This window comes from Ixodes scapularis, unplaced genomic scaffold (assembly GCF_016920785.2).
Source record: "Ixodes scapularis isolate PalLabHiFi unplaced genomic scaffold, ASM1692078v2 PGA_scaffold13__105_contigs__length_92229423, whole genome shotgun sequence".
In the NCBI taxonomy this organism is placed as follows: Eukaryota; Metazoa; Arthropoda; class Arachnida; order Ixodida; family Ixodidae; genus Ixodes; species Ixodes scapularis.
The window spans coordinates 668,932-734,761 of record NW_024609839.1 but is presented as its reverse complement, the minus strand read 5'-3'; the positions used below and the strand labels follow the sequence as shown (position 1 = coordinate 734,761).

At 46.8% G+C, this 65,830-nt stretch overlaps 1 protein-coding gene, 1 long non-coding RNA gene and 1 pseudogene across 2 annotated transcripts; 1 reads left to right on the top strand and 2 right to left on the bottom strand.

Moving 5' to 3' along the window:
* Positions 1 to 25,250: 25,250 nt before the first annotated feature.
* On the bottom strand, positions 25,251 to 35,000 carry LOC121835480. Its single transcript, XM_042289725.1, has 2 exons — positions 34,853 to 35,000; positions 25,251 to 26,541 (listed from the first exon to the last, which is right to left on the bottom strand). The coding sequence occupies exons 1-2, from the start codon at positions 34,891 to 34,893 to the stop codon at positions 26,064 to 26,066; spliced, it is 519 nt and encodes a 172-aa protein (XP_042145659.1). The 5' UTR covers positions 34,894 to 35,000; the 3' UTR covers positions 25,251 to 26,063.
* LOC121835481 lies at positions 32,456 to 34,413 on the top strand. The gene is made up of 2 exons (XR_006077609.1): positions 32,456 to 32,611; positions 34,123 to 34,413. It is a non-coding gene; the product is annotated as an uncharacterized LOC121835481 (long non-coding RNA).
* An 11,654-nt stretch (positions 35,001 to 46,654) lies between the features above and the next one.
* LOC121835517 lies at positions 46,655 to 47,732 on the bottom strand (annotated as a pseudogene).
* Positions 47,733 to 65,830: the final 18,098 nt, after the last annotated feature.

Genomic DNA, 65,830 nt, shown 5'->3' with positions numbered 1-65,830 from the left:
AGACAGTTTGGGGCCACTTTTTCAAAGCTGTCACTATGGGAGTTTCCCAACTGAGTGTTTTAGTAACGTTGATTGTAACGCACACTTTTTTTTGCCAAAATTGGTGCCCGAAAATACATGTGCGTTACAATCGAAACCGAAACTCAAAACGAAACATGCAATACTCAGTATAAGGTGGCTAGCCCCATCGCCATCGTGACTTTGTTTACTTTCGCCATTTTGGTATCCGTATCACACGCATTCTTTTTTCATCTACGAATTCGTGTCTGTCGTCTTAAGATGGAAAAAGAAAGGAAATCCAAAAAGGAGGCATTTATTTAAACGAAAGGCCATCACGTTACTAGGAAAAGATAACAACAGAGCAGCACTGCGTGGCCTCGCAATCCCAGCAACCCGACGAGTTTGCAACGTTGTTTAGAAGACTACCTTCCCAAAGGCTACGGTCACGCACCCATACAAGCGCAAGAAGCGCGGCACCCAAGGTGCTTTAGACGAAAACAAGGATTACCTCTGTGAACGGCGAAGAACCATCGTCGGACTCCGGCCACGGCGACTAATGCACGGTATTTTGTATTCACATGCGTCCTATCAAATCTGTTCTGTGAGGTGTGTGTACAGTCTTCCTTTTTTTCACCTGTGCGGTGCAAGCAGAATCAAGTTATTTTTCGAATGTTTGAGCGCTAAATATACCTGCACGTTACAATCGTGCAAACTTGGTGTGGCTCTGCTTTGAGCTTGCTTCTGCGGGTGTTGCTTCTCTGCAGCACACTGGTGCTTGGTAAGAACCCGACGATTGTTTGAGCGTAAAAACGCTCAAACAATCGCCTTACAGCCCTTCCACCAAAAAAGAAGTAGGAAAGGATGAAAATTCTAAAACCTCAAGTTGCGAACAATATTGTGCGAAGAGAAGCGATTCAGAAGGGCAGAAAGTTAAAAAATGCACTCTGCACGCACGCACAGTAAAAAAAAAAACCTTTTCATACCGAATTGTTTGCTTACGAAGAGAAGCAATTCAAAAACGAAGATAAGCTAAAAATGAACGGCATGCATGCAAAAAAAATATAAATAAATAAATCAAAAATAAGCGCGATGTTGAAAGGCGGAAGTGAAGAGATGAGAAAGAAAGAGAAGCTCTCGCCTTACAACGAACGCATCGTGGAAGTTCGTTGTAAATGGTTTTTCCTATATCGAAGTACTTGCTATATCGAACTGATCGTAACGTTTCTTGCTGTTCGTTATAAACGGGTTTGACTGTATAACCACGTTCCTTACCACACATTCTCTTTCTGACATGGACCGTTGACTTAAGTGGTGGAGACGTGTTCCCACGGCCTCTAGCGGATCCAAGCTGAACCGCTAGAAGAACCACTGGCTCTGCATTTCACCGACCATAAAGCAGTAATATTGAAGTCGAAACGCAACCCGGAACTCAGCACTACCTATGAGCAATAAAACAAATGAGCACCATCAGCACACTATCTATGAACAATAAAATCATTATCATCAGCACCACCAGAACTTCGCCCCAATCAACATCATTCACCACGTGGAGCTGCGGTCATTTTTTTATTTGAAAGTCAAGATGGCTGCTTCATTAAGGAACATAGCAGGAGGACATCTACCAGTCCATTGTCGAGAATGCTGGTGCACTGCAAGTTTGAAGGACATCTAGATTCCAGGAAGAAACAAAAAAAAACTTGCGAGTGAAATTCTTGAGGCATTGGCCATCGACGAAAATGAAGACGAATGTGTCAGTGCGCCTTTCCTGGCGCTGAACAAGCGAGAAAAACTGTTTCTACGGGGGTCCCGAAAACCACGAAGCAGCTCCGCGTTTGTAAATAGGTATAGAAAGAGAGGAAGAAGGCTTTAATCCAGTTTGTAAATAAGGAAGAGGGCTTCAGCACAGGTTGTAAATACTGATAGTAGTGAAGGAAGAAGGCTCTAATCTAGTTGATAGTCCATTATTGTTCAGCTGGCACCACTCAAGACCAAGACAGCAACTAGGGTTCCGGAAAAGGTGCTTTCACACATCTCGCCCGAAAACGAATTGACGTGCTTTCTATTGAACGGTGGCATACGGGTAACATATGGACGGGCTGGAATCCGTATTGCGCTGCAAGGCGAAACATTTCAGACAAATTTGACTGTTTCCTGCATCTACGAGAGAGTTCAAGAATGTTGTCTTTCATTTAAATTTGAGTGATACTCGATCTATTCGATCAGTCGAGGTAACCTTTTACATATGTGATCGGAGCACTCTAAACTTTTCAGGGATATGAGAAACATTTGAAGAAACTTCATAACATTGCCTACTCGTTTACTCTATTTGCGACTCCAGCAAAACGGACGCCGCCAAGCGGGAAAACCGGGAACCAGCCGGTCCAGGTCGCTCCGCGCCCCGCCGCGTCCCTGATGGCTTTCGCGGACGCGTGCTGTCGGCGCGGCGGCGAGCAATGTAATTTGACGAAGGTCCGAAAATTTCTTAAGTTTGCCCGAGTGTTCATTAGTGTGGTGAAGCCTCAGTAGATTGTTTCTTTCTATCACGTGTTTGAAAGCCCGTTTATTCCACGACACATGATCGCGTGCTTTCAATTTTTTGGATGGGGAGGAATCACGGAAAAACGTTTTGATTTCTCGTCTGTCTCTAATCACAATCAAAGTGACGACTGCTTGGTAATTGATAAGCGGTTTTTTTATAAGGATGTAGAACAGTAGACTGAGGTCGACAGACGAAGTGTTTCACTGGAGGGGACACCAATGTTGCAGTCAAGTGAATGGGAAGGTTCGATAGCTGCTTTCCTTGAGTTTAGTTGTCCTCGATTAGCTTCAGGTTAATTTGAGCCCCTAACGCCGGCCGCTGCGTTGGCTATTCATCTTGGCGGCTTTTCGCCAAAAAAGACCACATTGAAGGAGTTGGGCTAATTTCGCAATTACTTGATTCAGAAAACCTGCTCGCTGCATATGATTAATGAGGGAAATTATCTGCTCTCAAAAGGTGGGGGACGCGTCTCGCAAAGATAGAAGCTGTAACGTCATTAGGATCTATCGCGCCTCCAATACTTATAACCCCTGTCGAATCCAGCAGCAATATATGTCTACATTGCTCAAATTGACCGGCCACAAAAAAAAAAAAAGAACTAATTTTATCTGTTTAGGATTCGAAGTCAAGTTCAATGCAGAGAGGTCTGAGTGAATCTCCGATGAAGACTCTCCTCAGCTTGTCCGCATTCGTCTCCGTTCTACCGGCTAGAACCATTTGGCTAAGTTTAAGTAGTATCTCTCTGTCTGTCAAATATACTTTTATTCAGCAGTTCACCCTAATAGTTAGTCAACTAAGTTCATATTTCAACCCGAAGAACATACTAATATCGCTTTAGTGGGAGCATAGTACGTAATATAATACAGAACCGCATATTCATCAAAATGACTTCTCGACTGCCACTAAAGCCTGAAATGAAATACGAGTATCAGCCGCTTAGTGAAGTGCAAGCGAGTTGACATGCTCCTTGGCTCAAGAAGCGCTTGCTTAATTTTCGTAATTTTCGTGCAGCCTGTGTTCTTGACCGAGCACACGACTGCAGCTGTATCTTGAAACGCGGACAGGCACAAAAGCTCAATTTCGCGGACAGGTAAGTCGCATGATCGAGGCATGCGAGTTAGCTAAAAATTACTCTTGGTGGAACAATTTTGTAGCCCTCGCCGCTTTCCTTAGATGATCAAAACTAATTAGAGTCTATTACCGTTTTACCGGAGCCCACAGTTTCGGTTTTGATCGAAGTCTCCGCAGCGAAAGTTTGACATGAAAAGAACAAAAAACACCGGCAAAACAAAACTATGCTCGGCAAGTTTATGCGCACCGGCTAAACTTAACTGTCTCAGTTCAAATACCCATAAAATTGGGCATTCAACAAAAGAATAATTGTTAAATTGAATGCGCCACCCATTCAGGCGGCCCGGCCGAGCCGACGCGACCTGGACTCAGCCGCCATGTTTGTTTGGTGGTGGCGCCCCCTATAGGTCGCTGGAGTCGCGAATACTGTGTTGTTCCACACTGACTTTTAATCATTTATCTTCAAAATAATTTGGGCTTCTGCCGCCCGTATCTACGAGATGCCGGTTTCGTCATGACGGTGCAGTCGGAACTGGCTCATGCGGCTCGTTGACAGTTTCGGCGTGTCGCGCTCTCATACACTATGGTTCGTTTAGTTGCTGTGCCCAGAGTATGAAATTGGAGCATCAGAGTAGGTGTAAAGGGACGCGGACTCAACGCGGCCATTGACCCCCTGGATGACGGGGCCGTACTGCTGGAGTTGCTGTGTCGCCCACCAGAGGTCACCAGATGGCACAGATTGGACACCAATGCTGCGTCGGCGTTCGGCTGGCACCTGTGCCCCTTGGCCGTTTCTGCTTAAATCCCTAAAAAGTCGCCCTTGGAAAAGTCAGGGGGCCCCCCTCCCTTAGTCTCTATAGGGTGCATTTTTCTTGTGGAAACATTTACATACACCAGCTTTTGTTGAGGAAGAGGTGTTTTGTCTTTGGTGAAATGGCTATTACCGGGTCAACCCAATGCATCTGGGCTATGCTTCACCCATGACGTCGCATGTGTCCGCGATAACGGATCTCTCTGCAGCCCCCCCCCAAGCCTGCACTATAAATACGTCCCTCCCTATTGGAAATAACCCATCAGCCTTGATGTGTTATGGGACCCTTTTAGCCCTTTAAACCCTTTAGACCCGTCAACCCTTTAAACCCATCAACCCTTTAGACCCGTCAACCCTTGAGACCCATAAACCCTTTAGACCCACAAACCCTTTAGACCCGCAAACCCTTTAGACCTATCAACCCTTTAGACCCATTAGCCCCTCAGAAATTGAATTCTCTATACTCCGTTTCATAATTAGTGTAAAACACTGGCAAGGCTACTAACACGCGCATGTGGCTTCATCAAGTGCAAAGGCGTGCACAAAGCTCATCATATAGTCACATGCTCGTGCCAGTAGCCTTGACAGCATTGCGTACCAAGTATGAAATGGAGTATTGGTGTTCGAAAAACTCTCGAGCCAGAAATACAGCTTTAAAAAAGGTGCACGGCAGGCCCAGATGATTTCAAACAATTGACAAAGACAAGATTTCAACGTAAGATGAAAGCAAAATTTCATTTGAATGTTATACACAGAACAAACGTTTGTACTTAAGTTGTAGGTCACACAACATAAAACGTGATCATATTCTATGCTGCAATGAGAAGGCATCAATCAGCACTGGTTTACTAAAATAATGGATATCTCACTTTACGATGGCACCATCTCTTTAAAAACAATAAAAACCTAGTTTGTCATTCTGGAATCTCACTAAAAAACAAGTTAACATGCAAAGTACCAAACACTAAATTGTCTTCAATCAATATTCACGACCTGCACATTGGTTACCAAGCTCTGTTAAAATATTCATGACTGCTGTATCACATAAATTTATTACCATTAAAGGGATACTAAACCAAAGAATTTAGTGCCCATAATAAGTGGCGCACGTTCTTTCCACGAGCCAGCAACCGCAGGTGTGCGCGAGCACACGCAACGAAATTGACGTCAAAGACCTCAATTCGCGCTTAAGAGGACTGGGAAATGCATGCGCTTCGGACTAAAGGAGAATAAAGACAGTCTTTTCATCTCTACAAGTGAAGGCTACGTGTTTGTTAGACGAATTCATCGCTTACCTTTTACACGAGACACCACTGTGTAGATGAAAAACTTGTCTTTATTCTCCTTTGGTCCGAAGCCCATACATTTCACTGTCATCTCAACCGCGAATGGAGGTCTGTGACGTCATTTTTGTTGCGTGTGCTCGCGCGCACTGGCGGCTGCTGCCTCGTGGAAAGAACGTGCGCCACTTATTATGGGCACTAAATTCCTTGGTTCAGTATCCCTTTAAAGGGACAGTGAAGTGATTATCACAGAAGTTTGGGCTATTTGGTATACAGACAGAATTGAAAACAAAACAGTGCAAAGACAAGGACAAAGTGAAAAGTCACCGACAGACAGGACGCAACACTGACTCTCATCTAAAGATTTATGTTAGCATTCAATATAAATAGCACACATGCCATACCAAATAAATGAAGGAAAAAATAAATACATATCACGTGTTCAATACAAGACTGTCACTGCATGATTTGCCCTCCTCGCTTTAAATATTGCGGCTCATTATCAGAGAGCACGACTAATTACAAATGTACAGTTGCAATAAAGAGGTCCATCTCACAACCAGTCCCGTTGACGGTAGGTTTGAAGTTGAGCTCAGCCTTCAGGTTCTTGGTCGATATTCGAAGGTCGTCACTTCCGCACCTGGTCAGTTCACTGTCGAAGTCCGTCGCTTTGGGAATTGGTCAGTTCACCGTCGAAGTTCGTCGCCTCGGGAATTGGTCAGCTCACCGTCGAAGTCCGTCGCCTCGAGAATTGGTCAGCTCACCGTCGACGTTCGTCGCCTCGGGAATTGGTTAGCTCACCGTCAAAGTCCGTCGCCTCTGGAATTGGTCAGCTCACCCTCGATGTCCGTCGCTTCGGGAAGTGGTCAGCTCACCGTCGGAAGTCCGTCGCTTCGGGAATTGGTCAGCTCACCGTCAAAACTGTGGTTCAGCCCGCCGGTGCCTGCTCGCAGCCTACCGGTGCCTGCTCGCAGCCCACCGGTGCCTGCTCGAAGCATCGCCAAGCACAGTCGGTCGCTTGTTCGGATCGCAGCCAAATAGTCCTTGCCGCGAGCTCTTCCAGCCCGAGCCTCTCCGCTCTTCTTCCACCTCTACTTCTTCAACAGCTTACAGCATGACAACCCTTTAAGAAAGATTCTGATGCGGCCCAGAACGCATCAAGGAATCCTAAAGGGTCCTTCAAACCTTTTAAGAAATCTTTGTAGTCCCCCTTAGACCTTTCAAAAGGTTTTGACGGGCCCTTTAGACTTTCTTAAAGGGTACGTCAAACTCATCAAAACGTTTTGATGGGCCCTTTAGAGTCCCTTAAGGGGTACGTCAAACCTGTTGAAAATTCTTGAAGGCCCCCTCAAACCCTTTAAACAGTTTTGAAGGGCCCTTTAGACTTATTTTCAGTATGCATGCAAGGGATGTTTTGTCGCATCTTTTCGATGTAACCGTGTACGAGGCTCCCGTCTGCCCTCTGACCGTGCCTTGTTTGGGCGCAGTGCTACCCTACGTGCCGTGGCCAGGGTCCCATGAGCGACTCTGGAGTGTTCCGGACCCCCACTGGTCCCCCAGCCAGAGGCGCTATTCTCCCACCAGGTAGCCCGGAAAGGCCCCTTCGGGGCTACCCACCAGCACTCACCTGGCCGTGGCACCCAAGGCCATTGGGGACGGCGGTCTGCACTGTGCGGCGGTCTGCACTGTGCGGCGATGACTGCCATCTGTACATAGTTGTAACCTATTTTTTTTAAGGTTTATTTATTTATTTATTTATTTACCCTCAAGGCCCCGAAGGGTATTACAGAGGGGAGTGGGGATTAGGTGACAAGGGTACAGTTGTTGATACATAAAATATAATACAGTAATTAATGCACGCTTGCTCAGACACTTCAAAAAAAATTTACACAATGTTACAACAGTAATATCAACTAGAAAATGGTTAATCAAAAGGAACAAAGCATTTTTAAAATCGATAATACTGGTTATGGAGGCTATGTCAGCGGAAAGGCGATTCCAATCAGAGCTAGTGCGAGGGACAAAGGAGTTATAATAAGTGTTAGTTTTGTAATTAGGGATACCGACTTTGTACTGGTGATCTACGCGGGATGAAACATAAGTAGGTGGCGTTACAAGTTCACGGCGCATGAAAGGGTTATTATGGTAAATCTTATGAAATAAAGTAAGGCGAGAAATGCGTCTACGGTTCATTAGTGTGGGTAAACCAAGGCTATTTTTCATTCAAGTAACACTGGATGTACGATGGTAGGTAATTACAGAGTATGAAACGTGCTGCACGATTTTGAACTGATTCCAATGTTGCAATGATAGTGTTATGACCAGGGTCCCAGATAAAACATGCATATTCAAGTTTAGTACGTACTAAAGTAGTATATAAAAGGAGTTTTAGTGACACCGGTGACTGTGAAAAATTTCGTTTGAGATATCCAAGCATGCGATTGGCGTTGTTAGTTACGTAGTCAGTGTGAGTTTCCCAGGAAAGATCGGAGGTTATGTAAACACACAAGTATTTGTAAGAGGACACAGACTGGAGCGGAGTGTTCTCAATGTAGTAATTCGAGCATATGTTAGTATGACGGGAAACTCTCGTGGATTTACATTTATTAAGATTGAGTTGCATCAACCACTTGTCGCACCAGTTAGATACAGAGTTAAGATCAGATTGGAGAACAGAGATGTCGGAGTTATCAGTTATTTCTCTATATAGTACGCAATCATCAGCAAATAAACTAATATTAGAGGAGGTACATTCAGACGGATCATTAATATAGATGAGGAAAAGTAGCGGACCTAAAACAGAACCCTGGGGAACTCCAGATGCTACGGGAGAAAGTGAAAAGTTAGTACCATTGGGGAGGGGGGGGGGGGCATGCACAAATTGAGAACAGTTGGTTAAAAACGATTCTATCCAGCGTAGCACGTTAGGTTCCATGTTGAGATTGCCAAGTGTTAATAGGAGTAGCCGGTGAGAAACTTTATCGAAGGCCTTAGAGAAATCCAGGAAAACGCAGTCTATCTGGGAGCCACGGTGAAGGACAGAATGAAGCTTATTAGTGAAGAGCAGAAGCTGTGTTTCACAGGAAAATTATTTGCGGAAGCCGTGTTGAATCGGGTGAAAAAAAGAATTCGATTCTAGGAAACACGCGAGGTTAGAATATATGTTCGAGTATCTTGCATGGAATTGATGATAAAGAAATTGGTCGGAAGTTGTTCGGTGAGGAGTGGTTGCCACTTTTATGAATTGGAATCACCTTTCCAACTTTCCAGTCTTCGGGAAGGCAGCCTTCTTCCAATGATTGCTTAAAAATCATTGATAGTATAGCTGATGAATACGACTTCGTGTTCTTTAAGAATTTAGAGTTAATATTGTCAATACTGGATGAGGAGGAGAGCTTCAGGTTATTAATTATTGCAGCTATACCATCATATGATATTAATATTGGATTCATTGGCAAAAAGTCGGGGCAATTAAAGTAGGGTACACAGAAACATCGGTGGAAGAAAAAGATTGTATAAATATATCGTTTAGCAATGATGCACACTCATCTTGACCTACTCGTTCCCCATCTGAGTTTGTAAGCTTCAGGTCACCGTGGTTATCATTAGGTTTGATTAAGTTCCAAAAGTGGCGAACATTTGTAGATAAAATGTTGGGCAACGTGTTAGTAAAAAAATTGCGTTTCACTTCTAATACCGCACGTTTATATTCCTGCTCGGCGCAATGATAGGCGTTAAAATGACTATCTTGTTTTGAAAGTTTGGCTACACGAAAGAGGCGTTTCTTTTTATTGGAAAGTCTGGTGTTGTACCAAGGGGAATTAGTTTTGGATGATAATGTGCGAACAGGAATATATGTGCCTATTAGATAGTTAACTTCGTTTCGAAACAGGCACCAATTTTCATCTACAGAGTGTTCAAAGGTTGTAGGCTTTTGAAGTGCTGTGGTACAGTGCAGCCCTGTATGCATGTAGTTTTTTGTTTTCTTTGTTTGTTTAGAATTTTAGGAAAAGGAAACTTGGTGTTGGGGTGAGTTTAGCCCCGAGGCTAAGTTGGTGGGCCCTGGCAGCCACTATAGGTCGGTGACAGGTTAGGGGTGAAGAAGAAGCTCCTCTCACTCCTTTCCACTTTGGCAGAGCGCTCCTCCTCTCCAGCCTTCGCTCTGCTAAAGTAAAAAGGGGTGGGAGGAGCTCCCACTTTACTCCTAACCTGTCACCAACTATAGAAAAAGAGGCAAAATTAGTTACTTATTTCACCAAACAAAAAAGCTTTATTTTTTAATATTTTTATTCTATATATTTTATAATGTATTTGAATAGTCGATGCTCAATGGTTTTCAAACTGAAACGGAGCTATCGCAGTTGGCATCGCTTGCGGAAAGCAGAGGCATTGACATTACTGGTGCTCCTTGCCCACAGTTTCTGTTTGAAGCCGTGCACAAAGGTGACACTTTTCGCCCCGTAGCGCCCGCTACAAATTTTTTCATAAAAATTTCTCCTGAACAGTTGGAGCGTATCGTGAATCCGAATGCAAAATGTCCCAAAAATTGAGATTTAAAAAGTTGCATAAATTTGTTCAGTTAATTAGCCAAGTAATTGAGCCATTCGACCTCTTTTCTAGTCACTGCCATTGCCTCCAACTCGGCCGTAGAGCTCAAAGAACCACGATGAGAGTTCCCTCTATTTATTTCTTTAGTTCTGGACCGCCGAAAGAAAAACGGACCGCACAACAAACCCGAATGTTTTGCAAGATGCATTTGTTTTATTGGGAGTTTGTTATAAATGGGCTGCACAGTACATGCTCTGCTGGATCTAGGCAACCGTTTGGCAGTACCGATCTCAGTCATTTTTTTTAGTTGCCATTCGTTGGAAGGAGGGGGAAACTGCAGCAGTCCCTCGGCGAGTTCCAAGATCCGTATTTTGGCACCCTTTAAAATTACTTGAGACATTTGTGACAAATTAAGGAGAATGGCACTTGACATATCGACACGTTCGTCGGACAGTGTCTGCCTTGGTAGAGGGGGAAACGTGGAAGAAGGTGTAAACTTTGATCATTTATAGTGAGCAAGAAAGGTTTCCTACGTCAATCTCATCCTCCACTCCATTTCACTTCAAGTCCGACCACAGCCGATGCTATGATTTTAGGCCAAAAGTTCATCATTGCGGCGCTAAACTACTAAACTCATTGCGCGCAGCGAATGCAGTGATCCTGGGCTTTCTTTGTGTGCGACTGGTTTAGCAGGCGATAATGAACTCGTGAAAGCAACGAGCCCTGGGACGATGCACTTTTGGGGGCGATTGCTTAGTTCCGTCCGATCGCGGCTGCGGTCGGACTTGAAGCGAGAGGGAAGTCGGAAAGCTCCCAGCAACCGTTACTTGTGCTTCAAACAATAAAGTTTTTCAAACATTGTCTATTTCTTGCTTCGATGGCTCCGTCGTGCTTGTTCCTCCTAGTAACCCCGTTCATATTTGCGAGCTTTTTTTTCTGCACATTGCACCTGCATCTCGTCGCACTCGCTCCCACCGTAACTTGGCAGATGGCATGCCTCGTCAACATCGCGGCAAAAATTGTCAGCTGCGACTAGGTGGGGTGTTCCAGTCACGAACGCAGTTCTTGGGAAAAATTAATACTTAAACATATTAACCCTACAACTGAATTCTTTTAATGCTCTTATACAATGCAAATTTCATCCGTGATAATTTTGAATAATTTCACTGATGTTTGTTGGTGTGCTAAGAAAATTGAGGCAAGTTGGAGACCATGAAGAAATGCCAGAGTACCCCTTTAATGAAAGCAAAAATGATGGTAAATCTCTATATAACGTCCTCAGTTACACAAAATTTCTTGCTTTTTTTTTTTTCATTTTCCCCTTCTTGAAGATATTGTTTATTAAAATTATTATTAAAATTAATTAAAAAAATGGCAGCATTTTAGTAGACTACATCAGTAAGATGCAAGGCAAGCTGGTGGTAGCTAATCATTTTGTTTAGCACCCAAGACTGTGGTCCAGAAAAGCAAAAAACTTCATTGAAGAAACACACACAAGTGAACGTCTTGAGACGATCACTTCTGTGTCTGGTTCTTCGACTAAAAGTTCTTTTTTTTTTTTCCTTTTCTGCACCACAGTCTTGGGTGTTAGCAAAAAAAAGCAAAAAAAACATGATTAGACAATAATAGTATTGAACCTAGTATCTGTCAAAAATTGTTTGTTTTGTTAGAAGCCATGGAATGATTCTTAGTGAGACACATGGTAGAAAATCTGTGCACAGCTATAAATGCACATTTATTCAGTTCCAAAGACCCAAAACAAAGACTTGGATGCTGACTATCGGAACGTGACCGTCGGGCGACACCAGCATTCAACATTCGGCGCCCGAACGCCAGACCCAGACGTTGCTGCTCGCTCTGCGTGAAGAGCTGGCGACTTGCTCATTCTGATTGGAGGTTTGACCCTCCAATCGGAAGGGTCCTCCCTTTGTGTCTCCCCTCTATCCTTCCAACTGAAGCTCGGCACTTCTTGAGAGGAGGATGCGGCCACGTCAAAGCATCTGACGAAGAGGAGCAGCCATCGGGGTGGAGCTTCGGCGCACTCGTGACCTGCTGCCTCTCTTTGCCTCGTCTCCCCTACCTTTTTCACGCTTTGAATAGTGCTCCGTTTTACCTAATTGGATGTTAAAGGGGTGAGGGGCAGCAGTTCGGACCTTGCGATGAGCCGTTGTAGGTGCTTCAAGCCATCGGAGGTGATCCAATGCCACGCCAATCCTTGGGAGGGGCGCACAAACGCGCGAGGTTCGCAGTCTCTGGACATGGTCACAGCTTTGGATTAGGTGGGATCGCTCGGAGTGTCCGCTGCCAGTCCATTGTAAGACTCTCGTCACCCAGTGCTCATCAAATTCGCCTTTTTCCGAAATCGTGGTTTTAGCTTGATCAATCCGACATTTTCTTGCTAGAGGCCTGTGCCGGTGCTTGTGACATGTACTGCACCTGGAATTCTCTGCCCAAACAGCAGGGCGGAAATTTCTAATTGGGGATTAATGTTGGTACGGTATGTTGTTGGCACATCTGGGCCAGTCGTGGCTGTGCTATTTTGTCTATCCGTATTAATCCATAGCCATCATCGTCATTGTGTCCTTTTCATAGTGTTACCAACTCTAGAGGCATGTCACAAATGTAGGGACTTTGGGCAAATTGTTGGTCTGGTAGGGACGTAGGGATGCCCTGTCATTTTTACTGGAAGACATAAAAATTTCTTCAATTCCTGCCATTTTTTTTTCCAGGAATTTTAGACATTGCATTTGCTGTAGTGTATTCTTCAATCCAAATGGATAGGCACACTACAACTTTGTTAGATGGTTGTTGCCAAATTCGTTATCGCATTCCTGCCAAGAGCGAGCTTACCTGAGGAAACAGTAAAGAGAAAAAAAAGGCTTAGTTCCTATGGAAAACGCAGCGAAGCCACCGGTCTTCAAACCATAGGGTGCCATATTGTTTGAAGACCGGTGGCTTCGCTGCGTTTTCCATAGGGGCTAAGCCTTTTTCTTTCTTACCTTTTCTGGTGGCGTTTTTTAGAACGACTTCGCACGAGAGCCAATGGGAGCCTCGTTTCTTGATGACGTGAGCCAGCCAATGGGAGCAGAATCCATCAGAAATCAGCTTCCCTTGGGAAAGGGGATTTTAGGTGCCATTTGGCAAACGTTTGACGTGGTTTCAAGCTGACGACGTCTGTTCACTCCGTAAAACAATTAATAATTTCGCATTAAAAAAAAAACAAAAAAAAAAACAGGTGGCCTTTTTTTAGGACCACTAGCCCTGTGCTTTGACAAACTTCATTTGTAAAACAGTAATTTTTGCTTCAAATATTGCCACCGTGGCCTTTTGAGTTTTTGGGATAACTTCGAATTGACGAAAATTTTATCAGGAGTTTTTCGGATTTATTTGAAAGCGCAGAATTCCATTTATATTTAACTTGTTTTAAAATAAATTCCACAGACTTTACTTTGCTGGAATTAAGCTGATTAATGTCTCTGTTTAAAAAAAAGGACAAAACAACATATCCATATTTTAAAAGAGGCATAAAGGGGCTGGGTTGGAACTTGCACGTGAACTTGATTTAAGCTTACCTCGCCATAAAATGCCATAGCACAAAGTCAATGGCAATTTCTTATTTGTAAACCTACCTATAAAGCTAGAAACTAAAAGGCACGATTCTCAACCGGGGACAAATGGATGACTAGGGGACAAATTCAGCTCAATAGATTTTATTCACACGTGTTGTGTGTGAGAGGGTACCGTTGACTGTGTTATGGAGGGTGGGCATTGACTGTGTGAACTTGTGCAAACCAGGGTGTCGAACCGAACCCAAATCAGAACAAAACTGGAACTGTAATCAAGAATTTAATATTGAATCTGGAATGGAACCGTAACCTCGTTTGGTGGTTACTGGTTCAGGTCGTCCCATATTGAAAATCGCAGTCGCGAGGATGCTGCCGACGTCGCACTCACGACGCCGCCAAAGCAGCCGCCGACATAATCCTGGGAGCCGCCATTTTTTTAACTCTGCTTGTCTTGGCTTTAGCCAACTTCTCATCACGACTCCTCCTTGGAGAAGCGCAAGGACTCATTGCGTACGCACGCTATTTCCGGAAATAGCGCACAATAAAATTGTGCACGTAAAGCGCAAAACCGGGTTTGCGTTTGAAGCATGGGCAGTGGCGACGACTCTATTCTTTGCGTACGCAAAGCTTTAGCGTGCGCTATTCTAAAACTCCCCAATAAAATATTCATGATGCATCAGCGGTGCAGTTTTCAGCATACAAGCAGCGGGGGCACGTGGAGACAGCTGAATAAGAATGAAACAAACAAAAATATTTTGAGTCTGCGTTGTGCGACTTGGGACGTCGGCGAGTTGGCGCGGTGGAGTACGCTTCTATACTTTGTTTTACCTCACCATCGACCGCAAAGGATGCTGCAGCTACATTCCACCGTAGCAAGGAGAATAGAAGGGTAGGAGAGGGCATGACACCAGCTGCATAGCCTCCACAAGCCATGTTCCCTTGACGCCTCTCTTTTTCCTCCTTACTTTTTTCACGTATCAGGCCAGCCTGACCACATCACGTGACCGTAGCTGGCCTTGGTCCAGCTATGGGGTACTAGAATACACCACAGTCTAGCCTTTGATCTGACAAAAACCTACCGGACGGAGCGCGTGCAAGCCTGCAAGGAGTCCTCCTACAATCAACCGTCCATCTCACACGTGACACGCGCACCAGTCACCATGATCTGCAGTCACGCTGGGCACGAAATCGTTTAAACGTTTTATGACTAGGCTTCACCAATATTGCAACGTGCCCCCTCCTAGCACTTCTAACCTCCTTGCACCGTAGCCGCTTCATAACTCGGAGGGTGTCGCGTGCCCTTCCAGTTTGGTTGCATGACGTGGGGAGCTCCAAGTCACGTGGCAAGCTACAAGCTATGCGTTCACGTGGGTAGCTCGTAGCGTCCATCATGAACACTGGAACAACATTTAGGTGATGACTCTCTGACTTGGCGACCACGTTATGTTCGCCGCACCGAGCGCTTCACTTGCACGGGGATAGATGGTGCCCAAGTATGGAATCCCTCCCAAACTGACCGCTCCGGTTGTTGCTCCCAGCGGTGGTCCCGCATTCCCTCGCTCACCGCTTCTTGTAGCTCACCGCCACCACCAAGTTACCAGAGTCCGTAAATCTCTGTTCTCTTCTTCTTTTTCTTCGGGTTTAGGCTCACTTTATAGTGCATGATGGTAGCACCTGCGATCGACACCGCACCAAAGCCAAACACGAGGCGAGCCACTGGCCATACACCACGACCAGACCGCGAAACAGGCGAGCCTGCTACGCCGCCGACACCGTGGCCGCCAAGAAGGGACCTCATACCTCAGCGCCCTCCGTGGCAGTGCGGAACTAACTACTGGTTCGAGGCTAGCTCCGAACACGATTTGGTCGCTCGCTCCCTGCGGGAAGAGCGCCTAGAGTCCTCACCTAAATGTGTTTCTTCCACCGTGATCATGGAACATCAATCTAAAGGTTAAACTGACTACCGTAAAATACCAGGCAAGCGCCCACTCAAAATTGAGAGATAATCACGAAAAAATGGGGGATGGGTGCTTGTCCGGTCATCAGTTTGACGTATCAATGTATAGTACTGTGCATATTTTCCCAGATCTTACAAATTTGGGTATGGGCGCTTAGTGTGGTATGGGCGGATGCACGGTATTCTACGGTATATCCAACTTTGCCAAGAGGCTAAAGAGGTTTTTTTTTTCTTTCTTGCTGCTAAACAATAATTTTAAGAAAAAAACAAACGCACCAAAATAAAAACAAACGTAAACATCAAAATAGAACCCTATTGAAAAATCCGGCGAAAACTTCCAGTGACATTCGGTGGAAGCGGGTTAATTTCCACTCATTTTCACCAGAAACTAGCGTAGTTTACCAGCTTCTTGGTGGAAATATTACCGGCCGCTTCTTCCAGTAACCAGATTTCGCTGGACCTTTTACCGGAGACACTTACGGTTAAAATCCGGCAAAAACTTCCCGTGACATTCGGCGGAAACGGGTTAATTTCCACTCATCTTCACCAGAAACCAGCGTAGCCACTTTCGCTGGGAGTTATATCGGAACCACTTTCGATTACCCGCCGCTGGAATCCTACCGGAAGCCACTCTCGTTTGCCGGACACCGAACATCACTGGAAGCCGACGTAAGGGGAACGGCTAAAGTCAAGGAAGCCAAGACGAGCAGGGGGACTGTGTAAGTAATGGCGGCCGCCAATGCAGCGGAATTCTCGTGATTGCCTGTTTTAGCTCGAAACGACGTTGCAATTCTGCAAGAAGTACGTGCAGCGAACTGTTTCGACGATACAAAGAGGTGGGCAGCGATCACCGGCAACTTGGTATTTGCGACAGGCAAAGTCTGGGCCAGCGCAGGTACGAGACCACTCGAGCGGCATTCTCGTGAGTGCAAGTTTTAGCTCGGGACGACGTTGCAATCCTCAAGAAGTGCGTGCAGTGAACTGTTTTTACGATCCAAAAAGGAGATCACTTTCACCCGTTTTCATCCCAAACCAGTTTACCAGTCCTTGGTAATCATCTGCCGGCAAACAAATTTCACTGGAATGTCACCGGCAGCCCCTTTCGTATACGATGCTGACGACCCGGTTTTCCTAGAAATCTTACCCGAAACGGGTGACTCGCTTCCCTGTTTACCGACCTTCACTCGAAGCCGGCGGAGAGGAGGGGGAAGCCGAGACGAGTCGGGGACTGGGCGTGTAATTATGGCGCCTCGCACCAAGGACGAGTCCCCACGCACCCTCTCACCCTCGCATTGGGTTCGTGGGGAAAATGCAAAAAAGTCGTTTTGCTGACATTTTTTTTCTTTTAAGGAAACCGGTTTCTTTGTTTGTCAACGAGCAGCGGCCAGCCAGGAGCAAACGCTCAGTCTCGGCTTCTCGTTCCATGCGTGCGAGCTGTATCTTCCAACGCAGCTGGGTGTGCAGATGAAAAAAATATAGTTTTCAGTGACCTGTTTCTTACGTCTCTTTGTGCGTCCGTCTTCAGTAGCATTCAGCGAGCGAAAAAGACGGTGCCCAAGATTTCTCAACGGCGGCGGATGTTCGTTCCGCGCGATCGTGGTTTTCGCTAAGCGTGATCATGACGCCTGGTGCACCCGCGGCCACGGCATCAGGGACGACATCGGGAGTGTGCCCGGGATTTCTCAACGGCGGCGGATATTCGCTCCGCGCGTCCGTGGTTTTCGCTAAGCGTGCTACTGACGCCTGGTGCACCCGCGGCGACGGCATTAGGGACGATATCGTGAGTGTGCGCGGGATTTCTCAACGACGGCGGATGTTCGTTCCGCGCGATCGTGGCTTTCGCTAAGCGTGATCATGACGCCTGGTGCACCTGCCGCCACCGCATCAGGGACGACATCGTGAGTGTGCCCGGGATTTCTCAACGGCGGCGGATATTCGCTCCGCGCGTCCGTGGTTTTCTCTAAACGTGGTGCTGACAGTGCGTGTCCCTGTGGTGCACCTGCGCGGTTTTATTAGTTGAACTACCGTGCGTCTAGGAATTTACCAACCGGCACTGTGAGTACCTTGAAAGATATATTTTGCGGAAAAGAACTTGGATTGTTCCTATTTGGTCTGATTGCTTTTGTCTACAGCTGTGCAAATTGTTTCACTGGTATCGACCCTGTTAAATAAATACATAGAACCTTCAGGTCTATATGGACTAACCACTTTAATTGTTACCGAATCGTCCAGCATCTGGTAAACATAACCAACCACGGTTCACAGGCTTCCTCTTAAGTGCCTTCCGTTGACGTCCAAAAAAAGAAAGAAAAAACACAGTAAATTCCGGTTAATCTGGCGATCTTCTGGTAAATTCTGGCTTTACTGGAAGTGAAAAGAGTCCCATAATCCAGTAAAATAGATTTTTACTGGAATCAACTTTCGGTCAAAATCCGTGACATTCTGGTAAAATATCCGGTGACATTCCAGTAAAAATATCCGGCGACAATCCGGTAGATTATGCCTTTACTGGAAGTGAAAACAGTCCCATAATCCAGTAAAATAGACTTTCACTGGAAATGACATTCCGGTAAAAAAATATTTTTCAATAGGGCCGAGGTACACGTAAGCACTTATGAGTTGTGAATGCGGAAGCACGCTCGCCGCTCTTCGCTCCCTTCTTTTGTCTGCGGGGTACGGCACGCTGACCTTGGGCATGGAGCGATGGAGCTGCTGCCTCGCGAACACGCAGCGCCATCGGGCGAGCGATCGTTGAAACTGAGGTGCAGTGGCCAATGGGAGCCTCGTCGACGCGCGCCAGCCAATGGGATTGAAGCCGAAAATACATCAGCTTGACTTTGCTCTTTTGGGATCGGGGAAACTAGGTGTCATGTCTAGGTCATGTCATGTCATAGCTAGGAGCGTGGTTTCATAGCTGGGAGCTGGCTTTACTTGGAGAAAGAACTTAAGGTGCCATTTCACGCTTCAAACTGATGACGTCGGCTCGCTCCATGAGACAGTTAATGGTTTCATATTAAAAAGACTACGGTTGTTGGCATGTTTGTTCCACAGTAGCAAGATCTGGAGACACTTAAGAGGCGAAGCCATGTTAAGCGCCACTGACACTAGGGAGTTTTGGCAAGTCATCAACGGTGCTGGCTGCAGTGCGGTGACGACCGCAGGGATGCCAAAAATATCACCGCTACTGTTGGCCGGTATACCCACCGGGCAGTGAAGTTTGGTTTAACAGGTGGTGCCATCTTATGGATAATTTTTTCAACTCTGATGGCACGCAGTCGCAACAATTGGACCCGATCTCTAGCTTCAATGTCGAACTCCTTTCCAAACTGCAGCGCAGTGCTCATGTCCAATCGCTATGTGGCAATCAGGTGGCGAAAGACGAACGTGATAGGCCAGGTGATAAAAACTAGTCGGTTGATTTGTCTGGCAAGTGTGTAGTTTCCACCCTTTCCACTGCACTCAGCTTAGGGGTGAACGGAGTACCGAGGTAGCATTGAGCAAGGAGCATACTACTGAATTCCCAGTCAGTTCACCCGCTTGGGTCGACAATACTATGTGTAAGCGAGCGGGCATTGACCTTCCCCTGGTGAGCAGGCATTCCTTCCGTGCAGCCCTTTACAATAGTCATAAGATGCAATGTACGTAGGTCGCCTGACATGCCAGTGGAACCGTAATGTATTCTCCCGGTATGCTTAGACCTTTGAAGGCGCACTATGGCCTATGTTGCTGCTGCGCCAGAAAACTCCAAATTCATTCATTAGACCTTTGAAAACTCACTTGTTCAAAGTTCCCAGTGCCTTGCATGTAAGTGGACCCCTAAGTGCGAGATTACGTATTCACCACTTTTATAGCTTTATCACAATTAGTGTAGATTTTATTACACAATAAAATATCAGCAAACATGTTTACTCAAGTGGAATATGTTGTTCCTCATTTGTATGCAGGGAAAACTCGACTGTTAGGCTTTTTCACAACTTCCCAATAACAAACTACACAAACAGTACAAGGCCATGTATGAACTTACGTAAGCATTCCATTTCAGTTCTACTTCACCTTAAAATGTGTCCACAGCTCAAGCTGCAGGCACATTTAGAGTATAAAACTACACAGGCACGTCTTTAACCTAAAATAGTGAGCCATCAGTTGTTGACTATTCTGTGCTGTGACATGAGCTAGATGTGTGCAAACATCAAAATTTCAAATACCATTAGAGTTTGAATGCAAATTAAATTTTAATATGAATCTTCTAGATAATCTGAAATGAGCTTGGATGTTTGAATAAATCATGACTGCAGTTTTCTAAAATGAATACTTGGGAAAATAAAATTTTATTACACGAGGGACGTTTCAGTGCTTGCATGAAAAGAGAGGTCCTGTTAATATGAGTTTTGTAAAACATGAAACTTGGAAGGCGAGGCAATGACTACCTTTATTTTAATGCAGCTTGAGAATGCTGACCTACACTTGTAGGCAAAGTTTCCATGACCACCGCGATTACACAGCCCCTGACATCCGTTGGATGCTGTGTAGACAAGATTTCGCTTAAACATCAAAAGATCCCCAGGCAATCAAATTGAATCCTTGGTCCACAGCTGGGATGCCCTTTGTTGGTTGTGCTGGACGCCCTTTGTTGGACCCAAACACGTCAGGTGCTTCTCCTAGCACCATGATGCAAAACAGTAAAGCTTGACTTGCTGCACCAATGCAAAGTGCTAAAGCTTTACTGCTTTACACCGCTACGAAGCAGGGAAGCTTGAGATCAAAAACAGGAATTCTGAAGACATTCCTTCGTAATTTTTGGATATTAGAAAAACTCGCAATACTTCGAATGATAAACGTATGCTGCAAATCAAATCAAATAGTATACTATTTGCGAGTTTGCACACCACTAGTAGGAGCGACTAAATTTTAAGCAAAGTTATCACGAAAGAACCAAGTGCAGACGTGGGCTTCCTTCAAAAGCCCACTTGCATTGTTTCATTGTGGCTCGACAGCAGTGGTCCAAGCAGTGACTCGGGTTAAACCTACTGTGCAAAATTGATTGTACAGAAAAAAAAATGGTTTGGGATTAATTTTTTTAGCATTGTTTTGTTCCGATGCTGGAGACAGTCATGTCCACTGTGCGACGCTGTTGATATTGACATGATATTGGTGCCTGCTTGCATTCTACTTTGGAATGCTATTGGCAGGCTCCAAACTTTAGAGCTTGAGTCAGTGCCCTAGAGGAGCACTTTCTATGGGACTAGTAGTCTTGATGACAACCTCGCCCCTTTCCCAGCCCCGAGGCGAGGGCGCCAGCCTACGGATCCCCAGGTGGCGGGTTCGCATCCCGACCAAGGTGCCCGCATTATGACGGAGGCTTATTGTGGGGAAGGCGCCGTGTAACCGAGCTTTCGGTTGCACGTCAAAAGATCCCCAGGTGGTCGAAATTAATCCTCAGTCCTCCGCTGGGGCGTGCCAGATGCCCGTCGTAGGTTTGGCACGTAAAACCCCCAAATTTGACTTTTTTCGCCCCTTTCCCGCATTATAGTCGCCATTATACAGTAGGCCGTGGGAAAGTTAGTGGTAACACGCAATGCAATTGCAGCACCGCTGTTTCTGGTATTGCGGCAATTCTGGCAATATAAAGGTTGGGTCACACAACACCGTCTGCTTAGGTTACGTCATGATGGGAGCTTATGTCTAGTTATGTTCGGAGTCACTGGGACATCTGTGCTTTGTATAAATTGTGGCCGCCAGTTCAAGGAGTAGCCTTAAGCATGCAACATTCCAGGCACAGATGTTCCAGTGACTTATAACGCAACGTAAGAAAATGCTCGTGTCGTACCGTAACAGAGAAGACGATTGTCACGCTGCGCTGCAATTTCCCCGTGAATGGCCCTATCCAAAAAGAGCACCAAAGCGAAAAAAAGAAAAAGAGTGCACGTTTGGTGAGGATGCCGAAGGCCTGGAGAGCTCGCTTCTTTAGGGCGTGCTGGGAGTAGAGCTTGTTGCTAACGTCTCGATACGTTTGATTGCGTGATGCAACTCACTGGAGAAGCTCGCATCTATTGAAAAAAGATGCGTGGCTGGCACTTGCATTGTCTGGTTTTGTCACTGGAGTAAAAAAATTACCGCATCTCCACGTGGCGAATGATGTTGATTGGGGCTAATCTCTGGTGGTGCTGATACTGATTTTGTTCATATGCAGTGCTGATGGTGCCGATATTTTTTTTATTGCTCATAGGTAGTGCTGAGTTCCTTGTTGCGTTTCAACTTCATTATTACTGGTTTATGGTCGGTGAAATGCAGAGCCAGTGGTTCTACTAGCGGATCAGCATGGATCCGCTAGAAGCCGTGGGAATGCATCTCTACCGCTTAAGTCAACGGCCCATGTCAGAAAGAGAATGTGTGGTATGGAACGTGGTTATATACGCATTTCACCGCAGCGCCCTCTCGTCTATAAACGTTGAGCCAATGCATGCAAAGTTTAACGCGATTATATACGCATTTGACCGCAGCACCCTCTCCTGTATAGAAGTTGAGCAGCTACATGAAACGTTTCATCCATGACATCCCCAGCTCTTGAGTTACTACCACATCTCAGAGCCCCCTACTCGTACCGCAGTCGTGGCCGAGTGGTTAAGGCGATGGACTAGAAACCCATTGGGATCTCCCCGCACAGGTTCGAATCCTGTCGACTGCGCCAACATTTTTTTTCTTTTCCTAAGACAGATGGGATGGCAATCGATGTGAGCACGGACGCCGGACAAGGCTAGACCCTAAGGAGCTTCGTCCCTAAAACAGGAAACAGTTCAGTGCCAGCCAAATAACACATTATGCGTTTCAAAAAACAAAAACATAGCTTATTTGCACTAAGTGTTGTGCACCATGCCTCTTTCTGTCTCTTCCATGTCCAGTGTTCATTAGTATATTGCGCACTTGCAACTGGGCACCAGACTTGTTCCTCCACTGTAGAGGGCCAACTTAATTGGTGCAGCGGTTGCTAGCGCAAGGTACGTTCCCCTACAATATGAAAGACCCTGTCGACGTGGCAGTTTCGGGTGGCTGTGCAGGATTTGCCTTGGTAAGGCCCGTATTGTTTGGGGTGAGGAAGTAAATATTTGTCCTACACTTGCTAAAACTGAAGTGCCTCATAGCAGCACCGCAAAAAGAGCCTTGGCAATATGTCTTCCATGTTGTAGAAAAATGCACATGTCAAGCAGCAGTGATTACCAGATGCTACTGTGCCAAAGTGGAAAAAAAAAAGGTTGAATTGCAATAATTCAAACTTGTGGATAATTCAAATTAATATGCAGGTCCCATCCTATGCGTGCCTATGAGAGGAAACTCCCGGTGATTCGAACTTTCCTTTATTCAAACAAATTTTCAGTCCCCTTCGAATTTGAATTAATGAGACTGTACCAACAAAAAACCACTTACTTTTTGCCTTTCAAAAACACTTGTAAGGAACCACACTTTTCCGCCAGCTAGCATTCCTGGTGAGGCCCGGTTCTCAGATGTGTCAAGCACTGATTTAGCACTGGGTACGGTGCACTTTTTCCACTCACCCACCACCAAACTGTTGGATGTTTTTAATGAGAGCTAGCTCCATTCTGAGAACCATGGCGTAATTGTAATGTCTGCTAGGGGCCCGGCCAGCACTTGTGGGCTGATGATAATTGAAGCAGACAGCATCCAGTCTAAAATTGACATCCGGTAATGAATTTCGAAAAACGTGGATGCATTTTCTCCGTGTACTCGATTATAAGCAAATATTACGAATAACTCCAGCGTCTAGCTTTGAATGTTTCCCAATCTTGTAGACAAATATATTGGTCAGTTACAGTGGTTTTTTTCACCTCTGTAGAAGTAAACATGGGGCTAAAACAGCTTCAATAGCAAAAATAGTAAAATTTACAGCAGTGGCCAAGGAGACAGACGTGCGAGATCAAGAGACACTGCAAGGACGACACCATAACACCGGACCACCACCTACCTGTGCAAGTACATAACCAAGTGAAAGCCAATTAGTGTGCATTGCAATAAATAAGATGTTTTATTCTCTCTGCTCGTGCAAAAATAGTTTTGTCCTAGCATTGAAAACATGTCTACATGCTTTAAACAAAATCCACGCAAAGAATGAAAAGCCAGGAAACACTTACCGTAAAATACAGAGCGCCCGCCCATTCCACAAGCGCCCACCCCTCAATTTTGTATTAGGATATATACACAAGACATATCTTTACATATTGTTGACCTAAGAAGCGCCCACCCCTCAATTTTGTATTAGGATATATACACAAGACATATCTTTACATATTGTTGACCTAAGAAGCACCCACCCCTCAATTTTGTATTAGGATATATACACAAGACATATCTTCACATATTGTTGACCTAAGAAGCGCCCACCCCTCAATTTTGTATTAGGATATACCTATACACAAGACACATCTTCACAAATTGTTGACCTAAGAAGCGCCCACCCCTCAATTTTGTATTAGGATATATACACAAGACATATCTTCACATATTGTTGACCTAAGAAGCGCCCACCCCTCAATTTTGTATTAGGATATATACACAAGACATATCTTCACATATTGTTGACCTAAGAAGCGCCCACCCCTCAATTTTGTATTAGGATATATACACAAGACATATCTTTACATATTGTTGACCTAAGAAGCGCCCACCCCTCAATTTTGTATTAGGATATATACACAAGACATATCTTCACATATTGTTGACCTAAGAAGCGCCCACCCCTCAATTTTGTATTAGGATATATACACAAGAAATATCTTTACATATTGTTGACCTAAGAAGCACCCACCCCCCAATTTTGTATTAGGATATATACACAAGACATATCTTCACATATTGTTGACCTAAGAAGCGCCCACCCCTCAATTTTGTATTAGGATATATACACAAGACATATCTTCACATATTGTTGACCTAAGAAGCGCCCACCCCTCAATTTTGTATTAGGATAAATACACAAGACATATCTTCACATATTGTTGACCTAAGAAGCGCCCACCCCTCAATTTTGTATTAGGATATATACACAAGACATATCTTCACATATTGTTGACCTAAGAAGCGCCCACCCCTCAATTTTGTATTAGGATATATACACAAGACATATCTTCACATATTGTTGACCTAAGAAGCGCCCACCCCTCAATTTTGTATTAGGATATATACACAAGACATATCTTCACATATTGTTGACCTAAGAAGCGCCCATCCCCCAGTTTTACATTATTATTTCTTAATTTTGAGTGGGCCCTTGCTCGGAATTTCACGGTAGTGCACGATAAAGGAACTTGTACAATAAAAAAATTTACACTATCCATACATGCAAGAGAAAATCAGAATTCAACAGATTACAAGTTTCCATTTAAATTAGACAACGGTGTGGTGACCAAAATTTTTTTTTTATTTATTGAACAACATGATTAATTGACTAAACAACACTTTTTTTTTCTTCTTGCTAATGCAAATCGCAAAATAGTTCTGTTCTTGATATTTCAAAAGTATGGCGTTTTCTATTTTGGCAAAATAAACAATGTAAAAATTAAAGCCTGCAAATTTTTTAAAGTATATATTGTAAAATTGTTAAAATATTGTCTCCAACAATGCTGCCACACAATCGCACAGCTTCGTTTCAGCTTAAGCTCAGATGCAGCCGATGCTACAAGTGCGCGTGCTTGGCAGGAGGAACGCTGAAAACCTCGCGCTTGCAGCATCGGCTGCGTCTGGACTTCAGCTAAAACGAAGGCTCGTTCGACGTACCTGTGCCAGCCTGCATTGGTGCAGAAAAGTACAGGGAAATGTACTTCCAGTTCAGTTTTGACATAGGTAAATCAAATACGGCAGTGTGCACACCAAGTGCCTCTGGCATAGGTAAATAGAACGCAGCAACTGCCACCACCTCTGTTAGACCCAAAGAATGGCCCATGCATGCTCTCTGCTGAGCTCTAGGACAATCCCCACGTTTCTTGAGGCTACTGGCACTCCCAGTCGCAAAGCTGGTGCGACCACATGGCTGCAGGTGACTTGTGCGACCGTCGACGCACTGGTGCAGATGTACTAGTGCAACCATGGATGCACTGCAGAGGTACAGCTTTTGATTCACTGGTGTGACTATGGATGCACTGGAGCAATTGTGGATGCTCCGTAGATGCACTGTTGTGAGTTTGAACGGGCAGATGCACTGGTGCAGCTGTGGATGCATTGGTGTGACTCTGGATGCACTGGAGCAACTGTTTCTGCTATGCTGATGCACTGTTGCGAGTTAGTTTGAACACACTAATGCAGATGCACTGGTGCGACTGGATGCACTGGTGTGACTGTATATGCACTGGAGCAACTGTGGATGCATTGCAGATGCACTGTTGCGACCGCAGACACACTGGGGCAAATGCACCGGTACGACCAGAACACACAGGTGCAACTGTGGACGCGCTGGTGCAGATGCACTAATTCGACTGGATGCACAGGGCGCAGTGGTCAGACTGCACACTCGCCTTGGACAGGGCGTGCCCCCACACGCTCGGAGCAGCTTGGGCAGCTTTTTGAGGGCAATGATGTCCAGGATGGGTCCCTCGTCCAGGGCGCTCTCGGGGTCCAGCAGGCCGTACTGGTGCAGGTAGCGCTGGGTGGCCACAGACAGCGCCCCCTGGGGGCTGCAGGGAGCGGCCAGCTCCCCACTGACCAGCCGCAGGCTCTGGTACTCCAGCCGGGGCACGATCAGCGTCTCGGTGCCCTCCAACCTGCGGCCGTGAATTCGTCGAGTTGGCATTGGATGTCCTGGCAGTCTCGCCTTGCCAGTACTACACAGGAGAGGAGATCGAGAGTATGGAAGGCTTTGGAAGAGCTCCAGGTTTATCAGCACGATCGGCGGTAGTATCGCTTCATTCTACAAACATCTATCAAGTATACTTGCTGCAGTTGGGTGAGGCAGACGTCTACGCTTGTGATGACTGTTGCCGGTGAGATCCACGCAGGTCCTTGAAGGCGCAGGTAACAGACGAGTCAGCTTCAGTGATGCGATACCTGGGTCGTTCCTAGCAAATCGAGAACGAATGTCGTCCCTTAGAAAGGTAGAAGTCCGTCACCAGGTTGGAGGTCGCCGGATGATTATAGCGGTAGTCGAGTCCGTGGCGCAAATCTGTAGTTGGCAAGTCGCTTCTGAGTCATCAGGATTGCTATTCATGATAATATATACAGAGCGGTGGAAACAAACGTTCGGATGCTACGGCTTCTTCTTCTTCCTTTGGTTAGACGTCAGTAGAGCAAACGGGTTTTATCAGCTGTCACCAGTTTAACACGAACAGGGATGAAGCTTGCAATTTATGGTTATAATTCTGATGCAATTAATGCAAAAGGCGCAAGCCTCTTATTCCCCTTCTCCAGAGATTATATTTATCATTCTTGTCCAGCTCGCTTGCACATTTGCATTTAATTGCATTATAATCATTTTAAAAGTCTATTTCACAGTTGTGTCTAACAACGTTTGGAAGATACTAAAAGAAAAGCTTTAAAACTCAATCGCTGAGAGTATTCAGTCGTAGGGCTACGCGTTTTGTTCGCGTCTTGCCCTGGCACTGGAAGCCTCCAGTTGCTTGTAGAAAGAGGAATATTTATCGCACAAGGATTAACACAACTTAGAGACGAGCGCGCCATTGTCCTGGCTGCCAATTTCTGAGGAGAGCCGCAGCACCTTACGAAAGGTGTCCCCGTGGCTCACATTGACGAACTCCACAACTCAGCCCCGATCGCTGCATTTTCAGAAGAGTCGACTTAATCTCAGCACGACAGAATGCCGGCCTTGGAACTTGACATCGGTCCGAAGCTTCCAGCTACTGAACGAGGACGGCTGTTTCACCTTCTGAACAAATTTGGCGAATGTTTCGCCACAACATCAAGGGTGCGACAATGGTAGCGAGTCACCACATCATTACTGGCGATAAAGCGCTCTTGGTCCACCAGTCGCCGTATCGAGTCTCCTTAGAAAAAGGAAGGTGATTCAAGATCAATTACAGGAAATGCACGACGACAACATCATTCAACCCTCGAGAAGTCAGTAGGCGTCACCAGTCGTTCTTGTAAAGAGGCACGCAACCTTGACATTCTGCGGAGAGTATCGTCGACCGAACGCTGTGACTAAAAAGGACCTCTATCCGCTCCCCCATCAACGATAAGTTAGACCGACTGCGACACTACCGATACTTTTCGTCGATGGACCTGAAGAGTGGCTACTGGGAGATTGAAGTCGACGAACGAAATCGAGAGAAAACTGCCTTCGTCACTCCTGACGGACTCTACGAGCTCAAAGTGACGCCGTTCAGGCTTTGTGCAGCACCAGCCACCTTCCAGCTCGTCATGGACACCACGCTGGCAGGTCTGAAAGAGCAGAGCTGCCTCGTCTACCTCTACGATGTCATGGTATTGTCACGAAACCGAGACAAACACCTCTAGCGACTTCGAGCCGTGCTTCAATCCATCAAGACATCCAGCCTGTCACTCAAGCCCAAGAAGTGTCGGTTCGCCTATGGTGAACTAAAGTTTCTTGGCCACGTCGTGAACACCAAAGTTGTTCTCCCTGACCCCGAGAAGACCCTCATTGTAGCTTTATTTACGCCGCCGTCTGACAAGAACGCCGTCAGAAGATTCCTCGGACTCTGTGCCTGAACTGCCGCGCGCGCAGCTGGCCAAGGAGGCAGCGCGCGCGTAGCTTAACGGTTATCGTGCCTGCCTCCCACGCGAAAATCCAGGGTTCAATCCATGAAGGCGACGCATCTTTTGCTATTCCTGCAATCTAGTTTTCTGGTAAATTCGAGAACCCTGTTGGGCGTGTTTGAGGTCCGAATGTTCTACACGTCGAACATTCTACGCTGATTATTCCAGAAGCTTACGCATGTACATAAGTGGCTCCGCGTGGCGAACCGGAGTCAGTCTCGTCCCAGCGTTCGACTCTGCTGTTACGCCAACTTCGACGCCCGCGGCGATGTTATTATATTTTGTACCCTTGCATTTTTGGCACAAGTTCGCCACATTAAACGTTTATTTCTTCCTGTTTATTTATTGTTCTTTTGGTCACCACCCATGACATTTTGGGGGAGGTTCTGGGTACTCCATTCTATGCCCGTTGAGCGTACCCCTCCAATTACATCCTGGCCATGCGACGTGCTCAGCCCCGGAAGGCTACCCTTCGCCGAAGACGCCGGAGTCCGAAGAAGCCGCCGTACCAGAGGTCAGTCCCGTGAATTGGGTCTGCTGCCGGACAAATCCAAACCGAAGAAGACGACGATGGCCAACCAGTCGCAAGCCCCCGCCGCTCCTCCCGTCATCTACATGCCCGTCACACCGCGCATGGCTGCCCCCTTCTACGGTGAACTCTACGAATACGTCGAAGACTGGATTGACCAGTATGAACGCGTTGCCCGCCACAATGGCTGGACCAACGAGCCGTGCCTGCACAACGTCTATTTTTCCCTTGATGGGACCGCCAAGCACTGGTACGAGAACCATGAGTCCTCTTTGACATCGTGGGAAATTTTCAAGACCGATCTGAAGGCTACATTTGTCAACCACCACCGCCGAGAGAGAGCCGAGGACCTACCGCGAACCAGGACCCAGGGCCCCCACGAGAGCGTCAGCGGCTTCGTAGAGGATGTTCTGCGCCTCAGCGCCCGCGCCGACACCCGGGCTACAGAAGAGAAGAAGCTACGAATCCTCATGCGCGGGGCGAGACGACATCTTCGGAGGCCTCGTCCGTTACCCGCCGGAAACCTCCGACGCCTTCGTCACCGAGGCGACAAACATCGAGCGCGCCCTTCAAGCCCGCGCTTCCCACTACCAGCGGCATCCAAGCGTCACTGCAACCGCGCTGCTTAGCGGCGAAAGCGCTCCTGGTACGGACGTCCGCGAAATTATCCGGGAGGTCGTCCGGGAGGAACTGCGAAGGTTGCTGCCAACCACCAGCCGTCCGCCATCCATTTTCATCGTCGAGGCTGTCCGAAAAGAAGTGCATCGGGCGCTCGAACCAGAGGTTCCTGTCACCACGGTGGCACCGGAGGAACCGATGTTGAGCTACGCTGTCATGGCCCGACGACCGCCGCAAGCTCCCCGCCAAGCCACGGCGCCACCCCGAAGAGACGCCCCAACGCCGCAGTACCCCCGACGACAGAAAGATCGGGCGCACGTTCACCCAGACCGACCTGTGTCGAGGAAGACAGACGTCTGGAGGACGGCCGACCGACGCCCGCTCTGTTGCCACTGCGGGGAAGCTGACCATGTGTACCGCCGAGGCCCATACTGACGGCTGCGCGGATTCCACCCAAACGACCCGCGCCCCCGGTATGGTCTGTATGGTGAACGCCCTCGGGAGATCGACGATTAACTGCGACGACCTCAGTCCCCTCAGCCTGCGTCCCACCGAGAGTTCCGGTCGCCTTCGCCACGACGTCCAGCTTCGCCGATGCACCGACCCCGACGTGAAAGCCTGTCGCCACTCGCTCCGCGCCGGGGAAACGCGGCAACCCCGGAGGTGGAGTTGCCGAAGACGACCGAAACCAAGATTCTCCACGAACGTCGGAGGGCCCCCACTCGAACGCTACCAGAGACCGAAACGACGCTCCTGCAAACGGTGTCCAACAAACTAAACGTCGTCATCGACGGCCACGACGCATCAGCAGTCGTAGACACCGGAGCAGACTACTCAGTCTTGAGTGGGAGGCTCTCCCGCCGCCTTCGAAAAGTCACGACGCCGTGGGATGGACCTCAAATACAAACCGCCGGAAGGCACCTAATCACACCAGTCGGGAGATGCACTGCTCGCGTCGAGATCCACGGTGAGACGTGCCCTGTGAAGTTCGTCGAGGGACGTTATCCTCGGAATGGACTTTCTCTGCGAGTATGGCGCCGTCATAGACCTCGCAGAAAATCAGTTGACGCTGCGAAAGCCTGTCCAGCCGCCGGCGGAGACCAACACGACGTCAACCGCTATCCGAGTTATCGCCGACCATGGGAACCTACCGCCGCGGTCGAGTGTTTTCGTCACCGTCATAATTACCGACGCAGCCATGCACAGTGAAGCTCTTCTGGAAGGCAGCGTCCAACTGCTCCTCGAGAAAGGAATTGGTGTCGCACAAGGCATAACGGATATCCAAGAAGGACGTACAACTGTTCTTGTGACCAACTTTCGAGAGGAGCCGCAGCACCTAACGAAGGGTACCACCGTGGGCCACGTCGAGGAGCTTCAGGCACCAGCCGTGGTCGCCGCAATCTCCGAGGAAACCTTGTCGCCACAGCAGAAGAGCACGGCACCGCCGCCGCTCGACATCGACCCCGAGCTCCCAGCTCCAAATGCATCCTCAGTCCTCCGCTGGGGTGTGCTAGATGCCCGTCGTTGCTTTAGCACGCAAAACCTCCAAATTTGAGTTGTTTGTCCAATGCATACCTAACCAGATGTGAAGGGGATCTGGTACACAACCCCTAGTGCGCATGAGAAAAAGGAGTGCGGGAGTTAACATCACAATGGAAATCACTGGTACTCCCTTGTTTAAGAGCAGAGCACAGTCGTGACAAGTTCTGGGGTGCTGAAAAGACCACTGGCAGGTTATACTTGTAAGCCACTCGCTTAACCTCAAGGGAGAGGGCGTGGACGTAAGGCACCACCACTGGCCTTGTTGTCGGCTTTTGTCTAACCTTGGGACTGGGTCGACCCCTAAACTCCTTTATCAGGGACTCGGCTACACCCACAATCAACGTCATTGAATTGTGGGTGTAGCAGTTGTAGGTCGACCCCGCTAGCCACTTAGCGGTACATTGCAGAATGGTGCAGCTGCATGCCTTTGTTCAATAACCTGACGATCCTGGCGCGTAACAAAAATAAGACCGCCAGAGAGATTGAAGAGGCCTTTTTTATTTTATCAAAGGGGGAAGGGGAATGTGTTAGCGCACTTGTCGGTGCACTTGGGGTTGACGAAGTCCTTTTTATCAAGAACAGTGGCTAGCATGTGTGGAAGAGATATGACGTAAAACAAGTCTTGTTTATCGGGTTGTATTTTTGTGTCTTGATTGGTTCTTTCCTCTCTGCTTCCAGTGTTTATTTTCTGGTTCGCTTGAAAAGCAAACTTTCAGTTGATAGTCAGCGCTGTGTCCGTGCACTTCTTCTACTCGTCCTTTGTCAATTTTTTTGCGTTTCCACTTTTGAAGATGATCAACCAACTCGCCCAACTTATTGCCCGGTTAAAACATTTTGGATTCTGTGAATATTTGAATTTTCGAGTAGTACTGTACCTAGTTTCGATTAACATGCTGTATTTGATATTCGCTGTGAGACAAACTGCGATAATATTTGTATTTTACAAACTGTCGATGGCGGCAGGTTAGCCTTATTGAGTGCATTTCTTACCGAGCACTAGTGCACTGCAGAGAAACAATACCTGCAGAGTTCGCTTCTGTGGGCGTTGCTTCTACGCAGCGCACTGGTGCTCGTTAAGAAGTGCACTCGACGTAGCTGACCCGCTGCCATCGTCACTTCGAAAAATATGAATATCGCGGTTCATCTCGAAGCAAATATTGAATAATGTATTATTCGAAACTAGTATTTGAAAATTCGAATATTCGCGCATTCCTACAGCGTTCTCGCTAGTGAAGCGGCTCTATACGTCAGGTGCCCACATCCCCGACGTTTCCCTGCGCTCCCAGAGGTGGCCGTGTTTGCAGCCAAGACAGCCAGCGTCTCCCACAAGGCTGTCGCAGCGTCCACGGCTGCCTTGCTTCACCTGCTGGCGTTGCTATACTTCCACTTTGCATACCACAGAATGGTCGAAGGTGCGCATGGGCTCAAATAAGGCTAGCATAGCTGGTCTTATTTATGTATTTATTTTTTATCGTGCCTACCAACAGCCATGGGCCTAGAATGGTATAGCTACGGTATAACTATCACATAAGATAATGTATAATATTATATAACTATAGCATAATACCTAATATAACAATGCAAGGCCAGCAACTGTTTCGTGCCATGTAGCTTGCACAGTGCTGCAGGCCAACACATCTGCGAGAGCACATGCATGTAACTTCCTTTTGCGTTTCTGCCTGCTCGCACAACTAGTTGTGACAGCTTTGGAGCACCGCAGAAGCTAGGCTAGCATGGACAGCATTGCACGAAATACTAGGTGCCAAATATTGTGCCACCAGGCGGACGAAGAGGCAACACTGCTTGCCAGAGGGTGGGGAGAAGGGGTATCTAGTATTTTATGGCATTTGTGTTCTAACTTGGCAAGTGAAAAAACAAAGTTTTGGGGGGTCGGTCTCTCTTTAATTTAAAGCGTAGCCAACATTACGAGCAGACAAGGTCAATGAAGCAGCGCTAAAAGCACAACAGCACGGCACTTTCTGTCTTGTGCGTTTCCTCTCGCCGTCTTAAAGGGATACTTCAACGAAATTTGAAATATTTCCGTCGTGTTCAAAAATGGGTTGAATATTGTCCACAATATCCGTAAATGACAATCGCACGTTTGTATTTTGATCCTGGTGGCTGTATTTTTCGTTATAAACGGCCCACTCTGGCAAGCGCTTGGAGAAGGCCCAGCTTAGAGCACGTGACATCCAACGCAATCGTGACGTAGGTCGTCTCAAGACGAGCAAAGCTACGGCGAGGCTGACATCGAGAGGATGGCCTAGTCGCTCCAGCCACCGAAGCGGCTCCTTTTGTACGAATTTTGAGTGACGGGTTAATCTTCTATAATCTTCTAGGGGGACAATAGCGACTTCTGCGACACACAAAAGGGATTCACGGGAAGAGGGGAGTTCCACCTTCCCCCCTTCTCTCGTCGTGGCCGGAGAAGAGACAACCTCTGTTACTAGCTGTCAAGGTTCCTAGACGAGCATTACAAACGAGGCGTTAGCGACATCCACCAGGTGCTCCTTGCTAATCGTTTAATTCGTTTTAAAATTCCTTTTCGAGACTTTTTTAACAAGATATTGGTATGTTCCATGTGATACTGCTCTTTTGAACACATATAGACCAAAAAATGAGCGCCGAAATTTCGTTGTAGTATCCCTTTAACCAATCGAGCACAGAGACAGTGCCGCGACTTTGCGTTCTTAGTTTGTGCGGGTGTGTCTTCTGGCCTTTGACTGCACTGTAAATAACTTTGGGTGAAACGCTGTATAGTTGAATCGTTATTTTCAGATTAACCAAACAAAAAGGGTCTCGCCAGCCAAGATGCTCCGAAGTAAATTAAATTTCTTTTTTCATACAGTTGTCTGCTGTGTGTACGAGAAGATCCTCGTGTGCCAAATCTTTAAAAAAACAAAAATATTTTTGTCTTTTTCAGCTCTGGACGGCATTTAGAGCATCCAAAGGTTCCACGAACCGACAACTTCTGTACAGATACAAGAGTGTTTCTTAGGTTTGACGACCCTATGTAGTCTGTGACACACTTGAAAGTGTGACGACTTGTTGCAACACTGATTTTTCTATGCCTTACTTACACCTGGTATTTCGAAATGCTCTCGTCATTTTTTGCAATTCATTTGTGTCGTTTCGAGTCAGTTTGCCCTGAAAGCCGATCAAGCGCCACGCGCCGTGGTCTTGTTTCTGAAATAAAAAGGGGTTCTAGCTTTCAGTGATCCTTGTGTAGTTTCTCTGTCTGTTATGTCCATTCTGCCATGAGAAGCTGAAATTGTACTTGTGATTGCCTCTTTTTGGCTCGGGAGAGCCGCAGCACCACAGAAATATCGGGTACTTATGAGAAAAGAGAACCATGTGGTTTGGCCCGTGTAAAAAAACTACCGTATTTACTCGCATAATCCTCGCACTTTTTTTTGCGCAAAATTGATGGAAAGTTGGGGGGTGCGAGAAATATGCGGGAAAAATTTTCTGCGAAACGAAGAACTCTAAAAAAAGAAGAAAGAAAAAAAGCGGCTGCAAATTGGGGTTTTTGCGCCGGCAGCTACCTACAAGGTTTAAGAACTACGAATGGAAAACTTACCTTAAAAAAAAAAAAGAACAGGTTCAACACAAAGCAAGATTTATTTGCAAACACAGTCTGAGTTAAGACTTACCTACGTCGCTGATAACGAATCCCGGATAGGAGCTCACCCATTTTTTCACAGACACGGACAAAAGCTCACCGGGAGAAAGTTTCATGTTGGTCTTAACTCGAGCGCGGACAAGTTAGGTGCAGGTGTGCAACACTAAAATGCGACAATAAATCGAATCTTCGGAAAATTCGACGAACCTTGTATTGAGGTTCGACTCGTGTGCACATGCGCGACAGGCTGGCTAGTTGGCTTCGGATTGGATGCTGATGGCTAAGGGATAAATTAAGGGCAGCGCTGATCGGTTATTTCACTCAATACAGTACACAAAAAATAAGTTATTAACTTCTACAATGATTAAAATTAGTTTCTTTTAATAGCAACTGTTTATACAATAAAATAACCCTTTTCTTAAAAAAGAGTTCTCCAAACCTAGACATGCTTGTATCAAGGTCTGGCCACACTGTCCACAAAGTCGAACCGGTCGATTCTGGTGAAAAGTTCGAAGGTTCTCGAACCCCGAAAGTTCGACCTAAAAATCTGGTTCGACAAAAGTTCGCGACACCCCTAGTTTCGATATGGCGCTACGGCCAACGCATGGCGGATGGATCGATGGATGGATGAATGCGGCTGAGCCCTTTGGATCGGGCGGTAGCTTATGCCACCTAGCCATTTTGTTTTACCATTTAAGCTTAGAATATTTAGGTCGCTAGGTCAGCTAGGTGGTATCGCGAGCGCGTTCGCGATGCCACCATAGAGTAATATACACAAGGTAAAGAGCGGACACTGCCATAGGTCCCAGCGGCCCAGATAGACCTGTGACAGGTAGCGCTCCTACGGGCGGTATTAAGCATAATCTCATTCCGTTTCTGGTCAAGTTAGTTTCGGTTTCGGTTCGGGCGTTAATTTCTGCTCCGGTTCTCCGGTACTCCTCTCTCTTTCCTCCCCGCCTCGCTCGGCTCTCGGGACTCCCGAAGCCGCTGCTTTTTTTTTTTTTTTTTTAATACTGACGCACTTTTGCTTTATTTTTTACGATAGAGTCCGTGCAAAATGTGTCAAACAATATTTCAACTTACTTCACAAAGCAGAAGTATATATATTTCTTGTTCTTTTTTTATTGTAAAGCATTGAAGTTACACAATCGCCGCATTGACTCCTGACTGGTGGAGCATTTTGGGGTCACCAACAATAAGTGGTTCGAACACATTTTATTGGACCACATCCATGTATACAAGATCTACTTCAGGAGCTCTGTATGTTTTATACGAAAGAGATCGATACTCACAAAAATAAATGATTATGAAGGACTTCAGCATATCGTACACTTCGTAATAGATTCTTAGCGGAACCAAGTTAACAAAACCTTTCCACGGAGAACATGCTGTATGATACATTCACTTTCACGCCGACTCGGGTACGGGAAGTAAGTGCAAAAATAAATAAGACATCGCTATCATTACCAGTCATAAAAGTATAATAACAGTGCGAAGCACACGCCGGATAGTACAAATTCCCGATTTCCGGCAAATATAAAAAAACACCAATTCGCCTAGCCTCAAACTCACTGCGGGCGAGCCATTACCAAACAATGAGAACTCTATTCGAAATCTGACAAGATTCAACGTCCCTAAACATCCCCCGAAATTGTTCAGAAAAAAGCGGCTAAAAAACTATGGAAGTGGATACATTTTCTTTCAAATATTTTTAGCCTCTATACACAATTTTCAGTCGAAATTTTGTAGAAAGTGGACAAATATTTTTGTTAGGGAGCCGTGATACACATTCGCTGGAAAAAGGGGAAACAAATGTTTGGAGAGCAAGCTGCAGCGCCCACTTGATAAGCACTTTTTGTTTTTGGTTTGGCAACCGCCTCTGTTAATACACTATTAACAGTTAAACCTGTCTCGTTGCTTACTAGCCACCGAAGAGTGCAACCGAACTTTGTCCAAATTCCGGTTAAGAAATCAAACATGTCAACACAAGCGTAATCTGCGAAACAATCTTAAAAACCTTTTGTGGTACTCCTCTGGGCAAAGGATAAAACCACCCAGACCTCAAAGTGTGCTATACAAGGTGGCACACACTCCTCGAACATGTGTCACACTCTCTATTATGGGAAGAAAGTGACTTTCTAGTTGCTGAATGAAATGAAAGGCAGCCTGTGATGGTACTACTAAGTCTCCGAAGAATTTTCCAGGCACGTGGTATGCTTTAGGAACAAGACAGTATTGGTGAGGCTTGGTCAAGTTGTTAGACTCATCCGATAGCAGCTGAGAACAGCCATAGCTGTAAGTTGTCGGTTCAAGCAAAAGCTTCATCAAATAGCCCCAAACGTAATAAAAAAGTGGACGAGTCATCAATTATGTTAGACCTGATGTCTGATGCCAGCTCAGAAATATCCTCTAGTGGCGGGAAGTTATCAATTGGAAGACATTCCACAATGTCTGAAATTAAACTTTCATGGTGCGAAGATATTTGCAACTCCTTTAGAAGGTCAGCCTTGTCATCATCTACGTTTTCATTGTCCGACAGTTTGTACAGTTTCTTTATCGAGAGGTGTTTTAGTCCTGAGGTGAACTGATGCACATTTGGGTTTGCGTTGCAGCCCAGCATTTGTCGTATATAGCTCTAAAAACGTTCTCAAGTGTGTCTTGCTGCAGGCGTCAGTAAGTAAGTCATGGCTGCTTGAAATCAGTAGTGTACGTCATGGCTGCTTGAAAGCTCATCCCAGAGCATGAGGACACTTTTTATAGTAACTTGCCACCCAATGATGGCTTATGGCTGCCTCCTACTTTGGAACTGCCATGCTGAAATCCATCCGAGTTACTGGTGGAGAAAATCAAGTATTTCAGATTCTCCCTTCAGAATGGCATGACGCAACTTCTGCCCTGTCTTCTTGAATTTATTAGCTATTTAGACAATCAAAAAGTATGCATATCCTATCACAGAAATAAGCCGTAGCCATGGCTGCCTCAGGAAGTTCCTTGGCATAAACAAGGGATATGATTGCAAGAAAGAGTGAGGCACTCAGTACCTGTGGGGCACAATTTTCTACCATGTTACAGAAAGGTTCTTGAAACAATGTGTCTCTCAGTAAGTTTCGGAGCCAATTGCAAGCTCATCTCATGAATAGAACAATAAAGTTCAACAATTGAAAACCACTCAAGGACCTCATTTCCAATGCAAAGTTTGTGGGCTTGGAGATTTCTCTTGCTTTTTTAGGGAAGGTGCGGAACATCAAAGACAAAGTAAACGTGTTCGTTGTCAACTTCAAAAAATGGCTTATCAACACACACACCAAGCTTACGTTTGAAGCCCCCTAACCACAGACCACAGCCTTTACTGTGAAGCAAACAGTCTTAAGCTCCCGAATGAGAGAAATGAGGAGACTGCGTTAAACAGAAGACGATGTTGGAGTGTGCACAACAGTGTATGCAAGGGGCTAAACGCACCTCCTGGAACTTTCAGACAGCATAACAACCACGGCTCTATCTGCAATGTTAGAGGTTCGTTCAACACCGTCATCTGTAAACCCATGGACAATGCCGTGTGCAGGGTCGTTAGTTAAATTATTCTCTTTTTTTAAACAATCTCATCGAAAATCAACGTGCACACACGTTCAAGTGCAGCCAGACAGCCCGGCAGAAACAACAGCGCGAGAAGCTCGAACCGATAGGCTCCACGAATTCACGCCGAGCATGCGAGCACGCGGGCGGTCATGCGTCACCTTGATTGATGCAAAGTCGACCGAACATGATGCAGCAGAAAGCACAGATGGACGGCACGCACGGCACAGACGAACGACGCAGGGACGAGCAGAGGCCATGCAGAATGATGCAGAGGCGACAGCGTGCAGGCAGAGGCAGGCCATGGCAGGCACCATTCATTACGTGGTTTTTGTGACGTATTTGATTTAAACTATTTAGTCGTTTTAAATACTTTAAATAATTTTAAAGCATTGCCATTTAAAAAATAAATACTTTTCACAGAAAGAGTTTTAATTAATTTTAACCAAATTGCAGAAAAGCGCCACGTAGCGGAGGGTATTAAACGCACTATCTGGGCCGCGAATCGGCTCCTGTGTCCTCTCTTTACGTTTACTATATTACTCTATGATGCCACCTCAACAATCACAGCGAGCTTGAGACCACAGGACCACAGCTTGAGACACCGCAGACCCGCCGTTACGAAGTTTCAAATTTGGGCGAGGGTAGAGCGAATGGGGGGGGGGGGGGGGGGGGGGGGGGGGGGGGCAGCGGCGTTTTCCAGGCCTTCCAGGGCACCGGCAGGGGGGGTAAAGGTGGGTGAGGAGGAGTGGCAAATCCCGCGCGCCGACATCCTGGGTCCCGAGTGAAAGATCGCGAAAGAGAGAGACAGAACACAAGAGAAAGAAAGCAATGTTGCCAGCTGAAGCACAACAGTCGCAATGGTAATCGCGAAGACTGAAAACTCTCAGCAATATAAACAGTGATAATTTAGCGTTGCAAACTAAATTCTGTGCTATTCTAAGGTTTATAAAAAGCAGCATACTCATTATGCTGCATTAACTTCCCTTCTGTCGAAATCTCGAAAATCTGGTAGTTGCGAAGTTTCGTATTTCCGAGCGTGACCGCCCGCGCCCGGAAATACGAAACTAAACCAAATAACCGAAGCCGGTTATCTGGTTTAGTTTAGTGTTGACGGGAGGCCGTACATCTGCGTGCTATGCAAAAACAAAGCTTCGAAAGGAACGCGGATATCTTTCACCGGTAAGTTCATGGATTGTTGAGGTTCATGAAACTGCTCTGATGATATATTTGTGAAATCGAAGGCAGTTGGTAACCATGTGGGACCCCGAGGGTCTGCCTGCATGCTCCGCCGCTTGCGGCAGCCAGAATGCATGGGAAAATGGCGGACCTTTTCCTCTAGAGTTAGTATGTATGATCTCTATGGGCACCGGCGAGGCCAGCGGGTCGGTTTAGAGTTTTGGTTTTAGACCGAAAACAGAACGAACAGAAAGAAATATATAAAATAAATTGCATTTTATTTTCATGGTGCGGTGAAGACGTTTTGTTGAAATTACTGTTAGCGGACAAAGTTTTATATTTGTATTTTTGTATTAATAGAGCCCCCCACCACCTAAGCGCTGCTGCCGGTGGCGACGCTATGCACAGCGCCGCTAATGTTGGCGACGCTAATGTCAGCGCCGCGAAACTGGGACTGTGACCGGGGGTTGCCGCAGAAGTCAACGGACAGGGTAAAGAAGGACATAGACAGGGCGCCGACTCGCAACTAATTTTTTAGTTGCGAGTCAGCGCTCTGTCTGTGTCCTTCTTTACCCTGTCCGTTGTCTTTCGCGCTGTTTTAACCTTTTATTTTTTATTTTTTTGTTATTTTAACCTTTCTTTTAACTTTTTAACTGAGTGCGACATCTCTGGAGGCCGTGGGACGCCGAAAACCCGGCAAACATGTAAGTACACCCTTCGCCTCGACGGATGTTTCTCGCGTGCTCTAGCGCGCTTTTCCTCGCGCCGAAGCGAACCCTTGCAGCGTAACGATCCGAGCGAAAGACCACGGAGCCCGCTGTGACAGGGGCGACAGGGGCTCCGGAACCGGGGGGGGGGGGGGGGGGGGGGGGGGGGGAGGGGGGCGGGGGGGGCAGGGCAGGGCAGGGCAGGGCAGGGCAGGGATGCGTGCGTTGGCAGCGTTCGTTGGCAACGAACGCTGCCAACGAGCGAGCATACGGCACCGAGAGTCAATTCACGAGGCGCGGCTAACTAGCGGCATTTTAAGGTTAGTAGCACGACTAATACCCCTGTTACACGGGCACACTTAACCGCGGTTAACTCAGCTTTAACTGCGGTTACGTGGCAGCACAGATGCCGCACTTTACCCTCGGACAGCTATTTCAAAAGAAGTAAAGAGAGCGCGTGCACTGCTTTGGTGGGTGCTCAAGATGCTCAAGCGCACGTTCGCCCATAGCTCTGACTGCATCGCCGCAGAATGTTGTCGGCAGGTATTGTGCGCTAATTGTGGTTTAGCGTAACTGCAGTTAAGTGTGCCCGTGTAACAAGGGTATAAGTAGTTGCGAGCTAAACGAGAAATCCGCGACTAACGAGCGATTATGTTCTGCGCTATTCACGAGCGCGAAGCGAGCGGGTGACTATCTAGTCAGAACTAAGAAGCGGAAGTGACACAAAAAGATAGGTCACGGGCACGCGAACTTCAACGCCGCTGCGTAAATGGGTATTTTATCCTATAAAAACTAATATTTAAATGTTTTTTAGGAAAAAAAAGTTACAATGAGAGACATATTGTCTTAGACAGAGTTTTACAACGAAAAATTTCAAAACAACGTCAGGGAGAAACACGGAAGCCGCATTGCCAGCGACATAAACGAATATGGGCGCTGACGCAGAACAGCCAGAAGAATAGGGAGACAAATGCGGTGAACCAGAAAGGGCAGCTGGCAGGGGGCTCGACTGGAACGGGCCCAAGTGAGGAAAAGAGGGTCCTTGTGGTTGGAAGTTCGAACGTGAACAGGTTCAAGGCAGGTCTCGCTTGGAAGGTAAAGGACGATGAGAGGGTCACAGTGCAAGCGTACCCGGGTGCCTGCATCGGAAAGGTTATGGAGGGGGCAAAGAACCACATATGGGACAGCATGGACAGGCAGAACCTGGTGGTGATACACGCTGGGCTGAACGACGTTTTACAGGGAAGGGAACAGAACCTGGGGAGGCAAATCGAAGCCGGGGTGCGGAAACTGAAGGCGACAGCTGAGGGAGTCCAAATCGTCATGTGCACGATTCCAGAGATTCAGGGGCAGACTGTAAAAACTGAGAAGAAGGTGGTCAGGGCAAATGCGGTCATAAAGGGACTGGGGCGAGAGCTGGGGTACGAGGTAATTGATATTAACAGAGAGGTGTACCAGCCAGCGTCTGCCAGTCCATTTGTTGCGGACGGCATTCACTACCGGGAGCACACCGGAAGGAGGGTGGGTCGGAGGATTGGATGCACAGTGAGGAATTTTTTAAATACACACAGGTCCCTAAGGGCGGAAGCCTAGAGGCCGGGGCTGGGGAGGGGGGGATGAAACAGAAAAAATGTAGAGTTAGGAAAGAGAGGGAATATAGAGCTAGAAGCACAGAGCATCCTTGGCTAAATGGCAACATAGCGGGAGAAGATGGACCGGTACCAGAGTCGGAAGAAGTTACTGGGTGTGAGTACCGCAGGAGCAGCAGGGAGAGCAGGAGGAAGCCCCGAAAAAATAAGAGAAAGAATCGGCTCAATATAGGGTTCATAAACATGCAGGGGGGTAGAAACAGAATAAAGTGGGAGGAGATCGGTGAACAATTGGAGGCTGAAAATTTCACAGTATATGGGGTAGCAGAAACGCACCTTAGAGATGAGGAGGAACCACCATACATATCAGGCTACTCCTGGATGGGATGCAACCGGAGGGAAGGTGAACGCAAGGGCGGGGGTCTGGGCATGTTAGTTAAAGGACAGGACTGGAAAAGAGAGAGGGAAGGCTGCAGAGAACACTTATGGTTGAATGGTAGAGTAACAGGCCTCAACACTCTTCTGGGATTTGCCTACCTGAAAACAGGAAAAGACTCGAGGGAGGAAAATACAAAACACTTTACATGTATTTCAAGGGACATTAGAGAAATTGGCCTTAATCAGGAAATAATTATCATAGGAGACATGAATGCCCATTTAGAAGAGTTTGATGGATTTACAGACACAACCGGAAAGTTGCTAGAAGATTTCTGTGATGCCCTTGACCTAGTATTAGTGAATGCTCAAGTAAAATGCGACGGCAAAATAACGTGGGAACGAAACAACTCGCACTCAACTATAGACTACTGCCTCATGTCCCACAAACTGTATGCCAGGTTAGGAAGTATGGAAATAGATGAGGAAGGAACAAAAAGCTTAGGGAGTGACCACAAACGAATTAAGATTAAATTTGGTGCATCCAAACCAGAACAGCAAGTCCAGGAACGAGTGGGTAAACCTAAACTGAGTGAAGATCAAATACAAAAAGTATCGAAAAGCATTGAGAACATAGTATCGAAACAACCAGAAAGGGAATGGGCATATGAGGATCTAATAGGAATCTTTAAAAGAGAATTAGAGAAGCATCGAATTAAACAAAGAGGACAGCAAAAACGAAAACACAAACCAAAAAGCTGGTGGGATAAGGAGGTCAAAGCAGCCATATTGCAGCGCCAAGAGGCATCTAGGGAGCATAGGTGGGCAAAGAAAAGGGGAGCCTTGCCAACTGAGGTAGAATCAAAATGGGAAAACTTCCAAGAGCGAAAAAGGGAGGCATCAGCTTTAATACAGACCAAAATTGGGAGTGCAGGAGTGCAGTGGATGATGGAAATAAATAAAAAAGATAGGAATGCAGCGAAAAGGTTTTGGGAACATATTAAAGCGCAAGGGAGAAAGACAGATAGTTTCCAACACGTACTAACCACACAGGAAGGGAGAAGAGTGGAGGGGGAAGAGGCACGGGAATATATTAGGCAGACAATCGAAGGGGCTTTCTCGCAGCTTGCGCAGAGGGGGAGAGAAGATAACTCTGACAGCAGCAGCATAGAGGAGGAGCAGAATTATGTAACAATGGAGACAACCGCAAGGGAATGGGATAAGGCAGAAAGTAAGGTTCCAGCAGGTACAGCGACAGGCCCAGATGACATACCCATGGAACTCATTAGGACACTAGGAAAAACAAGCAAATTGAAGTTACGACATACAATAAATCAAATAATTATGGGAGGAGAGGTGCCTAGGGATTGGAAACTGAGTAAAATGAGACTAATATATAAAGGCCGAGGAAACAAAGACAACATTAAGTCGTATCGCCCAATAACGGTAACTTCAGTTCTATACAGAGTAGTTATGCAGATAGTAAAGCGGAGAATGGAGGAATGGGCAGAAGAAAATCAAATACTGGGTGAGCTCCAAAATGGATTCCGAAGAGATAGAAGACTGGAAGATAACTTATTCGTCACCACACAATGTATAGAAATAGCAATGAAGAACCAGACTCCTTTGTGGTTGGCTTATTTGGACATCAAGGGAGCGTACGATAATGTGAGCCAGGAAAAACTCTGGAGTCAGCTGAGGGAATATAACTTAGATGCATATTTGGTTGGGTTTCTTCAGCAGGTGTATACAGACAATGAGGTAATTATAGCATGGGAGGCAGAAACTACACAACCCGCAGCGATAAAAAGAGGGCTCAGGCAGGGCTGTCCACTGTCACCTCTGCTTTTCATGATATATCTCAGGGAAATGGAAAAGAAACTAGAGCAGAGCAACTTAGGTTTTGATGTGAGTTATATGGAAGGAGGGAGAAATGTATTACAGGTAATACCAGGACTGATGTATGCCGATGACATAGTACTTATGGCAGATAACCAGGATACGTTACAGGAACTAGCTAGAATATGTGGAGAGGAAGGGGACACAATGGGCATGAGTTTTAGTAGAGAAAAGTCTGGAGTAATGGTGTTTAACGACAAAAAGAGGGAACCCCTGAGGATACAGGACATTGAAATAGACCAAGTAGGAAAATACAAATATCTGGGAGTCTGGCTCAATGAGGGAGCGAAATATCTAGAGGAACATGAGGAGAATATAATTAGAAAAGGGAAAAGAAATTCATCAATTATGAAGCTCAAGGCGCTATGGAACTATAATAGATATGAAGTGGTCAGAGGTATATGGAGAGGAGTGATGGTGCCAGGGCTGTCTTTTGGCAATGCAGTGCTGTGCATGAAATCAGAGGTTCGATCAGGATTAGAAATTCGACAAAGAAGCGTAGGCAGGCTGGCACTGGGAGCACATGGAAAAACACCAAATGAGGGAGTACAGGGGGACATGGGATGGTCGTCTTTTGAGAGCAGGGAGGCAGTTAGTAAGTTGAAATTTGAACAAAGGTTGACCGAAATGGATGATACGCGGTGGGCACGGAAAGTATTCAAATATTTGTACATGAAAAGTTTAAACACAAAATGGACAAACCGAACTCGAAAGCTTACATTTAAATACCTACACACTGGTGATGGGGCTGAACAGACTACTTCAGTGAAAAAAGGGGTGAAAGAGGCAGAGAGGAAAATGTGGGAAGAAAGAATGCAGGATAAATCAGCTCTAACAGTGTATAGGTCACGAAAGCAGGACATAAGAAAGGAAAATGTGTTTGACAACTCAATAGGAAGTTCTTTGCTGTTCGAGGCGAGAACGGGGGCTTTGAGGACGAGGACGTATAGGGCTAAATTTCAGGAGATAGACACATTATGTGCTGCTTGCCATAATGAGAGTGAGACACTTGAGCACTTGGTATTAAAGTGCACGGGGCTTCGTCCTGCACTCCCTGAAGGGGTAACAGATCTGGCCGGGGCCCTGGGGTTTGCTGGCGACGATGGAGGGACGGAGGAGAAGAGGATTGCAGTCACAAAGAGGCGATTAGAAGATTGGTGGAAATTATCTAGGGAAAATTGAATGATACAGAACTAACTAGCACAGCTGGGGACAGGCGGGACAGAGGAAAATTGGGACTCCCTCCCGCGTGGCTCCGGCCCAAAGTCTCAACCCTGTCTCCCAGTGGGTCCGGTGCGGGGGTAACGCCGACAAGGTCTGACCAGAGGAAAATTGGCGACTCCCTCGCCGGGGGGAAGAGGCGGGGGGTGATGTTTTTAGTTTTTTTGCCCGATCCCCCAAAGGTCATCCTGGTGATATCCCACACTACCTGGTGATAGTTAGGGGGTAGAAAATTGGCTTAGAAGGGCGCGGGAAATCAAATCAAATGTTTGTCTTTCTTAGACTTAGGCTAGGTGGCGCAAGCTACCACCCGCTACAAAGGGTATAGCCAGTAACATCCATCCATCCATCCATCCAGCGCCCGTAAATGCGTTGCTTCGCGCCGTCCACCGCCCTGCCAGATCGCTTTAGCAATGTCTCTGGCCGTTGAACATGGCTATTTAGTCAATATTTGCTCCTCCGATTCTTTCTAGATATGTCCCCCAGCGTTCCGAGACAGTAAGTGCTTTGTTATAGCGCTGGCGGTCAGCGGTGATACGAGTCGGCCATGGCGCTAAAGTGAACTAGAGGAGGGGTAGTGAGGTCAGAGCGCGCTGACGGCGGCCGCACTTCGTGTCGACGGCACGAGAGGGCGTCGCGGATGCATGGGCTGGATGAAGCGGGTGGCCAGGGCGGCTCGCATTGCATTTGCTGCGCGACTAAACACTCTTTGTTGGAGCGTTTCGGCTCGAAATGTTTTTCATTTTAGGTCTGAACCCCATAAAATAAATACGCGACACAAAATTGACGCAATTCGTCCGGCCGTGTTCGCTTTAATGCGCGGGGTACGAAGCAGAAATGCGCGACGTGGAAGGCGAACACCGCCAGTTCAATTTCCCGGGCGGCGTTTCAAAACCAAAATGTTCGTGCAATTCTTTTTTTTTTTTTTTTTTTTTTTATGACGGGTGGGTTTTTACGAGTCTCTCATTAGAAATAGGGTGAAGCTATTTAATGGTCAAGAAGTCCTTCACTCGCGCGCATAAATGGCTAGTTGTAATATTTACGAGACAGGATCATATTGATGTTTCCTAGACATTTAAACAATCACGGCTCAAGCCTCAAAAATGGCATGCAATCGTTAACAGGGCATTCCTTTTATACCTAGTATTGAAACCGTGCATAGCTAGCCCCAAGGTTTAATCTCCTTTATTGATTCACCATCATGTGTCTCGTTAAGCCAATTTAAAAAAAAACCTGTTGGGTAAATACTACTGGACAAAAGGAACTCGTGACAGCAAATCCTGTTATTTATACATGAATACACTTTTTATTGGTTAAACTCAGCAAAAACACAATACTGTAAACGACGTATTTTTCGCAGGCTCAATATTTCGCGATTTAGGTCGAAGCTGAAGTTTCAAAATAATTCGCGGGTTCTAATTTTCGCGACGCGGGGGGATCTCACGATAGGTTCCAATGTGTTTACATTTTACCGGAATTGTTCGCGAGACCCATTTTTCGTCGGCACGGCACCTCCACAGAGACGATAGGAGACGACGTCTCGGAGAAGAACCTCCGGTTCCTCGCAGCTGACGACGCGTCCTCCCTCAGCCACAAAGATGAACAGTGTATACACCAGGCATGCTGTCTCGTGAACAAATCACTACTCTCTCGGATAAAACTTCATTGTCACACATTTTAAGCTTACAATACACGAAACCACTGAGGCTCGGAGCTCGGTGACGACTCCTCCAGTACTCGGAGGGGACACGCAGCGTGGAGTATTCTTCGGGCATACAGGCTTCATCAAACGCCCCGGTATCGGCTGCAGCCGGTGTGGTGCTGGCAGTGCTGCTGCAGGCAGTTGGAGAGGCAGTGTGTGGCCTTTTTTTTACCGTCAACTGAGGAAGCATCGGCGTTTTTTCGCTTTCTCGTGGGCCTTGGCTGCGACGCTCTCTTTGATCAGTAGCTCGGAGCATTCGGAAGCATTGTCGGTAAAACGCCCGGCAAGAGCTGCGGCTTTCCACGCAGAATGCGCACCTCTTCATCGTTTATAATGTGAACGAAGTCTCGCGTAATAAACGATCGGTCGAAATGAAGCTCACACACCGAACACGTTTCGTCCAGGAGCTTATCCTGGCGATGCAAGTTCCGTTCCCAAACTTTTCTTTGCTCCTCCTCCTAAGGCACTGAGAACAGCTACGGCTGCTCACCTTTCCGCCAGCTGATAGCCCCTCTGGCACCCCGGAGCGCAGTAGTGGCGTTGTCGACGTCGATTCGGCATGGCACTTCAATGACCATAAACGACAGCAGACACGGAACACGGGATAAAAAGCGGTTCAGAATGGGGGCCACTTCGAGCTGTCAAAAATGCAAGCCAACTCTTCCCACCCAGGGCCTTCGGAACGCTCGGAGGCGGTCGGATCCTACAGCCACTACGTCCGCAGCGCCACCGCGTACATCCGGGACCTTTCCACACGCGCCGTTTCACAGCAATGCATGGTGCGCCTCGGAGCCTGATCTCACTACCCTCCTCTAGTTCACTTTAATGGCGCTAAGCCGCTAGTCGCCCGCTAAACACCGGCCAAACTAGCCCTACCCCATGACTAAGATTTGTTAGCCGACTCCTTAGTCGCACGGGGCGACTAGGCCCTAAACACGACCGGTGAATACCAAGCGCTCACTTAGCGGCGACTATCGCTTGCCACGTGATCATTTTAGTCGATGACGTCGCTAGTCAGTGGTTAAACAGGCACTACTCGCGCCTGGTGAATACGGGTGAGCGTCTTTAGCAGACAATCTTTTCGACTCAAAAGCGGCGCACGTTCCGCAGGCGGCTACAGTCGCAGAAACAAAAACAGGCGCAGTAACAACAAGGAACTGCAGTTCCTTGTCTGCTAATGGGCCAGCTCTCGGCGTCGTCTGCTCGTTCGTTGGCGGCAGTTGGCGTCGCGACCGCTTGCGCCATCTCTTGTCTCCCGTGCGAAACGGCGCCGTGTTGTTTGAAGACCGGTGGCGTCGCTGCGTTTCCATAGGAGCTAAGCCTTTTTTTTTCTTTACTTTTTCCTCAGGTAAGTTCGCTCTTTGCAAATTTTACAAAAAAAATGCACCATCTGTGGGCGAAAGGGAAGAAGCCTGTGACTGCTCCCAAATAGATTATACCGATTTACCTCTTTAATCGCGAGCATTAATTTTCCTTTTCTTTTTCTTCCCTTTTTATTAATTTATTTGTGTACTTTTTTACTTAAATGAGAAACTTGCATTTTATGCAATGGAACTGTCGAGGTCTCTTACCCAACATCGATGATGTTAATTATTTTATGGATGAGCTTCGGCCAATTGCCCTTTCTTTACAAGAAGCTCATCTTCAAACACATCATGCACAAATTTTGCGACATCATCAAGTGTTCCGCAAAGACCGTTCAAATACCAGTTCTGGTGGGGTAGCAGTGGTCGTGCAGAGTGGGGTTGCCTCCTCGGAGGTTCCTCTTTGCACATCGCTCGAAGCTGTAGCGGTACGCCTTCTTTTAGACCGCCTCATAGCAGTGGTGTCCATTTATTTGCCACCAAACGTTCCATTGCCACTTCACAAACTCCAAGGGCTTGTAGGGCAACTCCCTCAACCCTTCCTAATTTTAGGAGATTTTAATGCTCATCACTCTATGTGGGGCAGTACTCGCCTTGATTCTCGAGGCCGAGTAATTGAGCGGTTTTTATTATCATCTAACTTGTGTATTTTTAACGGGAAAGAACCTACTTTTTTTAGTTCTGCTCACAACTCATTTACATCTATTCACCTTTCTATTACTTCACCTTCATTACTTCCATGCTTTTCATGGAAGGTTTTTAGTAACCCTCTTGGGAGCGATCACTTCCCTATCGTTTTAGGGAGTACTGTCTCTCTTCCGACTCTTTTAACGCAAATGCCTCGGTGGAAGCTAGACAAGGCAGATCGGTCCATCTTTCAATTGGAGGCACTAATCGATTCTTCTATAATCTCGAACATGAACCCAGACGAAGGAACACTGTATGTCACAGAGGTTATAATAGGCGCTGCCACACGGAGTATTCCTCAAACGTCTGGTCGTCTTCCTAAAAGATGCAAGCCTTGGTGGAATGATGATTGTAAAACAACACGAAAGTCCCAGAACAAAGCTTGGTGCGTCTTTCGTAGATATCCAACTTCTAGGAACTTACCTGAGTTTAAGAAAAGAAGAGCTAAAGCTCGCTGGACAAGACGCCAGGCGGAGGGAAGCTCCTGGAGGAAGTATTTGACGTCCTTAAGTAGCTTTGTACCTGCAAAAGAAGCGTGGGATCGGCTTAGAAAGGTTAGGGGTGACTACTTACCCTTCAGAATTCCACTTTTCCCTGCATCATCTTCAACGTTCCTGAAAGATGAAGCGAATGTTCTTGGGGAACATTTCCAAGACGTTTCTAGTTTACGCAACTGCAGTGAAGCATTTAAAAAGTTCAGTTTGACAGCAGAGAAACAACCAATCATTTTGTCTGGGGCTCGTGACGCTCCATACAACACGCCTTTTACACTCTCTGAGCTCGAAGTGTCTCTCAGTGTAAAGAAACAATCTGCTCCTGGACCAGACAATATTCATTGTGAGATGCTGAGACACCTGTCACCTGATTCTCTAGGCAGTTTGCTGACCTTTTATAACTCATTGTGGCACTGCTCTGCTTTCCCCGAGGTTTGGAAAAGAGCACATGTAATCGCTCTTCTGAAACCTGGTGAGGATTCTTCTCAACCAACTATAGCTACCATCCCATTGCACTCACAAGCTGCTTGGGAAAAGCCTGCGAAAGAATGATTAATCGACGTCTCGTTCATTTCCTGGAGACTGAGAATGTGCTTGACATTAATCAATGTGGTTTTCGAGCTGGACGTTCCACCCTTGACCACCTAGTCTGCCTTGAAACCTCTATTCGGGAGGCATTCGTACACCGCCAGTTCTGCCTTTCTGTGTTCTTTGATCTGCAAAAGGCGTACGACACGACCTGGCGCTATGGGATCCTACGGGACCTCTATGTTTACGGTGTTCGGCGTCACATGTTGCGATGTATACAGAACTTGTTAATGGGACGTACCTTCCAAGTACGTCTGGACTCCACCTTATCGGACGTGTCTTTTCAAGAAAGTGGTGTCCCTCGGGGAGGGGTGCTGAGTGTCACCCCTTTTGCTGTTAAAATAAATAGCCTGCCTAAGGTGATACCACCGACAGTGTCTTATTCTCTGTATGTGGATGATGTGCAAATTTCAGTTTCTTGCAATCTGCATAGTTGCAACGTCAACTGCAACTGACAATCAACAGAATGAGCAAGTGGGCAGCCAAAAATGGGTTTCGTTTCTCCCCCGACAAAACCGTGTGCGTTCCTTTTTCGCTGCGTCGAGGGTTGTCACCGGATCCTACCCTGCATCTGAATAACCTTACCATCGCGGTAAAGGAGGCGCATAAGTTTCTAGGCTTCATATTCGACAGAAAGCTCACATTCGTACCCCACCTGAAAGAACTGAAACAAAAATGCCTACGATTTTCCAATATTCTTAAGGTGCTGTCACACAGTACTTGGGGGTCTGACAGACGATGTCTGCTGCGAATTTATAACTCTCTAGTGCGGTCCCGGCTGGATTACAGTGCACCGGTATATGCGTCAGCACGACCATCTGCTTCAAAGATGTTAGACCCAATCCATCACTTGGGGCTGCATCTAGCCACAGGTGCTTTTCGCACGTCGCCCGTGCTGAGTCTGTATGCTGAAACGCATCAGATGTCGCTTGAACGACGCAGACAATATCTTAGTCTCTGTTATGCCTACAAAGTTTATAGCGATCCGTACCGCCCTTCATTCTCCGCTGTGCAGACCTATGCTTCACTGCGCCTTTTTGAGAATAAGCCTAGTATTGTTCGGCCCTTGAGCCTTCGGGCTGAGAGCATGGCAAGGTCGCTGCACCTTTCCTTTGATGAGCCTGCCTTGTTGAGACAGGCCTATAGGATTGCTCCTTGGGACTTGGTGCCAATCTCATGTGATTGGTCCCTTTCAAGGTACAGCAAAATGGATGTTCCTCCTTCTGTTCTCTTGCGGGAGTTCGCAGAGCTAGAGCAGAAATATAGTGACTATCTCCACTTTTACACTGATGGCTCAAAAACATTGACTTGCGTAGGCTGTGCAGTTTGTTCTCTCGCTTTCAGTGAAGTTGGGCAACTCAACCCTCTAGCAACTATTTTTACCGCCGAATTGTCTGGTATCCTGATTGCTGTTGAATATATTCTAGAAAATAACATTAACAAAGCAGTTCTGTTTGTTGATTCCCAAAGTGCTCTCTTAGCTATTTCATCTTTAGCAGACAGCAAGAATGCTCTTGTGCAGCAGGTTCGCTTTCAGATAAACAAAGCTTTCCATCTAGGACAACTTATAAAGTTCTGCTGGGTGCCCAGTCATGTGGGCATTCCTGGTAACGAGAATGCAGACCGCCTTGCACTTTCTGCAAAAAACTGCACAAACGTCTTTTGGCCTGCCACATCAAGACCTCAAGCCAGCCTTAAACAAGTCAATTATTAAGTTATGGCAGCTGGATTGGGACACACAGATCGATAACAAACTCCACATTATTAAGCCCAACTTAGAGGTATGGGAGAGTTCCTCCCATAGGGACCGGCGTTCGGAAGTCCTTTTGTGCCGCTTGAGAATTGGTCATTCTCGATTGACGCACCTGCACTTGCTCTGCGGTGAAGATGTAAAGATCTGTGAAAAGTGTGGGAAAGTGTTAACTGTCTTTCACATCCTTTAGAATTGTAGATTTCTTGATCATCAGCGTCGAAGATATTTTCCTGAACTTTTCAGAAACCACCTTCCATTTCATCCTTATTTTTTGCTTGGTGATAAACCTTTGGTACCATTTGCTCGCGTTTTAAGTTTCCTACATTCAATTGGCTTTTTGCACCTGATATAGGTAGACAAGTAAGTTTAGACGTAACTGCATGCTAGGCTTTTTAAATTAACTTTCTTGGCGCAATATGGCCACACTCGCTCTTGTGCCATCAAACCCCAATCATCATCATGCTTTCAAGCTTCCCCATTCTATCCCAACTGCCAGCATCATGTTCTCGGGGAGTTTGAGCTTTCTCCGACGCATAGTTTAGTTACCCGGACCAAAAAAGATGGTCCTCGTTTTTTGAAACTCCCTGTAATATAAATAAAATGTCCATTCCAAGTAGAACACAAGTACTTGTTAACCTTTCATGGTGCCTTTATGTTCCCTTATTTTTAAACTGGTATGCATTGCCCCAGGGGTAATCAGAGGTGCATCAGTTATCTTCAACGGTGGTGGCGAAGATTGGATGAGGTCAAGTAGCCACAGAGTAGTTATTTTACTCTCGCTGACAAACTATTTAACAGAATCAACTTGTAAGGCACTTATACTTGTATCTGTCTTCGAGCTGCCATTACTTAGAGAAATGATCAAATGATGTCACAAAAGACGATTACGCACTTTCACACAGCAAAGCGCCTTTTTTTTTTTTTCTAGATTTGAGCATTGTATTTGAAGTCGAGAGTTGTGCTCTCCTCGGAAAGTACCATGAAAAAAACAAATACTCCAAGCAAAGTACAAGTACATACACGGAAAATGTCCTTCAAGCACAAGTTTTTGTGAACCTACTTGAAGTGCTAGTGCTTTAAGTACAATGTAGTCAAAGTGCTTCCCAACACTGAAGATATGTACATTTGATATCGCAAAATATTTTTTTAGCACAAAAGTCACTCAGTCTACTGTCCCTCGAGAGTGGCCATATCAGAAAAGGATACCTGGCAGAAGTCTGTAGCATTATTTTTAGGAGCAAGGCTAGACCACCCAACAGTCAACAACCCCTTTTTGCTGATCTCGCAATCCCTGCAAAACCTTTGCTCTAGTGCAAGAAAGTTCCACGGCCACCTCGTAGATGTCGCCAAGAGTCGTAAGTTATCACAAGTACTCATCATAAGCAAACACAAGCGCGTGAACCAGGCTTTAGTTTGTTCAAATTGTTGCAGAGTCTTGGGACCATTTTCACGGCGACGGCCACCGTTTGCAAAGTTTCGTGGCGGACCCCACGTGCGTTCCCCGCACGTATGGCTCTCTTAATTTGGCGGGGATTCGGTGCATCGCAAGCGATTGCCATAGAGTTATTCCCGTTTCGTTGTTCCCATTCCATTCCATAGCTCCCGAGGTGTCGGCTTGGGGCGCCAGTCGCCGTTCCGCGACCCCGAGGAGTGTCAGCGCGAGGTTGTCGGGGGAACGGCCCCGGCAGGTGGAACGGGAACCATCTCCGGAGTCTTCCATGGACGACGAGGGACCCCCGGTGTCTGCGTCCAGCGTCCAGCGCCGTTCCGCAGGTTGGTGGTCACGGGCTACAACGGGTCGGCTTGCAGCCCGAAAGGGGGGCACTGACGTTTGTCTCGAAGCGCAAAAGTGCAGCCGCGCTATGGCCTTTTTTTTCCTTGAAAACACGACCAGGCATCGCGGCAGAATTGAGTCACACGATGTCCAACTCCTACGGAGAGTTCGACGCCGTCGACACACCTTCCGGTTCTTGTACGCCCTAACGACGTGCGGGCTTTTCTGTTGTCATTCGTCGCCACTTGGAGACCGCTTTCGGTGCATGGGTGGGACGGGACGCCAAACGTACCGGCATCGTCACGGTGCCGCGTGAAGTTGCAGTAGCTTCATTCGATTTTTCCGCACCGGTGCAAAAAAGTGCAAGGCGGTGTATTCCGGCATGTGTCGAGATACGACCGGAAGTGCGCTCCCTTACACGTTTCTGCACCAGTGAAGGAGGTGCGGGTAGATCGAACGAAGCAACTGTCACACGCGTGCCGTCCACTAAGTTCTGCGTAAGCCAAATCTACCCTGTGAGATCAAATTATGTCGAGCTTTTTTGCTTCTTTTTCTTTTTTATAGGGTTAAGGATGTAAATATGTACTGGCCAGGAACGATTCCTCGTAACCTTCGGCGACTGCATCTGACTCTCCGCAGCCACCGAGCCACGGGCGAGGTCGGAGCGAGTGTGCATCGACAGTGCGTTGTCACGTGCCTCAGTCAGACATTCCAGGTCCCCTAATCTGGACACTCGGCAAAAAAGTCGGCGAGAAATCCGGCGGCTGTGATTGGACGGTCCCAAAGTCAAGTGCAACGTTGGCCAATAACAGCCGCAGGATTTCTCGCCGACTCTTTCTCAAGTGTCCAGGTTAAGGCCCCAGTTGGCTCGCCGGGGCCTTATCTTATGTCGTTTGTCAATTCGTGCCGAAGCAGTTCCCAAACGTGGATTTGCGAGACTGCCTTACCTCAAACAAAACACTAAAAGAAAAAACATTTTTTTGCATTTATTTTTTTAATTTATTTTTTAGATGCGGAGCATCGCTTGCTCGGGTCTGCGTCCCGCGGCGTTGGCTTCGTAGTCCGCTCCGCACTCGCACTACGCATGCGCAACTCTCCTCCTTCCCTCTCTCCAACAGCTGCGCGTTACTCTCTCCGCTCTCTCTACCAGCTGCATGCACTTCGCGTGCGTTCGCTTCTACTCACACCGCGCGCGCTTGCTCAACTCCTCCTCTAGTCTCCTCTCCTTCAAGTGTGAATATAAGCAGCGGTAGCGCTGTGCGCGTTCAGTTCACCGCTGTTGACTCCACTTCACTCCGGTCTTCCGATGAAGTGTGATGGAAGCAGGGTGTCGAACCGGAACGGAAAACCAGAACCGAACCGGTATTTTTTTCCAGAACTGAGCCCGAACCGTTATATTGTTATCACGATGAACCCGAACCGGAACTGAACCGGAAAAAAAATAACGGTTACCGGCTCATGTCAAAACGGTTCGGCCACGCGCTGTTGACGATGAATGTGCTATCAATGCCATTTGTTTTTTAAAGTGCCGTCAACTGACACACACCTCGCTTACATATTTTTCTTCTCCACTCAGTCTTGGGAATATAAACGCTGCATCCATGAATCTTGAGAAACGCTGCATCCATGAATCTTGACATAGGAGCCAGTATTGCGCTGGTCGCGGCTTGCACGGAAGAAAGAGAATTGGAAGGCTGTGCAAAAGAAAAAAAAGAAATCTCGTCACGGGATTTCATTTTCCTACAATCTCGTAAATCCTAAATGCTGCTGTGTGCTCATTTCATAACACGTTTCTAGAACGCGCGAGTTCTTGAAGCTTGCTTCCATCGGAATGAGAAAAGAAAAGGCTGTGGAGTTTGATAATAAAGCATCCGGTTTCGTATAGGCACTTAGAAGCTAACATATTTGTGAGACAGCGAACTCTTCTATTTTAAAATTTATCCTATTACGTCCTTCTGGCGTTGCGTTCGGTGAAGTGTTTTTCATATTCCGTATCTTGTTTAATGAAAACTTCTTTAAGGGTCTAATTTGAGTTACCGAAGTCTAGTTCAAATAAAGAAAGCTGTAATTTCTCCCCACTGTTCTTTCAATTCCTTACGCACCGAGGTGGCGAAATAGTTAGCGAGTTCTACTTGTAAGTGGGTTTGTAAGGAGGTCGCGGATTTTACAGCTACTGCGTCGGACCCAATTAGATGAAGTCCGAATGCGTAAACGTCGGTGAGGTAACCTTTGAGTGCACATAAAGAAACCATTCCTGGTAGAAATCCCTGAGCCTTACACTACGATGTATCCCGTTTCGTATGTGCTGATTTCAGATGTTTTGTTTGTAATTTATTTTGATGTTGCAATTTGTCATTTATAATTTCCGAACCGGTTCGCAAACCGGTTCAGCGCCCCGAACCGGTTCGGGAACCAGTTTGCGGATCAAATTAATCGAACCGGAACTGTACCGGAACAAAATAAATTTACCTGAACCGTAACCGAACCCGTATTTTTTTCGGTTCGACACACTGGATGGAAGCAACAGTCCCGTCAGTTAGTGGTTTGGCGCAAGCAAGCGTCAGCACCACACCACGAACTAACAGCAACGCTACGGCCACTGAAGACAAAGCTGCGCAGCGAAGGGCACGCGACGCTGAGTGCAAACGCTAATAACACCGTTAATAACAATCCGCGATGCTCCGCATCACCCCATGGTTTCCCCCGCAGGGGGCACCTGTGAAAGCAGGTGTTTGGAGAGTGGCGTCTCCATGGACCCCGAGCCATGCGGGTTCGCCCGCCCACGTCTGGCTGTGCGTGGCTTTCCCGTGTCTGGGGAAAAGGGCATCCTGGTGGTTGAGCCGAGCCCGGGGTAGGTTTGGACCCTTCGGGGCCCCCCGGGCGAGGCAATACACCACTTCGGCCCCCGCTTCTCATAGACGGGAGTCCTGGTAAGGCCCGGCCAGGATGATTCAGTCTAGTCGCCACTTCTACTATCCCCTCTCTACTTTCACCCTTGTCTTCTCCTCCTTTTCACTCTTCTCATTTCTCTTCTTTCCTTTTTCAACTTCTCTGGCGGCAAGGGCTAACCTTGGGTGGCGACAGACCCCTTGTCCAGAACCACACTTGGGTATAGTTCCTGGGCAGTGCTAATAGCATAACGTTTCCAGCAAAGCCCTTTTTGTTATGGTGCGTTATCTATTCATTTCATTTCATTTCATTTTATTATACCTCAAAGGCGCTTCTACCGAAGTGCATTACATGAGGGGGGATAAGAGTACAAACTCACATAAAAAAAAACAAAAGCAAAAGTAGATTCACAAACAAATACAAATAGTAATATTTGCCGAAAAATGGCTAGGGTTAAATCGCATCAGGATGCAAATCATGGTAAAAAAAAAAAAAAAAAAAAAAAAAAACTAATGACTAGCTACCGACATAAACATTTAGACTAACGAAAAACACTTTTGAGGTGTGCCTTGCAAAGATCGCGGAATTTAGCTGGATTATTTTCGAGAGCAATAGCCTCAGGAAGAGAATTCCAGTTATTGATGGCTAGAGAGAGCGGGGAATTTTGAAATTTATTAGTTCTCGCAAATAGAGGGTTTATTTTCTGGCTGTGGTCACGACGTAAGGAGATGTGAGATGGAGGTTGGCAGTAATGGTTTCGGAATGACGAAGAGGAATAGTAGATTTTGTGGAACATGACAAGACGAGCAAGTTTAGTTCTTTCGGCCAGTGGGCAAAGGTCTAGATTTGTTTTAAGTGCGGTTACGCTTGATGTCCGTGAGTAGTCATGAGATATGAAGCGAGATGCTTTATTCTGAACTGATTCAAGTTTGTTAATAAGGTAAGCTTGATGCGGCCACCAAATAAAGTTGGCATAGTCCAATTTAGCCCTCACAAAGGATTTATAGGCTGTTAGTTTAACACAATGCGGGGTACTGTGAAGGTTACGTTTGATATATCCTAGAGATTTACAAGCACTAGAAACTACAGTGTTAATGTGGGTATTCCAGGTTAGGTCGTCTGAAAATGTTACACCTAAATATTTGTAGCTGGACACTTTTTCGAGAGGCAGAGTTTGTAATGTATAATTTCGTATTGCAGGCGTTCGTTGGCCAGTGAATGTTAATAGTTTACTCTTGGTGACATTAACTTTCATCTGCCATGTGTTACACCATAGTGAAAACATATTTAAATCCTGCTGCAATATTAAAGACTCTTCAGGTTTAGTAATACGACGATAAATAACACAATCATCTGCGAAAAGCCTTATGGAAGATGTTATATGGAGAGGAAGGTCATTAATATAGATAAGAAATAAAAGCGGACCCAAAACGCTGCCCTGCGGAACACCTGATATTACGGGAAGGCTAGGTGATTTGTCCTGCCCCAGGTGGACAGCCTGGTTACGGTTACTTAAGAATTGAGCGATCCAGTGGATAATAGAAGGGTGAATGTTTAGTTTTGAAAGTTTATATAGGAGACGTTGGTGAGGAACCGTGTCGAATGCTTTTGAGAAATCAATGAAGATGTTGGGCTCCGTGGTGGGCGGCACACCACAGGTTCCGAGCAAACTTCGCCTCTTATGCCGCTAAGAGGCATCGTCCCGAACGAACTGTCATAGTAAAAGATAAAGACGATGAAACATTTTTCAGATTCATGGTGATTCACTCCGAGGTCCCTGATAAACCTCTCTCTAAGATGTCACCGTTTCTTGTAGCGAAGGTTCTTGACAGCCAGATTGGTGCTGATTACAAGGCAAAGAAACTGCATTCTGGTGATCTTCTTGTAGAAGTTGCCAAAAAGTCCCAGAGCATTACGCTTCTGAAATTGACATCCCTAGGTGACATACAGGTAACAGTGAGCACACATAGAACCCTCAACACCATTCGAGGGGTGATTTCAGAAGATGATCTTCTTTCCAGTAGTGAAGATGAGATCTTGGAAGGCCTGCGGGCATCTAGAGTAGTGGCGGTCAAACGCATTATGACGAGGCGTGACGGTGCAGAGGTGAGAACTAAACACCTTATCCTGACGTTCGAACGTCACACGCTTCCTGCACTCGTCAAAGCTGGCTACTTGAATTGTCGTGTCAGACCGTACGTCCCGAACCCACAGCGATGCTTCCGTTGCCAGCGTTTTGGTCACGGGTCGCGCAGCTGTCGGGGGAGGGAGACATGTGCAAAGTGTGGGAGCCACGACCATGTGGCTGACGTCTGTGAAGATCCAGTTGCCTGCGCGAACTGCAAGGGTTCTCACCCTGCTTACTCTCGGTCCTGCCCGCTGTGGCGACAAGAAAAGGAGATCCTTACCTTACGAGCCAAAGAGAACCTATCGTACCCTGAAGCAAAACAAAGGTTTTCCTTCATTTCTAAAGGTACCTACTCCGACGCGGTGCGCAGGGGCCCTGCACTACGTACGGAGTCCAGGGCTACTCAGGTCTCTCTTGAGGACTTGGCAGGCCCCTCTCAGGCCCCGAAACAACCTGCGGGGAAGCAGGGTGCCCCAGGTAACGCTGGGAGCACACAGACTCCCCAGTCGATTCAGGCACGACCTCCGGCTGACCGGCAGCCTCGTGCCAGTAGCTCTTCTCAAGGTGGAGAGCGAGGCCGTCGTTCAAATCCCTCGGAGGCAGCCCGCCTTGTTTCGGAGCAACAGGGCCCACCTGCTGCTCCATCAACGTCAAAAGACCAAAGTGTGAATGTGGGAGGGTCTCGGCCTGGTACGTCGAAGACTTCTTCGACGGGGTCTGGCCGTGGCCGGAAACTCGTGGTCCAGGTCTCCGACCACGTCGGAACTGGCAAACCTGTGTCCAAGGTTCAGGATGCAGAGGGAGCTGTTGACATTGCCGACTCTTCAGCTCCTTCCTCGGATCAGGAGGACATGGAATGACAAACTGCTAAATCAAAACAAAAAGGAAAAAAGCCGGTGGTTCCTCCTTAGTGTGTAGCACATGTAGGATTGCTTTAATTCATTTATGAAATCTTTTATCCTTTAAAATGGGCTCTGTAATTCTTCAGTGGAACTGCCGTGGTTTATTCACTAACCTTGCAGATGTTGAGTTCCTTTTAGAAGAGTATAAGGCATCTGCCTTATGCTTGCAGGAAACACACTTAAATACATCTCACACTAACTTTCTGAGACGCTATAGTGTGTCTCGTAAAGACCGCCCTAGCATGTCCATTTCTTGTGGCGGCGTTGCAGTGGTGCTTCCAAAACATATTCCATGTGCAGAGGTTCCGCTTCAGACGCCACTCGAAGCTATCGCTGTTCGTCTCTTGTTGCATAAAGCCATAACTGTATGTTCAGTGTATTTTCCACCTTCTCTTTCTCTGAAGCGACAAGATCTCGACTCTCTTTTAAGCCAGCTTCCAGAGCCCTTTCTTTTACTCAGTGATTTTAACGCACATAGTACCCTCTGGGGAAGTGATCATACAGATACACGTGGAAAGATAATCGAATCCATATTATTTTCACAGTCATTATGCATTTTTAATACTGGCCATCCTACATATTTTAGTCCTTCATCCTTGTCATCTACATGCATCGATCTTTCTATTGGCAGCGCAGATCTGCTGCCCGATTTTTCATGGTTTGTTGATCAGAATCCCCATGGAAGTGACCACTTCCCCATTATTTTAAAATGTAACGACACTCCGCAGTCTTCACCTACGCGCCATCCACGCTGGAAGTTTGAAAAAGCAGACTGGAGCCTTTTTAAGCAGTCATCACTCCTCGCCTGTTCTCGCCTCGCTTTCGATTGATGAGCTCAGCCATCTTTTAACATCTCATATTCTCACTGCAGCGTCACTCTCAATCCCTCGGTCATCTGGACAGCTCCCTAGACGACCGAAGCCATGGTGGAATGAAGACTGTAAAGAGAGTCGCAAACAGCAAAACAAAGCTTGGAGTGTTGTAAGACGTTATCCAACTCGGGACAACCTGATATCTTTCCGAAAAATGAAAGCTCGTGCTAAGTACATTCGTCGGAAAGCGAAACGCGAGGCAAAAATATCCGTCCTCTATCAATAGTAGTACTTCTTCCAAGGAAGTATGGGACAGGATTCATAAAGTAAATGGCTCATATCATGCTTTCACTATTCCACTTCTTTCCAGAAATGGAAAATGCCCAAGCAATCTTGAAGAGCAGGGCAACATCCTTGGCGAGCATTTTGAATTCATTTCCAGCTCGCAGCATTACTCGCCTGCTTTTCTCCAACATAAAAGGAAAGCTGAAAGTATGGTACTGAAAACATCTGGTGGTGAACGCGAAGCTTATAATGCCCCCTTTACCTTACACGAACTGAACATAGTGCTCCAAAACTGTAAGTCATCTGCTCCTGGTCCAGATGGTATTCATTATTATATGCTTCAACATCTCCATCCTTCCACACTTAATATTGTTTTATACCTTTTTAATCGTATTTGGTTTGAGGGCTACTTTCCATTGGACTGGAGAATGGCAACAATCATACCCATACTCAAGCCCGGTAAGGATCCATCCTGTGCAGCTAGTTATAGGCCTATCGCTTTGACTAGCTGCTTTGGAAAGACTCTTGAACGAATAATTAACAAAAGATTGATGTATTTCCTTGAACTAAATAGACATCTAGATGTGAACCAATGCGGCTATCGTTCGTCTCGGTCCACTCTTGACCATTTAGTACGGCTGGAGACAGTCGTGCGTGAGGCCTTCGTTCATAGACAACATTGCCTATCTGTATTTTTTGACCTCGAAAAAGCCTACGATACAGCCTGGCGTTTTGGTACACTGAGGGACTTTTATGATATGGGTATCCGTGGTCGAATGCTTCGTACCATTGAGAGCTACCTCAGCAGGCGCACCTTTCGTGTTCAGATAGGAACAGCTTTATCTAAAGTGTTTCTCCAGGAAAATGGCGTCCCTCAGGGAGGCGTTCTTAGTGTCACTTTGTTTATTGTCAGAATGAACTCCCTTGCATTGGCTATCCCCCCATCGGTGCAATATTCACTCTATGTAGACGACCTTCAGATCTCAGTGTCGTCTTGCAATCTGTCACTGTGTGAGCGACGAATTCAGCTAACTATCAATAAGCTATCAACCTGGGCCAATCAAAATGGGTTTAAGTTTTCCTCAGATAAAACAGTTTGTGTGTGCTTTTCTCGGAAACGTGGACTACTTCCAGAACCTGTTCTTGCACTAAACAACTCCACAATTTCTGTGAAGCGTGAGCACAAGTTTCTGGGTCTTACATTTGACAGCAAACTAACCTTTGGTGCCCATATTAAGAATCTAAGATTAAAAGCTTACAAATCACTTAATATTCTTAAAGTCCTGTCCCATCGATCCTGGGGTTCTGACCGGACGTGCCTTTTGAGGATATATCGCTCGATAGTGCGATCACGACTGGACTATGGCAGTATTGTTTACGGTTCAGCTAGGCCTTCCATTCTAAAAATGCTGGACCCTATTCATCATCTTGGATTGCGATTGGCGACGGGTGCCTTTCGCACGTCTCCTGTGCCAAGTCTGTATGCAGAGGCCAACGAGCTGTCTCTTGAGAAGAGAAGATTTTCTCTGGGCTTTATGTATTCCCTGAGAGTCAGGTCCATCTCTGATCACCCTGCGCGAATGGCCGTGGAAGACATGCGCTCTGAAAGGGTGTTTCAAAACAAAGCCACAATTGTGCCTCCCTTCTCTTTGAGATTGAAAAGTGCCAGTGTGAACATGGGACTCGATTGGGAGCCCCCGGTAGTGCAGTCTACTGTTGCGGGAGCACCTTGGGAGCACCCTGTCATTAAGTGTGACCTTTCACTCACGCGATACAAGAAAGCTGATACTCCTAATGGTGTGTTTCTTCAGGAATTCTTAGCACTGCAATGTCAGTATTCCGAATATGTAAGCTTCTACACAGATGGTACAAAGACGGAATCTGCTGCTGGGTGTTCCATGATTGGCCCAACAGTTCAGCTTGTTAGGCGAATCAACTCCTCTGCTTCTATTTTTACAGCGGAGCTCTATGGTCTGCTTCTTACCATAGGCTTCATACTTGATAAAAAGCTCTCTCGCTCCATCGTATACACAGGCTCCCTCAGTGCATTGCATGCACTGTCTTCACTAACACCCCTCAAGCACTTCCTGCTCCTTGAACTGCGAAATAAGGTTGTTGCTGCCTCAAGACAGGGATACGAGATTGTATTTTGCTGGATTTCCAGCCACGTGGGCATTCCGGGCAATGAGGCAGCAGATCGCGCAGCAAGTACTTGTGTAAAACGAACAGTTGACCTCGACAGCATTCCTTATACAGACTACAAAGGCCTTCTCAGGCGTCACGTTAAGCGCAAATGGCAGGCTGAATGGGACCAAGAAATCGGCAACAAGTTGCACATGATCAAACCTCTTTTGAGCGAATGGCAGAGTGCACGCCACCAGGAACGCTTTTTTGAGGTTGTCCTTTGCTGGCTCGGGATTGGTCACACTCATCTGACTCATGGCTACCTCCTTCGTGGGGAAGATGCCCCCACTTGTGAGCAGTGTGACAATGCCTTAAGCATTCTTCATATTCTAGTTGAATGTCCTGCTTATCATGAAGAACGGCTTTTGTATTTTTCGCAGCTGTATCAAGAACAAGTTCCACTACACCCAGCTCTGCTCTTAAGTGATGATTCTCTTGTGACACATACTAATGTTTTCAAATTTTTAGATAGTATCGGCCTTCTACACCGATTGTAGCTTTCTTAACCTACAGATCATGCCCATCACCCTTTTACCTTTTGGTACCCCATTACCATCTTTTATCTAATCACTGGCTACTAAAGCCTCTTTTTTCTCTCCAAACCTTTTCCAGCAATAGTCTCGTTTTTGGCGCTCTATGGCCTTAGTAGCTTTTGCGCCATAAACACCAAATCAACCAACCAACCCCATGGTTCCCCTCGGGCAGATGGTGTAATTTTAGTTTTTAGGTTTTCTTTTTTGTTTTTCTTACTTACCTTAACATCTTTTTAGGGGCCGAACCCACGCCAGAAAGACGTCCGCCAACCCCGGCACCGGAGCCTTCAACTTCAAAGGGACCCGGCGGGAGGCAAGAGTCTACCTCTCCCAGGAGGGTAAGTGGCCCTTTCCTCGCAGTCTTCGCGTGGGCGCCGCCATCTTGAAAAATACGGGCACTAAAACCACTCTACTAGATGTGCCGAGAGTAGCGTCGAGTTATTGAGATGTTCGGGAGGAAATGGTCCCACGCATCCCGGCCGCTTCGGTACGGAGGGGCGGCGTAGACGCGGACGTCGGATGGTACCGGAGGAAGGTGCCGACGAGCCCGTGTAGCCGGCAGCTCCTTAATGCACACTGAGAGGCGGCAGAATGTCGCCCCTGAGGTCGGAGCCGCCTTCTCTTCAAACCTGCCATGCAGAAAAAAAAAATTCAGCGTTGCTTATGCCACGAACACAAAGTCAACCAGAGTTCCAGCGACCTCTGGTCGCTGCGGAGAAAAGCGCACGTCTGCTTTCTCTCCCCTCTTTTCTGCCGCCGTTTTTATCGTCACTTTTCTCGGGACCGGTGAAGTCGGCGCTCACGATTTTTCGTGCTCTGCTCCCATCTTTACCCCCCCCGGTTGCACGGGCGCCGCCATCTTGAAACCGTGCGACGCGGGCGCCGAAGCCGTCGAAGGAGCTCACGAGTAGCGATGCTCGCCTGGCCGTCTCACGGGCATCATTAATGGCACCCGGCAACAGCGACTTCCTGTGATTTTTGTACGGTGTGTGGGGCACCGTGCAATCAAACGCGTCGTTGCGTAGGTGTAAATGAACGCCATTTGCGAGTATTTAGTGCGTGGATTGTAAACAGGTTAAAAGATATATATTTCAGGCGTCTGGGATGACTTGTACCAAATCTAAAAGACACGGGGTGCTTTCCAATTCACAAACTGAAGTTTGCTAATTAGTCTTAATCGACCGAATAATTGGGCAGATCGAGAAAAATGCGGCAACTATGTTAAGACGCTTGCTAACGACGTACAGTTGGTTTTACTTCCCTGGAGGACTCCGTTTGCTTTGTTTTAAAGTTTGATGCAAGTAATCTGGGACACCCCGTACACATTGTCTCGATGTTCCGTAAAAAGCATTAAATGTAAGGGTTTTTAAGATTCCCCTCTCCCCAAAAAGGTTATTTTTAATCTCTCAGAACTGTTTTCAGCTACGGCCCCCCGCGGACCATAAATACTGCTCAAACAAACGAAAAATCGCATAATTTTAAGAGATTGTAGCAGACGGGTAACTTTTAGTTGTCGATTGCGTGCGCGAACTTCGCATTTTACTCCCACCAGGGCGTCCAAAACGGTTCCCCGATCGGCGCATTTACCGCGTCCAAAGAAAAATGGTCCCTCGATTTCCGCCCGATGGCACCGCAGAAGGGCGGTGTCCCAGCGACGGTGTGTTCATTGCCACTTCAAGACCACTTTCGGTGCGCGGGCTTTTGGCGGGACTCTCTTGCAGAGACGTAGCGCACGACAACATTCGTGCCGTCAAGGCGCAAGACGCGTGCAGAGTCTTTCCGGCAGTTTCATTGCAAAGCAGTATGCAATGCATTCTGTGTTAAGTCTGCCTTTGGCACAACAATGCAAAAAGAGCTTCTTTTTTGTGTTTTTTTGGTATTGATTTGCCTAACTGCAGAAATTCCTAGAGTTTTTTTTTTGAAGGTGCGAAATGCTTTTCAATGGAGCTCCATCAATCGGAAGATTTCGCCCATCCATCTCCCGTCAGTGCATTTCCCGCCAGGTTTAGCGGTAAAATTAATAAATGTGTAGCTTCTTTCCGAGACGACCGTTAAGTGTCTTCTAAGCAAATTTAGACGACCGCTCCTGAAATACCGTATTTCATGCAGCGTAAGACTTTAGAAGAAAAACAAATCGCCGTCAGTTTTCTTTTTAAAAATGGCGGTTGACACTTTAGCCCGGTGGAGGCCAATCGGCGGGAGCTAACCAGCGCGGTTGTCTCTCCTCTTCTGCCCAGGGCAATCGGAGGTCGAAGCATCGCACTCCACCTTGGCTCAGGGACATCCGTCGCCTCCAGAGGACCACGCGGCCCCTCATTCCGCGGCTGTCATTTGTGCGGGTGGTGAGGGAGATACTGCAGGGTTTGGCCCC

What these genes read in the sequence shown, in the direction of transcription:
- LOC121835480 (XM_042289725.1), bottom strand. Translation starts at nt 34,893, where the DNA reads ATGGGTGAGCTCCTATCCGGGATTCGTTATCAGCGACGTAG. An exon ending in ATTCGTTATCAGCGACGTAG is followed by an intron (nt 26,542 to 34,852) that starts GTAAGTCTTAAC and finishes TCACGGCCGCAG; the next exon opens with GTTGGAGGGCACCGAGACGC.